This window comes from Mercurialis annua, linkage group LG1-X (assembly GCF_937616625.2).
Source record: "Mercurialis annua linkage group LG1-X, ddMerAnnu1.2, whole genome shotgun sequence".
NCBI classification, from domain to species: Eukaryota; Viridiplantae; Streptophyta; class Magnoliopsida; order Malpighiales; family Euphorbiaceae; genus Mercurialis; species Mercurialis annua.
The window spans coordinates 11,195,933-11,258,431 of NC_065570.1; the positions used below are offsets into that span (position 1 = coordinate 11,195,933).

The 62,499-nt window shown below is 33.4% G+C and overlaps 3 protein-coding genes across 3 annotated transcripts; 2 read left to right on the forward strand and 1 right to left on the reverse strand.

Moving 5' to 3' along the window:
- Positions 1 to 12,420: 12,420 nt before the first annotated feature.
- LOC126664209 (uncharacterized) lies at positions 12,421 to 14,103 on the reverse strand. The gene is made up of 6 exons (XM_050356489.1): positions 14,004 to 14,103; positions 13,836 to 13,893; positions 13,492 to 13,689; positions 13,101 to 13,416; positions 12,859 to 13,052; positions 12,421 to 12,691 (listed from the first exon to the last, which is right to left on the reverse strand). Exons 1-6 carry the CDS (start codon positions 14,101 to 14,103, stop codon positions 12,421 to 12,423), a joined length of 1,137 nt encoding a protein of 378 aa, XP_050212446.1.
- A 16,790-nt stretch (positions 14,104 to 30,893) lies between these two features.
- On the forward strand, positions 30,894 to 36,957 carry LOC126665654 (cation/H(+) antiporter 20-like). The gene is made up of 4 exons (XM_050358509.2): positions 30,894 to 31,113; positions 32,966 to 33,997; positions 35,419 to 36,225; positions 36,532 to 36,957. Exons 1-4 carry the CDS (start codon positions 30,928 to 30,930, stop codon positions 36,847 to 36,849), a joined length of 2,343 nt encoding a protein of 780 aa, XP_050214466.1. The 5' UTR covers positions 30,894 to 30,927; the 3' UTR covers positions 36,850 to 36,957.
- Positions 36,958 to 40,561: 3,604 nt separating this feature from the next.
- On the forward strand, positions 40,562 to 60,505 carry LOC130014655 (cation/H(+) antiporter 20-like). The gene is made up of 4 exons (XM_050358510.2): positions 40,562 to 40,791; positions 55,036 to 56,073; positions 58,953 to 59,753; positions 60,043 to 60,505. The coding sequence occupies exons 1-4, from the start codon at positions 40,606 to 40,608 to the stop codon at positions 60,310 to 60,312; spliced, it is 2,295 nt and encodes a 764-aa protein (XP_050214467.2). The 5' UTR covers positions 40,562 to 40,605; the 3' UTR covers positions 60,313 to 60,505.
- Positions 60,506 to 62,499: the final 1,994 nt, after the last annotated feature.

Below are 62,499 nucleotides of genomic sequence, written 5' to 3' on the forward strand. Positions count from 1 at the left end.
ATTTTAACTTACAACAAAATCTAGGGACCAATTGGTATTTTTACTATTTTATTCATCTTCTACCTCTGTTGACAACCACCACCGCCTCCGTCATCGGCCAATATCTTCAAGCTGGATCAGATGCACTAGATGCGTTCAAGGCAAACCTATCGTCATCTGGGTTCGCCTGTCATCTCAGTCGAAATCTGATGCAAAAGAGACGAACCCGGACAAATCTGGGTCGCTAGAATTTTTTTTATAATTTTAGAAATATATAAAACGCCGTAGTTTTAGGAAAAATGTATTTTTGTCCTTTCGTCTGGATTTAACGGGAAAAAATAAAAAAATTGACAGAAATGTCTATTAGTTTATAAAATAAAAAGTGAGCTATCAAATTGTTTGATTTTTAAATTAAAAGATATTAAATTGTAAATTATGACAAACGTGAAGAATTTTAAAATAATTTATCCTTAATTATTTAGTGCGCTATGATGGCATGTATTTCTGAAAAATATTAGTCTATATTCAGATATTGGATGCATATGGATACCATTTTTGGGGTCAGCATTACTATTGTGACTAGTGAGTTCAATTTTGAACTTTCTAGGTGCAATCCATTTCTAAATCTCTGTATTTTTATTTTTAAATTTTGGATTCCTGCTTTTTTATTTTTAGAGACTGAATCTCCATAATTTGCGAACGTGGATGTATTTTGGATGAATAAGGCATCTTTAAATGTATTGAGAGGTTGTGAAACGACATCTCTGTGACTAACAACTAACAATTAAAATTTTAAAAATTGATTATCATCTTTAATAAAAAAAATCTCCATAATTTTGTTTTGAAATATAAGCCTTTCATTATCACGTATCGGAAATAAAAGTAAAAATTTATTTTTATATTTTGAAATTTAGTTGTTAAGTTCACTTTGGGGTATTGGTAAAATAAATTTTAATATTTCACCTTTTTAGTGATTTAAATTTAACGTTTTCAACGTTATGAAATAAATTCTAACATTTTCAATTTTTACATTTTGTAGCATCATCCCGAATTCCGGCCATTTTGTCATATTTTTTAGCCTACAGAAACAAAAATGCGAAACGTTGAGATTTTAGTTGCAAAATTTTAAAACATTGAGATTTTTTTTTTAATAAATGATATTTGTATTAGCTCAACTACAAGAAGTGGAAGGCAAAGAAACTAATACAATTAGAATTGGATACAGAAAAAATCCAAATTTCTAATAACATCCAAGCTCGAGAAAGGAAAAGACGGATGAAAGGACTTATGAAATAGAACCGCCTTTGAGATGCTATCAAGAACTATAACGTCAATCCTGCTAGTTCTAAATTTGAAAACTCGTTTGTTCCTTGCTTTCCATAAAGACCAATTGATGAAGAACCAAATCGAATTCCATAGAGTCTTGTATTTTTTCTTGCAAAGGGCAGCCCATTGACTGTATAAAAGCTCGATAGAAGGAGGCGACACCCAACTAATATTGCTCAATTTCAGAACGTGAGACCAAGTACGCCAAGCAAATTCACAATGAAGTAAAATGTGTGTTGATGTCTCCGGCTGTAAGCAGAGTAAACAACCACTGTTTTCCTCCAAAATAATTCCCCTCTGAACTAGAGCTTGATTAGACGATATTCTGTTTCGAGCTAATAGCCAATGGAAAAATTGAAACCGAGGTGGAAGTTTCGTTGCCCAAATCATTCGAATAAAGTCATTCCTTCCTCCCGAACCTTCTGAAGAAGCAGATTTCTCACTAAATAAACCGAACATGGAGGCTGAAGAGTATGCTTTTGAAGTCTGCCAAACTGTTTCATCCATGCGAGATGGGGTTAGCTGAACCGTTGATACCAGTTGCTGCAAACGAAGAAACTCCTGAGCTTCTCCAATTCGAAGCCTTCGAATCTAGTTAATGCCGGCGAGATCTTGCTGATTATCACTGAAAGCCGAAGACACCATCATTTGTTTGTTGTTGCAAATTTTAAAAAGAGAAGGAAATTCAATTGCCAGAGATTGATTTCCCGCCCACAAGTCAAACCAAAATCTTGAATTATTGCCACTGCCAACTTTAATTGAAGTTTGAGAAATAAAAGCTTCCCAAGAAACTTTGTCTTTGATACAAGAAGTAACTATACCTCGCCAAGTATGAGAAAAACGCTTATTATGACCGGATAAGAGATCGAACCAGAAATTAATGCCCAAGCTATTAGATATCACAGAAAATCACAAAGATCCCGAGCTCGCATTCATAAGTTTCCATATCCATTTGTAGAGCAAGCAAGTGTTCTTCAAACGGATAGGAGAAATATTAAGACCACCATTCTTAAAAGGCAAACAAACCACAGACCATGCCACTTTGCTGAAGTAAGTGCCATTCGAATTTCCACTCCATAAAAAACGTCTCATTGTTTTCTCAAGTCTCTGGGCAACGGATTGCGGGATGTTGAGGGAACACATATAGTAAATGGGCAAGCTACTAATAACCGACTTGATTAAAACTAGTCTTCCTGCAGGAGATAAAAGATTACCACGCCATGTTGATAAATGTGAAGAAACATTCTGAATAATCGAATCCCAAGACTTTGCTGAGACTTTCTTAAGGGATAAAGGAAGCCCCAAATAAGTGATAGGGAGGGATTCAATTTGGCAATTCAGAATGTCCGCGGCAGATTTGAGAGAAAAATCATCCACGTTGATGCCGATTACAGAAGACTTCTTGAAATTGATTTGAAGGCCCGAAACCAATTCAAAACAACGAAGAATTCTCAGAAGGTTTCTAATTTGCTCTAAATCTTTAGGGACAAAAATAAGAGTATCATCTGCGAATTGCAGGATAGAAACTGGATTGACATACCCATCCACAGAGATGCCATTTAAGAGACCTAAAGAAGTCGCTTTAGCAAAGATAGCCCGCAAACCTTCTACTGCAATAACGAAAAGTAAAGGAGAAAGAGGATCTCCCTGACGCACCCCTTTTTCCATGAAAAAATTAGTAGAAGGACAACCATTTACTAAGACCGATAGCTGAGAAGATTTGAAGCAAGAAGTTATCCAATTCAACCAAGTGCTGTTAAAGTCCATCACTTTAAGCATACCCAAGATGAATTCCCACATGAAGGCTTGCTCGCGGCGACTGTGGATTACGTGAATAAGTTCTGAAGCAATCATGTGACAGTCGTGAATACTCCAGCCTCTGACAAACCCAAATTGATTATCTGAGATTATCGAAGGAAGAATAGGAGCCAATCGCAAAGCCAAAACCTTATAAACAAATTTGAGAATACCATTAACCAAGCTAATTGGTTGAAAATTAGCAATGTTAGAAGCACCTTGAACTTTCGGCAAAAGGACCAAAAAGGCTGTGTTTAATCCTTTCGGAAATTCTCCTGTCTGATGAAAAGAAAGAAAAAGATCCATGATATCCCCTTTCATAATATTCCATGCTTTCATATAAAAGAAGAAATTGAACCCGTCAGGACCCGGAGCCTTATTGTTGTCGCAACTAGAGAGGGCTGAATAAACTTCTTCTTCTGTAAAGATGGTCGAGAGAGATGAAGAATCTGCAGCAAAAAGCTTATTTATAGGCAGCTCCAAAAGAGAGTAAGGCGGGCAAGTACTCTTTTTGAACATATTCTTGAAGTATAAATGAACATTATGTTTAATAGCTGAAGGGTTGCTGAAACGAATATCGTTCACCACAATATCAGAGATGAGATTGCTTCGAGACCGTCAAGTTGCCACTGAATGAAAATACTTCGAGTTCTTATCTCCATTTAGGTTCCAGTTCAATCTTGATTTTTGAAGCCACAATGAATCAAGACTGTTAGAAACCGAATAAAAATCAGATTGGAGCTTTGATAATTCGGCAGTTTCATCATCTGTTAAAGCCCGAGAATCTGCAGTTAGATCAAGCTTCTCTATGCTCTGCTGAATAGAGTTACTTTTAGCGTTCAAATCTCCGAAAACAGTTTTATTCCAAAATCTTATAAGCTTTCGCAGCTCCTTAAGCTTGAACAACAAGTTATTCGGCCCTCTCTCACCAATATCCAGCCAAGATTTGCTAACAAAAGAGTAGAACTCATTATGATCCCACCAAGCGTTGATCGATTTAAATGGTTTAGGGCCCCAATCCATAGCCACCGTCGAGGAAAAAAATAGAGGAACGTGGTCTGAAAAGGTTCTCGGTAATGCTTTAAGAAAAAGTTTAGGCCAGGCACACAAAGCATTAGAAGAGACAAAACATCTATCTATTTTCGATCTCGAAATACTATTATTCCAGGTGAAGAAACGACCATGAAGAGTTACCTCAAGAAGATTCGAGCTTGAAATGAAATCTGAGAATGCAATCATAGAATTCGAAAAACCCAAGCAATTAACTCTTTCCGAAGGATGAAGAATCTCATTAAAGTCCCCCGCCATTACACAAATTCTGCCCGTAACAGTATGAGGGAGAAGCTCGTTCCAAAGAAGCAATCTTTGTTTCGGACAATTGCTTACGTAAATAAGAAAAACTCTCAACTCTAGAGAAGACCAAGCAAAATCTAAACAAAGCCACCTATCAGCAATAACTATGTTTGTAGGGGAAATAACACTCTTATTCCAGATAAAAAGTAATCCCCCCGATGCTCATTGGGAAGGAGAATAGCAATAATCGAAATTCATGCTAGGCCATAAACGTCTAATGCTGAAATCGTCAAATGAATCCTTTTTCGTCTCCACTAATCCCAAAATAGACAAATTATTTTTTGAAACTAAAGAGCGAATGTATCTCTGCTTCCTCGATAAAGAAATGCCACCACGACTATTCCAAGCGATAAAGTTGAAAGAACTAGTCATTAAAAAAGCGGTAACCTGAGAAAAGAACTCTCCTAAGAGAAATTCTTGCTGCCCTGATGCAAAAGAGAAATAATATTGCCCTCATTCTCTTCTGCAAATAAACCCAAGATAAGACCGACCGCCCATGTTCTCTTATCTTCTAACTCATAATCTGTAGCAATTTGAGTTGCTTTTAAAAGGCAGCTGCAATCTCTAATGATGTCATCCGAGATTATATTTTCTGTAATCTGATCTGCCTGGAAAGAAATAAGGCTGCCTGCATTATTAACGTGTTTCAATTGACGTCAAACTTCTGTGCTTGGAGGTGTTTCAATAATTGAATCAGCTGGTGAATTAAAAGATGACGTTGGCATTTGAACCTGGTCTGAAGTAGCAGGTAATTTACATGGATCCTCTATCTGAAAATGATCAACCTGATGTGGGAAATTAATCGGTGAATCATGAGTTTCCATTTCTCGAACATGGTCTGATTGTTCAGCTGAAGTTGCTGATGATTGGCGTACTGAAGCATCTGTAGCTGTTGTTGGTGGCTTATGGAGAATGAAGACTGGACTATCAGGAATTGAAGATTCTGAATCAGATGAATTATCAGAAGAAGATAAATCTGATGGATCTCTTGAAAAGATGAGTGGCATGTCTGATTCCTTTGCTTTAATTAAATACTCTTTCCCATTGATTAGAGCAGTCACCGTACAGTCAATGTAAGGAGACGAAGTAGATATGAACACTGAACCCGCATCCATTCGTTCCTTTGATAAAATCATGTCATGGGTTGAGATTGCCTCACCAAATTGATTTCCTAAAGTCATAAAAAAATCCACATTCCATGCAGAAATAGGGATGCCTGATAGAGAAATCCACGTATAACGTTCCTTCGCTACAAAAGTACCATTCCAAGGTAGTATTTTATCGAAAAGTGTGGGAAGAAGATGCTCGACTTCAAACGAAAGCTATCATGTTGAACTGGATTATCAAAATACAGAAGCAGATAACGACCCCCTAGAAGAGAACTTGATGAAAAACAGACCCCTTTACTCTGAAGAAAGGAATTAACTCTCAACAAATCTGTAATGTTTGTAACTGAAACAATCAGTCTAAAGTTGTCTTCCAAAGTCATTGGAGTATCATAAATAATTGGTTTATTATTAACCACATGAGCATAAGATCTCGAATCCCTGATGGATTCAGTAGTTGGGCGAATGTCAGCAGGACGGGCAACGACATCAGCAAAATTCTGTGTTTTTGTGAAACCATCAGGATTCTGGGGATAGAAGGGTTTAGGGTATTTTGAAACAAAATCCCTAATCTTATGATAACCAATTGTGACTGTATTCATCCGTTTAACAACCTCAGCAATCGGCTGTTTGTTATCAATGTGCAGGAATCCGAATCTCCTGTTATTCTTGTTCTTCCTCCTTGTTATGATTACCTTTCCTTGTACTCCAAATCGTTCGAAAGCATGCTGAAGGTCTGAATAAAACCAATGATCTGGATAATTCTCGAAATAAATAACATGTCGAGGGTGAGACTGGACAGATTGAGGCTGAGGGCGAGGGGTTGGGTTGCCGTTGATCAGAGTTTGGTGGTTAGGGTGATGGGTGTGGTTGCCGGAGATCGGTGTTTGGTGGCTAGGGTTAGGGTTGCGAAGGGTTTGCATGGTATTACTTTTCTAAAAGAAAAAAAATAATTTTTACATTGAGATTTAATATGTCAATAATATAGTTGCCACATATTCAAATAATGGCCGAGAAAAGGTTTGGGCTACAAAATGCAATAATTAAAAAGGATAAAATTTATTTTGTAACGTTTTAAACGTTAGGCTTAACTCTTAAAAAAAGTGAAACATTAGAATTTATTTTGTCGATGCTCCTAATTTTAATTTTATTAAAATAAAATTCATGTACTTTCATTTTATGAAAACAAAATCTATATATTTTAATTTTTATAGGCATGAAGTTCTCATTTTTTTTAAATAATTGTATATTATCTAAAAGTATTTAACTAATTAGTCATTTATACAAGATAATAATACTATTTAATTAACTTTCTATAATGTTTAAATTAACAACTAGAATGTAAAATTAAACTAATAAAAATTAGAAAACCCTTAGGCATATTTTAACTAGAAGAAATTAAATTTACTATCGTAACTTTTTTTAAAAAGTATGTTAATAATAAATTTATCAAAATTCAGGCCAGTTTTAGTTATTACAGTATGAATTACACACGATTTAAACTACGTTTGAATGATTCAAGAAAAATTAAAAGAAAACGAACGAAGGATCATTTTACCCCCCCCCCCCCCCCCCCCCGAACTTGGTGCAAAGTATCAAAAACGTCCAAATTAGCAAAACCGGATCACTTTTACCCCGAACTTGGCAAAACTGGTTCAAAAACCCCCCCAATACTGATGTGGCACTAAATTGGAGAGCGAGATTCCTAAATACCAATTAATCATAATTAACTCCTAATTAATCCAGGGGCCTTTTTGAACTTTTTTCAGAAAAAAAATCAATTTTTTTTAAATTTCCGGCGAGGAAGAGCTCCTCGCCGGATAAGAAGAGCTGCTGCTCCTGAGGAGCAGCAGCTCCGGCGTCTGTTCTTTGAAGATCAGACGCGGTCTGTTCTTTGAAGAACAGACCGCCGCGTCTGTTCTTCAGAACAGACCCAGGGTCTGTTCTTGGAAGAACAGACCTAGATCTGTTCTTCGAATAACAGACCTGGATCTGTTCTTCCTCAAGAACAGATCCATGGGGTCTGTTCTTGAGGAAGAAGAACAGACCCCGGGTCTGTTTTTTTTTTAAAAAAATTAAAAAAAATTAATTTATTTTTGTTAAAAATATTAATTTGAGGGTTAATTTGTTGTATGTAATGAAATTTGTGGGTTAATTTGTGATATAAAATTTTAAATTAAAGGGATTAATTTTTATTTTTTTTAATTATTAGGTATTAATTTAAAATGTTTAAAAACAATAAGGACCATTTTAAACTTTTTTTTATCAAAAACCACCTTAGAAAACCGAAACCACCATCAAAACCGGAGAGTGTATCTCACTCTCTTTGGTGAGAGTGGGGAGGGGGGGTTTTGTACCATTTTTTACAAGTTCAAAATAAAAATGATCCCGTTTTGCTAATTTGGACGTTTTTGATATTTTGTGTCAAGTTCAGGGGGTAATGTGACCCTTTGGTGAAAAGAAAACAGTCAAAGTCGATTTAAAAGATTGAGCCAAGCTCGTATATTAATTAAGAGGCATGTAAAGCTCGCAAGCATATACAAGCCTATTACATAATTAAAATAATCATTTATACTACGTTGACTACTCATATACTACATCTAAATCTAAGGTGAATTTAAAAAGCTTAATATAATATTTAACTCCTAATCTTTACTATTTTATTTCATGTGAGCTCTAAATTAATTGTTTGTTCCATTGAACCATTTAACTATTTTTTTCTATTTAACCTGTAAATTTTACCATTTTATTTCATGCGACCTCTAAACTACTTGTTTATTCTATTACACCTCTTAACTATTTTTTATTCTATCAGACCCCTCAAATTATACTATTTCTTCTATTTAACCCTTTAACTAAATGTTTTACCCATTTAACCTCTCACATAATGTCTTAATTTTAAAAAAAATATAAATATATTTCTTCCGTTTAAAATAAAGAGCGATTTATTTTATATATTATTTAAAAATTCATTTAAGGATTAATTGCTTTAAAAATCATGAATTTTAGCGTGTTTTACAATTTAAACTCAAATTTAAAAGATTTGTAATTGATTTGAAAAGTTTAAAATTGCAAAAAATTAAAATTTGGTATCTTAAAATTTCTAAAATTAAAAATTCGAGTTAAATTTACGAAACACACTAAAATTTATAATTTTTTAAACAATTAAAAATTTATTTGATATTATCAAAGAATAATAAATTTACAACTTTATAAATATTGTTAACCAAAAGAGACAAACTCCTTTTATCATTGTTGAAATGTAAAAAAAATATTTATATGTTCAAAAAGTAATATTATTTAATCATTTGATCAACTTTAAATATTTTTTATTTATTTCTACCATTTTGTTTCTAATTAATTTATACTATCGTCAACAATTTATAAAAATATTATTAAAAAATAAATTTAAAAAAATCATATGTCATTGTATATAAATTAATTTATATGCTTTTAAGCACTTATTCTAGATATAATATGTTTGAAAATTACATAATTGTATTTTTGAGGAGGTTAAATGGGTAAAAATTAAAAGTTTAAATGTGCAATAGATAAAAAAAATAGTTAAGGAGTTAAATAGAACAAAAACATAATAATTTGAGGGGTTAAATAGAACTAAAAAAATAGTTAAAAGGTCTAATGGAACACGAAATTAGTTCAATGGTCACGAGAAACAAAATGGTAATGTTTAGGGGTTTAATAGAACAAAAAAATAGTTAGAGGTCCAATAGAACAAAAAATTATTTTAGAGATCACATGTAATAAAGTGATAAAGTTTAAGGGTTAAATAATATATTACGCCAAATATAAAATTGATTTAGGTGTATATCAAATTAAATTCACTTTCATTTTTAAATATATAATGAAAAAATTGGAACTTAATTCCAAATTCAAATTTAAATTAAAAAAACTTTTGTTTTAAAATATAATTTGATTTAAATATATTAATTTAAAAATTTAATGAGAATAATTTAAAAATTTGATAAAAACAATGGTTAAAATAAATAAAGTTTGACATTATTTTCTAAATATGTTGAAATAAAAAAGTAATAAAAATATAAGATATATTTTAATTAATGATTTATGATTTCTAGATAAATTAAGTATAATAATTTAAATAAAATTAATAAAAAAATCATGCTATATTTCAATGTTTTATTAATTAAATAAATGCTTTAGATTTATCAACTTTTAACTAAAATATAAAAACCTATTTCACTTAAATAGCTAGTTTCAAATTTTATATTGATTATTTGCATATTTAATCTTTGTCTTTCACAGTTATAGCGACTTGCACACAATATTGTTGAAATTTTTTGCATCACACATCTTATTCTTTTTAAGTTTAATATTTTAGAGCATATTTTTCTTTTCTAAAAATATAAAGCTACAAATGTACACTAAAACAATGTCACTTTAAATAGAAGAATGACCAAAAAATGAAAATGTGCTATAAAATATTAAACTTAATAAGAATGGAATATGTGTTGCAGAATTTTAAACTATAAGTTTAAATTGTTACAAATGAGAAAAATAAAAAAAAAATATTTAAATAACCTTTCTATTTATAATTCTGGTACAAAAAGTAATGCACACTATATATAGCTTTAATTTTATATGCATAATTATTTTAAATTTGTAATAAAAAAATTAATAAAAAAAGTTGATAACTTAAGTTTAGATAAGGGCTCCTTACAAATTTACCTCAAAAACAAAAATAATAAAATAATATACCTCAACACGGAAAAATAATGAAAAATACATCACAACTTTTTAGATATTGTACTTTTACTCTTTGTGGCAAAAGGTTAATGATTTTACTCTAATATATAAAATGCATGACCTCACACCTTCGTTCTTTTCTATCTTTCTTTTTCTTTCCACTTCTTTTTTTTTCATTGTCTTCTTCCACTTTTCTTCTTTTTCTTTCTTCTTCTTTTTCCTTCTTCCACTTATTATATTTTTTATTTTCACTTTTTTTTAATTTTCCGTCATCTTCAATCTTGTAATTTTACTTTAAAAATTTCCAATTATTTATGTATCATTATTTTTTATCTCGCAATTTGATCTTTCAGATCTAGATCTAAAAAAGCAGCAGTGATATTATCATATCGGTATCACAAATTTTTTCATAATATTATCATAAAAGCAGCATTGACATTATCATCTCAGTATCATAATGTTTCTGTAAAAAAAATTATTTTTCGTACGTTATCATACTATTATCGTTAACTTTGTTATACTATTATCACCTGTTTTTATAAAAATTATCATAACATTCTCATAATATACTTTATCATAGCAGTATCATAAAAATATTATCATAATATTATCATGACATACTTTATCATAGCTGTATTGTAACCTTTTATCATTAACCTTATCATACTATTATCATAACATTATCATAATAAACTTTATCATAAGAATATCATAAAATATTATCATAACATTATCATAACGTATTTTATCATAACTATATCATAATCTTATCATACTATAATCATACACCTTATCATACTATTATCATAATCGTATAATATTATGATACTGATATGATAACATTATGATACAGACATGCTAACATTAATGATACCGATATAATAATCAAATACTTTTCTTGACAGAAAATCGTTTTTCTCTAGAGTGTTATGATAATGATATGATAACATCATAATGATAACGATATGATAATCAGGCGCTGTTTTCTGCAAAAATTATTTTTTTTGCAGAAAATTGTTTTTTTCATCAGAAAAATTATTTTTAATGAAGATTTTTAAATCTCAAACTAAAAAAAATTCAAGAACAATCTTTTTAGATATGAGAGTTAAAATAAATCGTAATAATCACCAATCGTTAAAATATGGAAGAACGATGAATCGACGGCAGAGCGAAGATGAAGCGAAGGTGGAGCAACGGCGGAGTGATGGCGGATCGTTGAAGGAACGACGACGGCGTGATAAAGAAAGAAAAAAAATAAAAAAGAAGAAGAAAATGAAGAAGAAAAAAAATGGAGAAGAAGAAGTAATAGAGAGAGAGAGAGAGTAAATCTGAATATATATATATATATATATATATATATATATATATATATATATATATATATATATATATATGTTAGAGTAAAAATAAAATATTTAGAGTAAAAATAATAAGAAATAAGTATTATTATAATAAAAAAAATTATAGAATAAAAAAAATTAAAGTGCTCAAAAGATAAGATATTTTCTCTATATTTTTCTTGTTGAGCTATAATTTACTATTATTTTAAAAAGTAGAGTGTTTTACCTAATTTTATCTTTAGATAATTTACACTTGAAAGCTTGGCTCAGTTGGCTAAACTCTAATGATATGTGTATAAGGTTGAGGGTTCGACCCTCAACACTCACGGGCAGTGTGCCTATTTAAAAAATATTTAACATTGACTCCCGCTAATCCCCGCTAACAATTAGAGTAGGCTATCTTTGATAAAAAAAAAAAAGTTTAGATAATTTAATAAGTTATGTTATTTGAAAAATTAAAATAATATTAGGATCCAATTTAGAAGAATAATAACATAATTATTATTAAGTAAAAATCAAGAGACTAAACTGGATATTTTTATGTTAGTTAACACAATTTTCATCTTTTAAAATGGAGGGATTTAATATTTTAAAAATTAGAAATATATAGATTTAATATTGATAATTAGAAATATAAAAATCCAATACCAAAAGTAGTATTAATATAGGAAGCCAGATATTAAAACTCAACTTCAGTTTAGATTATTTTTAGGGTGAATTCAAAGTTTAATTTACAATAATAAAGAAAATCACAAAAAAATGGATATGTATATTGGTAAAACAAATCAAAATAAATTTCAATTTTTTTTGAGATAAAAATGATTCCAATAAATCAAATCAGAAGCAGTAACATTGGCGAGATACTCAGTGAAGTGACAGAACCATTTCTGATGGCCTGAATTGGAACTGGCATATTGCGCTAGAACATGCGCTGCCTGATTCGCAGATCGTCCCACAAAAATAAAAGAAATATTAAGAAACGGCTTCGCTAAATCAACACAATCCTCTGCTAACAACTCTGACTCTAAGGGACTAGGATTCCGAATTATAGCACCACCTTTAGCGTGCCTGACTCGATAATAATATTGTCTCACCCTTTAAGTCAGCTTAACGCTTCTCTTATCCCCATGATCTCAGCCATACGAGGGGAGAAAGAACCAATCAAATTGCACTGCCTAGCTTGCACTACAGCTCCATGCCAGTCACGAACCACCACGCCTACTCCAATATACTACCTTCCTAAGAACACGGTTGCATCTACATTAACCTTTAACCACCCTTGCAGAGGCGCTGTCCACCTTACTCTGCCATCTTCCTTACCAACCACCACCAAATTCAACTGGACAAATTTCAGATTTGCCACCTTCCATGATGCATACTGATTCCCGGCTGCTGCAATAATAGCATCAACAGTCCCATGCACCTTTTTCTAAACCGAATTATTTCTGTTAAGCCATAAATTCCAGCAGACATATACTGCCAACGCCTGGTCATCTTCAGTCAGCTTATTCAGCCAAGATTTGCACCAACTCTGCACGCAAACCTCGTTCCCTCTATCAACACCAAGACCGACTAACTTCCAGCACTCCATCGCTAAAGAACAATCACACAAGAGATGAAGCACTGTTTCTTCAGTTGAGTTACACACCATGCACGTTGCATAGACAAAAACACGACGACTGGCCAGTGCTTCAACCGTAGGGAGATAATCGGCACAAACTCTCCACATAAAATTACGGATATGGAGCGGAAACTTAACATTCCAAATCAGGATCCACACATCATTATGAACACTAGTAAAAATTCTACTATTAGCTCGATAAAAGCTTTTAACTGAGAAGTTTCCTTTCGATTCTAAGCTCCACTACCATCGGTCATCAACATTCCTACTACTCACCGGAACACTCAAAATCCGATCAACATCCTCCTTATCAAACACATCTCTAACAAGCCCTATATCCCACTCATTACCTCCTTCCACAAGTAGCTGGTTAACCGTAACATTAGACAAGTTTGGTGGCTGAATGGTTTGAACATAGCCATGTTCAGCATTGACAAGCCAGAGACTGTTCCAAACAGTGATATTTTTGCCATTACCCACCAAAATAATCGCATTCCTCTTGAGACCCGCTTGGTTTCGAAAATACTACGCCACACGTAGCTAGGATTTAATCCCAACTCCGCTTCGAGAAACGAACTATTAGGAAAATACCTTGCTTTAAACACGCTAGACATCAAGTTATTTCTGAGCTTACTAACCTCCACCCTTGCTGAGCTAACATGGCAACATTAAATTCTCTAACTTTCTTAAAGTCTAATCCTCAAAAAAAAATTGTAAGACATAATTTGTCACACCTTGCCAAATTAATGCCTTTCTAACTCATTTGGTCTCTTCCCCACCAAAAGCTATTCATCATCCGCTCAAACTCATCGCATAAATTATGCGGAATAAGAAAGACATTCATAACATAATTGGGCATTAACTGTGCTACCGTTTAATAAGAACCTCCTTACCACCTCGGGATAAAAAGTTAGACTTCCATCCTCCAATTTTACACCACACCGCTCCTTAATGAATTGGAAAATATCTTTTTTATTCCTCCCAACCAAAGCAGGAAAACGCAGATACTTGCTATTATTTTCTGCCAGTGAAACACCAAGGACTCATGCCCCCCCTCTCTTCAATAGACACATATCCAGTGAACAAAATATTGGACTTTTCAAAGTTCACTTTTTGGCCTGAGACACTTTCATACCGATTAAGAACCTCCCAAATCATGCTAATCTCATCATCCAAGGTTCTAAAAAATAGAAAACAGCCATCTGCGAAAAACAAATGACTGATAGGCAAAGCACCGCGACAAATAACCGCTCCATGAATTCGTCCCTCTCTTTCCACTTGAGACAACATCGAACTCAACCCTTCCGCGCAAATAATAAAAAGATATGGGGAAAGCAGATCCCCCTGACGTAAACCTCTACTCGGAACCAACGATCCATATCACAATAATCACCTATACTTGTGTATCTAACCGAAGAAATAAACTCCATTATAATATTCACCCACCGCCACACACCCGTTAGAAACCACCTCGGATATCTGCCACCACCCATCGATCAACTAAATTTTCCCACGGTCTGAGGAGCAATGCTCCTCAGAATTTGCTCCTCGCCTGAGGAGCAGCAGCTCCTTAGGCAAGGATCTTCTCATCTTCTCAGTCCAATTGAGAAGACGAGAAACCGGCCCGTCTTCTCTAATGGCTTGAGAAGACGATATTTGTCTTCTCATAACAGATCTGAGAAGACGTTGGTTGTCTTCTCAGATGGCCTAAGAAGACGAGCATCTGAGAAGACGAGCAGCTCCTCACCTGAGTAGCAGATTCTGAGGAGAAATGCTCCTCAAACCGCTGGAAAACGAATTGAGCAGTGGGTGGTGGCGGATATTGGAGATGGATTTTGGCGAGTGTGTGGCGGTGAGTGAGTAGGTGTCGATTTCAGATTTGGTTGGATAATTTTAAGTTTAATTAGGTGGTTCTAGATTAAGTTTTATTGGGTTGGACGAAATCAGATTTGTTTTGGTTTTACACGTGTTTAGGGTATTTTAGCCATTTTTAGGGCAAAAGGACATTCATGATTTTAGAATCAAAGTTTAGGGGATTTTGCGACGAAAATTAAGCTTAGGGACTTTCGCGATTGGAGGCCCTAAAGTCAGGGACGGTAGGTGATTTTAAGCCCCATTATCGGTTTTGTTCACTTTCAATTTTTAAATTTAAAGTTCATGCACTATAAAACAAGTAAATGATCAAAAAAAACCCTGAACTTGGCACGAAATATCAAATACGCCCAAATTCGCAAAACCGGATCAAATCACCCCACAACTTGGCAAAACTGGATCAAATCCACTCCTCGGCCACTCTTGCCCACTCTCAACCCTTGTATAAAACATACTCTCCATGATAGAAAAGTCTAAAATAATCCTTATCTTTTTTTTTTCAATTATTCAAATTAATACTTAAAATTTTCTATTTTTTTTTCAAATTTTGAAACATAAAACAACTAACCACTCATTAGATTCCACCGGAAGACCACTACCGACCGACCAACGCCGCTGGAAAAAAAATTGGCGGATTGTTTTTTTTCTGTTCTTCGTTAAACAAATCCTAGGTTTGAGATCTATTCTTCGTTGAATAGATCCTAGACGTGGGATTTGTTATTGGCGAAGAGCAGACCCACCTCGTCGGAGAGCAGACCCACCTCGCCGGAGAGCAAACCGGAATAAATCTGCACTTTCCAGCAAAGAGCAGACCCACCTAAGTCTACTCTTTAACAAAGAAGACAAAAATTGGCCGGAATTATGGTGGTCGGATTCCATGGTTGGTTCGGCAGTTTTTAGTAAAAATTAGATGGTAAATTGATTCGGTTTTGTAAATTTTAGAGGGGATGGTTTTTTCACTCTCCTATGGATGTTTTTAATATGATTTGCCAAGTTGTGAGATTATTTGATCCATTTTGTAATTGCACAAGTTATAGATATCTTTCTAATATTAAAAATATGTTATAAATTTGTATAAAGAATTATATTTTTATATTGAGTTAGATAAAAGTTAATGTATAACCAGATCAAAAATAAATTACAAAAAATATTTGCAATTAATTTTAAAATTAATTTTTTCAAAAATATTTTGTGTTGAAAAATAATTTTATACTCAGTTTTGAAATTATGCTATTAAATTTGATAATTTTTATTAGCTAATCCTATTTAGGGGTTCTTAAATTATACGATTTTAGTTCTTCAGTTCTCTCAACTTCTATTTGACTTCCTCAAATTTCTAAACTTTCATTTTTCTTTCATCAGGCCCCTCAACTTTTATTTGGCTTTTTCGAGTCCATAATTTTTCGTTTTCTGGTTTATTGGGTGCGTAAACTTTTGTTTTTTGGTTAATTAAGTTCTTAAATGGATTTCTATTTAAAGACGTAATGGACCAAAAAACATAAGTTTAGGGATCTGAGAAAGCAAAATAGTTGAGGGACCTGATAAACCAAAAAATGAAAGTTTAGGGGCCTCAGGAAGTCAAATAAAAGTTGAGGGACGTGATAAAACAAAATTGTATAGTTTAGAGACCTCAAAATGACTTTAACCATTTTTATTTCTTAGGTTATTTCGAATTCAATGGTTGTTGGTAGGAGTGTGCAAACACCAACGAAACGCAAAACCGAACCAAAAAATTTAGTTGGGTTCGATTTGAAATTATAGAATAATGTCAGTTTGTCGGTTCGATTTGGTTTGATAAAAAGATTTTAATCATTTTTGGATGTATAATCATTTTTAGATGTATACCAAAACGAAAAACTGAATCAAATTGAGAACCGACCGAACCGATAGGCTTGGTTCGAAAATGTTTTCCTTAACAATTCGGTTTGGTTCGATTTTTAAAAGAATAAAATATTTGATTGGGTCAGTTCGGTTTAACGATTGCACACCCCTAATTAGTTTTTTTTTTCCTATAATTACACCTAGTTGTTGGTATGAAATTTGGACTTGATATGTCATTATTAAAAATTGTTGATAGAGAGGAATTAATGACCACAAAAGCTATAATGGTATCAAAATACTTGATTTAGTTGGAATAATGCATTCTTTTTGTCCCTTAATAAGCTAATGCGGTTCCCTCATTTTTCAATATGTTAGAATTTGACCTTTCATTCTTTCGAAATGCAGACATCGCCATTTCAATCGGCGTAGGTCCGGTTATGAAAGCATATGACAAAATGTTTTCTGACCATAAATTTCCAATTAATGGAAACGCCATAATTGAATACAGTTCAATTGATTATCAAAGTATTGTATTGTAATTTATTTTCCATTAGGCATAATACCTTTAAAAAACCGGATCTTATAACTCCTTTTTGATCCTATCCTGACGTTTGCAAAATTGTCAATTTTATCTTATTTCATATTTTATCATTTCAATTGTAACTTGAAAAATTAAATTGACATTTTTTTTATTTCGAAAAAAATTCAAAAACGTTCTCCATGTATAACATATATTAATTGTACATATTTAAAATTTATTTATATTTATTTAAATTAATTAAGAATTTAAATTAGTTTCAATTTGATTATGGTTTTTAGTTAGTTTTTTAAAATAAAAGACCTATTTTTACTTTTTTAAATGGAAATTAATTTTATTTTATCTTTAAATATGATTAATTAAATTATTTCATCATTTAAAAATTGACAAAAATTAAAAAATTGGAGTACAATTGATACGATAAAATGCGAAATAGGATAAAATTGACAGGTTCTCACCGTCAGGATAGGATCAAAAAGAGGCTATAAAGTTGGAATTTTTCTAGTGGTAATTTTTTAGAATATATGTTTCGGTAACTTTTTTACAATTTTACATGTCAGTTTTTGACTTTTCTTTTTTTGACTTTTGTTATTTACTAAACTTACCTTTTTTTTAATTTCACAAATACCTTTTTCGGTTTTGGATTTTTTCCCAATTTCGGTTTTCGATTTTTTCGGTTCGATCGGCCGAACCGACCAATTGCATAGCCTTTCAGTTTTTAATAATTTATTCTTTTTTTTATAGATTTTTTTCCTAATTTTTTTTATTTTTTATCGTCTTTTTATAGTGTAACAATAGTGTATATATAGTATTTTTATGGTGTTTTTATGGTGTATTTATGGTATTTTTGTAGTGTTTTTGTGGTCTATACAATAAAAACACTGCAAATATACAATAAACACTACAAATACACCATAAAAATTGCAAATGCACCATAAATATACTAAAAATGGAAAAATACACCAAAAAATATATATTTCCTGAAAAACACCAGAAATACACTATAAATACACCAAAAATACATCAAAAATACACTATAACGTAAATATATCTAAAATCACTACAAATACACCATAAATCAATTTGTTCTTTACAAAATCAGTAGCAATAAACAAATCTATAAATAAGAGAAAGAAAAAATAATTATATGAATAATAGAACAATTTTATAAACAAAAAAAATTATAGATCTGCAATAATTTATTTATAAAATATTTAAATCATCACAAAAATCATAAAAAATTACATAAATCTAAAAACGATGTCGAGAAATCCATAGAACGAACGGAAGAGATGAACGGACTAGCGCGAACGGAAGAGACGAAGGAAAAAACGACCGCAAACGACGAGAAATCCATCGGAAGTAGACGAATGGAAAAATAATCGGAAGAGACAAACTGAAAATCAAAAAAAAAAAGAGAACTTTGAGAGAGAAGAGAGAGGAGAGAGAAGAAAGTGGCTAAAAACCTCAAAATTGAATCCAAAAGTTTAATTAATTGATCCAAGACTTTAGATTTAGACTTTAATTTTTAATTTTAATACTTAATGATTTTTTTTTAGGATTTAAAGAATAAAAATTGTAGTTAACTGATTAACCAGTTTAAAACTACTATATGTTTTATAAATTGTACATATATATATATATATATATATATATAAAATTTAAAATTCAAATTTAAATATAATTGTAATACCCCAAAATAATTAATTAGCTTGATGGACCACGTGTACAGTCTGGATTTGCCAAAATGGCAAAATCGGAAAGTTTTCCGATAAATAAGTTTTAGTAGGTTAGTTTTGGAAAGGATTATATGCGAGAAATTTAATATTATAAGTCAATTCTAATGTTAGAAACGGAATTAAGAGAAAAAATGTCAAGAAAAGTCCCAAAATAAAGTTCAGGGACTAAAGTGGTAATTTAGCCACTACGTCTCAAAAATGGATATTTATAAGTTTTGACGGAAAAATATTAATATTGGGATCCGTATTGTTTATCGGATATAAATAATACGTATAAGTTATGATTAAAGAGTTAAGTGGTTTAGTTATGGACTAAATTGAGCGAAAGAAAAGTTTAAACGATAGTTAATAACAAAAGAATTAAACAAGGATCAAAGAGATCTTTTAGCCATAATATATAAAGAATTTCTTATGAATAAGAGAATCAGAAGAAGAATCGAGAAATTGAAATCCATTTCGCCGCTCATCTTCGTCAAGCCACCGTTTCGCCGTTCGACGTCCGTTTCAGACGATTTACGCGTCAATCTCTTCGGAATTAAGTCCTCTACCTTTCCCGAGCTTCAAAACTAGATAATTTTGACGTTTTCATTACGAAAAATGGATGAATGATGGCTGTTTTGGCGTGCGACGTTGCGATTGAATCGAATTCGCTTTAATCACGTCGTTATCGTCGTTTTTGATGGTTTTTGATATGGATTTTGTGTAAAAATGATGTTGGGTATGTGCGGGAATGTCTCAAGCAAGTCGGAATGGGTTATTGATCGATTTTGTGAAGAATTAAGCTTGTTGTCGTGGTCAGCACGACGGCCGCACGACGTGCCAAAAATTGGCACGACGCGCCAATGGTTGGCACGACGTGCCAACGCCAAGGCAAGGCTGGCTTGGTCGTTTTCGGCCCATTTGGTGCATGGGAGTTTGTCGTATCATATCTTGAGTCCATAAGAGCTTACTGACTCTGAAAATGTGCAATTCGGACATAGAACATGGAGAATATGATTAGGGTTTTGTAATTAATATAACACGTAATTGAAATCGATAAGCATGAATTGGGAAAACTTAAATATATAACCTAAGATGTTAGGTTTACGAGGTTCACGTTTATAATCTAAACGTGTATTTGGTTTGTATATGTACCAGACGTACCGGCAAGCTACGAGATAGACGTTTTGGGATCAGCAGTATTTGACTAGCATATCGAGTGCATTATAGATTGGATAGCGGTCACTGTGAGTTGCACTTTACTTTCACGTATTATAAATTAAAGTTATTTTATATAGATATATATATATTGTGTAAACGCATCGCATTGTATATAATTGATTGAATGATTATATGTTTTATTAATTTCTATATACGAGAACTGGTATGCGATCCGAAGAAACTAGCTACCTATTGGGTGTCAATAGACTGTGTGATTACTAGTATTGAGTCAGTCTAGTGTATTGCATTTGAGAAATGTTTGGATATGTATGGTATGATATGAATTCGATACGAGGGTGAACTCGGCTACGGTGTAGTTTGAAGTTCCCGTATCTAGTGGGTTGGACCCACCAGTGAGTTGGACTCACAGCTTGAGATTTACGATTGGATTGAACAATATATGATTATTCGAGAAATGTGTCGCATGCTAGGATATTAGTTTCGTACGGATCAAATACATGTTTATATGTTTTATATTATTGATTTCTTGAGATGCGATGCTATATTTCTATAATAATACTGTTAGTAAATGTCAACTCACTCAGTATTTTTCCAAATACTGACCCCTCACCTTTGATGTTTTCAGGTGATTAGTTTGTGGACCTAACTAGAGGCCAATTTTTGAAGTCCAGAAGTCAGCTGTGTATGTATAGTTTCTGACTTCTGTGAATGCTGCAGTAGCGGTCCTGTGTCGACAGAATAGTAGCCTAGACAACAGTTCATTTTGATTGTATATACTACCTGCTGCCTTTGTTTTACATGATTTTGATAGGCTACATGTTTTATATGTGATCCACGGCCCCAGATGCCGGTAACATGTTTTGAGACATTACTGATGTATGTAGTACTGCGAGGCCAGTTCGTACAGGGTACGGTAACTGGAGCCCGCGAGTTTTAAAAAGTTAATGAAAATATTTGGTCATATGTTATATAAATATGTTTGCTTCCGTGATTAAATATTATTTATTATTTGTTTATTATTGCGAAAAATTATTAGTGATTTAAGGCTTACTACGGGTTCCGGAGCTACCACCCCCGTTCCCTAGCGCCGGTTGCGGCTCAATAATTTGGTTCGTGATAATATATATATATATATATATATATATATATATATATATATAAATATATATAAATACTTTAAATCCTAAACATATATATATATATATAAATACTTTAAATCCTAAACATATATATATATATATATGTTTAGGATTTAAAGTATAAAAATTGTAGTTACCTCAGTTTAAAATAATATATATTTTAATAAATTATATATAAAATAATATATATATATATATAATGTCTTTTTTTAAAATACACACATTAAAATCTGCAAACATATTGTTTGCACCAAAATTAAAAATATGGCCAAAAGGCCATAAAAGCCCATATTCTTTTAAAAGATAGAAAAAGTAATTTAGAAGTTAATTTCAGAGGTTTGACCAAGGTTTGACCTTTGACAGAAGATTAACTTCAGAAGACCTTTGACAGAAGATTAATTCCAGAGGTTTAACCATTAATTCCAGAGGTTTGACCAATTTGACCTTTGACAGAAGATTGATTTCAGAGGTTAATTTTAGAGGTTTGACCATTAATTCCAGAGGTTTGACCAATTTGACCTTTGACAGAAGATTGATTTCAGAAGTTAATTTCAGAGGTTTGACCATTAATTCCAGAGGTTTGACAAATTTGACCTTTGACAGAAGATTGATTTCAGAAGTTAATTTCAGAGGTTTGACCATTAATTCCTGAGGTTTCATCAATTTGACCTTTGACAGAAGATCATTTTCAGAAGTTAATTTCAGAGGTTTGAGCGTTAATTTCAGAGGTTTGACCAGACCTTTGACTACAAGATTAATTTCAGAGGTTCAAACAATATAACTTGGGAAGAGAACTTCAGAAGCTGAAGTTCAAAATTTTAAATCCTAGAGGTTAAAAGCCCATAATATTGATGTCAGAAGCCCATGATATTGATATCAAAAGAAGTTAGAAGCCCATAAGCCAACCCACATGCTCGAAGCAGTTGAAGAAGCAGCTTCTGGAATTTCTAAAGGTGGAAAGCATCGTGTGGAGATAGTGGGCAGTTGAAGAGTAATACTCAAGCAATAGTTTTCAAAGACTATAAATAAGAAGGAAGCAGAACAATTTTAGCCCCCAATCAAATCCAACAAAAACCAGCTCAAAGGCAAAAACTCACAAACACTGTGTATTCTTAATTTTCAATCAGTAAAGAACTTTACGATTGAATTTCTTTGTTTTCATTCAAGTTCTCAGCATTACTTTTTTGGAGTACTGGTAATAAGGTTAACCAAACCCCAATCGCTTTTTCAGAAGTTAAGTTTACATTTTGGAATCTACTTCCTGGCACGCTCGCATTTCACACTTGTTGTTACGGTTTTCACAAAAACACAAAACGCAAGTAACAATTTTTGGCACGCCCAGTGGGACACTGAGAGTCATGGCTAGAACTCGAAGTGAGAAAGGAAAATATGTTATTGTATCTCAGGATGCAGTGGATGATCCTACTTCTGCATATGTAGGACATGGAGATTATGTGGCTCACATGGTCAGAAACATCCTGAAAGAAAAATTACCTCTCCAGGGAGAGGCGAGTGAAGATATGCCTCCTGGCTTTGGAGAGCAACAGACACTAACTCGGCGAAATTCTGAGCCGAGATTGGCAGATGCTTTGGAAACATTGTCAAAGGCCATGATTGAGATGAAACATACTCAGGCCGAGATGAATGCCAGCCTCAACCATGCTCAGGCTGATTTGAAACTGAAGCATGAAGTGATGGACAAGAAGCAGTTCAACATGGAACGCTACTTGGCGGAATTAATAGTTGCAGTGAAATTATCGTCTCCAAAGGATGATGATGAATTGCCAAAGGCTGTTAACACGGCCAAACAAAATCCTAACGGATTCGGGGGGCAGCCATCTAGAGGAGTTCAAGAGATTGGAAGCACTAGTCATGTACCAATCTCTAACCCATCACCTCTTGAAGAAAGGCATGTACCACCTCATAAAAGAGATGAACTTGCTCAAGTTAACTCTTTTAAAATAAATAATCAAACTGGCCGAAATTGCAAGCCGTTTCATAATGCAGGTGCTGTTAATCATCATTCCATGGATGATCCAGAGGTTAATCAAAATTATGTCCAACCTCTGGACACAAGGGGCAATTATTTTCCCCAGGGGAGGAACCAACCTCTACAACTCCAACCTCTAACGCGGCCACTTGACATGTAGGCCGGGAGAGAGGCCAATCATCCTTCCATGGATAATCCAGAGGTTACTCAAAATTATGTCCAACCTCTGGACATAGGGGGAAACTATTTTTCCCAGGGGAGGAACTTACCTCTGCCACTTCAACCTCTAACATGGCCACTTGACATTGAGGCCGTGAGAGAAGCCGTTCATCCCTCCATGGATGATCCAGAGGTTAATGAAAATTATGTCCAACCTTTGAACACAGGGGGCAATTATTTTCCCCAAGGGAGGAACCAACCTCTGCCACTCCAACCTCTAGCACAGCCACTTGACATGGAGGCCATGAGAGAAGCCGTTCATCCTTCCATGGATGATCCAGAGGTTAATGAAAATTATGTCCAACCTCTAGACACAGGGGGAAACTATTTTCCCCATGGGAGGAATCCACCCCTACCACTCCAACCTCTAGCACGGCCACTTGACATGGAGGCCGTGAGAGAATTCGTTCATCCTTATCCAGAGGTTAATCAAAATTATGTCCAACCTCTGGGCAAAGGGGACAATTATTTTCCCCAGGGGAGGAACCAACCTCTGTCACTCCAACCTCTGAGGAGGCCACTTGACGTGGAAGCTGTAAGAGAAGCCATCCATGTGCTATATCATTAACCGACCACGATTTCACAAATCGTATCCAGATCTCATTGACAAGGGATCGGTAGTGAATATTAAACCATTCACCACTGCCACTAACATGATGGAAGTTTGCTACTATGATTCCTATGTTGGCCCCATTCACTTTACTGGACAAAATAGAAAGGGCCAGCTAAAGAAAAATAAACCTCTAGAGATTCATCAAGAGGTTAAAAAGACAGCAGCAAAAATATTGGAATCAACGGCTATTGTTCCATACAAAAAGTCGTGCTCCTCCATCACTATTAAAGAAATTCATAATTAAGCTCACCTCTGGTGAGTTTGTAGCAGCTGCATCTGCAATTTTGATGGAACGTATGCATCATATTATGGAGGAGAGTAATTCAGCAGAGGTTCTTGATGCCGAAGTAACATTTCAAGAAGATGAGCTAGTATGGAAATTGATCTGATGCTAAAAACAGAGAATATGAGAAATGGTCTACCAACTGAGAAGGACCATTCTTGGTCCACAGTGATGAAGGGTAACGAATAATGGCTATAAAGTCTAGAGGGTGAGCCTCATAAAAAAAATCATCAATGAAAAATACTTGAAAAAGTAAACTCCCACCATATGGGAGAAATATAATTTGCAAATGACTTAATGGCTTTTAGCCATACATGTACTGGAGAATATGCAAGTGTGTTTTTAGAATTGTCAGTACATGTGTAGTAACATGATGGCTTTTAGCCAAAGGTATCATCAAAATCTTAGAAGTTTGGCTGCTTTAGCTAAACCAGTACTTTTCATTAATTTTTCATTTTTGACACAAGTTGTAATGTAATGGCTTTTAGCCATTTTTATAATTAAAGTTATAGGAGTTTGGCTATCTTGGCTAAACTGCTATTTTTCATTTCCTAAGTTGTAATTTAATGGCCTCTAGCCATTCTTCTAAAAAAGAAAGAGGCTCTGATTAATTGACTCCAGGTGTTAATTTCAGAAGTTTGGCCAGAGGTTGACTCTGGAAGTTTGGCCAGAGGTTGATTCTAGAGGTTGACTCTAGAAGTTTAGTCAGAGTTTGACTCTAGAAGTTTGGCCAGAGGTTGATTCTAGAGGTTGACTCTAGAAGTTTGGTCAAAGTTTGACTCTAGAAGTTTGGCCAGAGGTTGATTCTAGAGGTTGACTCTAGAAGTTTGGCCAGAGGTTGATACTCTAGAAGTTTGGCCAGAGGTTGATTCTAGAAGTTGACTCTAGAAGTTTGGTCATAAGTTGACTCTAGAAGTTTGTCCAGAGTTTGATTCTAGAGGTTGACTCTACTCTAGAAGTTTGGCCAGAGGTTGATTCTAGAGGTTGACTCTAAAGGTTTGGCCAGAGGTTGATTTCAGAGGTTGGCCAAGATGTTCAGAAACATATTAATGAAAGTAAGATTGAAAAAAAAATATTACCGCTGATTTTAGAGCCACTGTGTATAAAGATTGCAAGCTGCTGGGCGAAGTATTGGCTGGGTTGGCTGGCCAGATATTTGCTGTAGCAGCTGAACGATGGCGAGCAACCTACTGCCGCTGACGGAAGCAAAGGAGAACCACGCTGCTGCTGTTGGGTCGCCAGAATCGTCGCACGTCATGGGAGTTGTGTTGTGGATGGCGTGAAGGCTGCCGTTGGAGCTGGGTGAGAAAAGCTGGAGGTTGCCGCTGCCGCTGTGAAAGCTTGGCGAGCGCGAGACGAGGCGGCTGCCGGGCTGCTGACTGTCGGCAAGGTGGTGGTAGCTGGAGGTTGGTGGATTTTATTTAACTAAGCTAGACAAATCTTGGGGATCGATGCTTGGTGGATTGAGAAGAAAAATAATTTTAAATTTTTGGGGATTAGGATTTGCTAGAGGTTTTGGAGAAGGAGTGAAATTCTCTTGACCTTCTAAAATCTCTAAAAGTTAATAATTTTGGCTTAAAGAAAATATATAAATGGATTTATTTCTAAAAAGCCAATTATATAGGGGGCATTGTTTGCACCAAAATTAAAAATCTGGCCAAAAGGCCATAAAAGCCCATATTCTTTTAAAAGATAGAAAAAGCAATTCAGAAGTTAATTTCAGAGGTTTGACCAAGGTTTGACCTTTGACGGAAGATTAATTTCAGAAGACCTTTGACAGAAGATTAACTTCAGAGATTGATTTCAGAGGTTAATTTCAGAGGTTTGACCATTAATTCCAGAGGTTTGACCAATTTGACCTTTTACAGAAGATTGATTTCAGAGGTTTGATTATTAATTCCAGAGGTTTGACCAATTTAACCTTTGACAGAAGATTGATTTCAGAAGTTAATTTCAGAGGTTTGACCATTAATTCCAGAGGTTTGACCAATTTGACCTTTGACAGAAGATTGATTTCAGAAGTTAATTTCAGAGGTTTGACCATTAATTCCTGAGGTTTGACCAATTTGACCTTTGACAGAAGATTATTTTCAGAAGTTAATTTCATATGTTTGACTAGACCTTTGACTAGAAGATTAATTTCAGAGGTTCAAACAATATAACTTGGGAAGCGAACTTCAGAAGCTGAAGTTCAAAACTTTAAATCCTTAGGTAAAAGCCCATAATATTGATGTCAGAAGCCCATGATATTGATATCAGAAGAAGTTGGAAGCCCATAAGCCAACCCACGTGCTCGAAGCAGTTGAAGAAGCAGCTTCTGGAATTTCTGAAGGTGGAAAGCATCGTGTGGAGATAGTGGGCAGTTGAAGAGTAAAACTCAAGCAGTAGTTTTCAAAGACTATAAATAAGAAGGAAGCAGAACAATTTTAGCCCCCGATCAAATCCAACAAAAATCAGCCAAAGGCAAAAACTCAAACACTATGTATTCTCAATTTTCAATCAGTAAAGAACTTTACGATTGAATTTTTTTGTTTTCATTCAAGTTCTCAGCATTACTTTTTTGGAGTACTTGTAATAAGGTTAACCAAACTCCAATCGCTTTTTCAGAAGTTAAGTTTACATTTTGGAATCTACTTCCTACCGCATTTCAAACTTATTGTTACGGTTTTCACAAAAACGCAAAACGCCATTAACACATATATACGAAGATATTCTATTTAGAAATATTTTTATATTTTAAAAAATATATCAAATATTATGGAAGAAATTTATTTTTTAATTAAATATTTATCTGATAGAAATAAAAATACATAAATTTATAATTAGTGGACATCATCATAAGTATATTTTTATTTTTATTTGTAAAAAAATTGTAGTTTTACATTGAACTACACTTAAAATTTAATCTTTTAAAATTTTATCAGTCAATTTTTTTATTTACTTTTTTATTTTATTTATAGTTAGATGATTAAAAACTGCAAAACCAAAAATTGAAACCATTTTAAATGGTTAACTTGTTAAATGGTTAACCATTTTTTATTTTAAATTTTAACTTTTAAATTTCTAAAATTATAATATTATAAACCGATTTAGAAATATCACACATGGATGGGTTAATTAGTCCATATCCATCTCTAATCTTTACATATTGTTCACAAACAACCCCCTTGGATGTTAGTTGTAAGGTTTGGGCTAAGTATAAAAATGCTCAAAAAGGGGTTTGGTCCACATTATTACCTCAGAGAAACAGTTTGTGCAAAAATCTCTTATAAAAATTTAAAAGCTTACATTAATACCTCAATACCCTTAAATAAATTTATTTTAACAAAAAATAATATTATTCCTTACATGTATGTAGGAGTGAGCATAGACTGAACCAACTCAAAAAACTGAAGAAAACCGACCAAGATAGCTTGGTTTGGTTATTCAGTAAAAAAGGTTTGATTCGGTAAAAATGGTTTGGTCTGGAGATCATGGGCCTAATTTTAATCGCAGAATTAATGGTTTGACAAAGAGTTTAGGGCAGTATCAGAACCGGATGGATTCTGCTGGTTTGGAGGGATACAACAATACATCTAGGAGTTCCATAATCTATTGGCGCGAAGGAGGAGTTGTATTGGGAGAAAGATCTAAATGTCATTGGCTTAGTGAGGAGATGCCAAGACCCGCTTCTTTCACAATGCAGCTTCGGTTAGGCAGAAGTTAAACAGAGTTAGCAGGTTCCGTGATGAAAACGGGGTGTGGCGAAGTTCGAGAGTGGAAGTTAACAATATTGCTATTCGGTATTTTTTGAATCTTTTGTCAGATTTGGAAGACTATCCAGTTGAGACTATTGAAATTGAGTCAAGAATAAGAGTTGTTCACAGTGATATTTTAACTAGTCCTATTATGGCTAACGAAGTGAGAAAGACAGTTTGTAGCATGCAAAACGAAAAATCTCCGGGTCCAGATGGTTTAACCCTACTTTCTTTAAACATCATTGAAGTGTGATTTATAATAATGTTTTTTTGACTTGTCATGATTTTTTAGTAGTGAGAGGTTGAGGGAAGGGTTAAATGACATGGTTATAGCTCTAATTCCAAAAAACATTATCCTGGAGGTGATGTCAGACTTGAGTCCAATCTCTTTATGCAATGTGCTGTACAAGATATTTTCAAAAGTATTAGTTAATCGGATGAATAAACCTATGCCCATTATTATCTCCGAAAATTAAAGCGCATTAATAGAAGGCAAGCTTATTACTAATAATTTTCTCATTGCTTATGAAATTGGGCACTACCTAAGGAGGAAGCGGAAAGGGAAGCTCGGGTTGGCTTCCTTAAAATCTATATGAGAAAGGCCTATGATAGAATTCGGTGGAATTTTATTGAGAATATGATGAAGGGGCTTGGTTTTAGTTGCATATTTGTTGAGCTGATTATGACCCGTATAACTACGGTTAAGTTCACTAGAATAGGAGACAATTCAGACATAGTCCTTATCGTGCCGAGTCGAGGTCTCAGGCAGGGTGATCCGTTATCGCCTTATTTATTTATTATTTGTGTGGAAGGGTTACGTTCTCTGTTAACTCAAATGGAAAACAGTGGCTGATTGTACAATGTTAAAAAAATTCGAGGAGCGCCATCAATAAGTCATTTGCTTTTCTTAGATGATTGCTTGTTTTTTTTAGAGCATCGATTGTGGAAATAGATGTAGTTAAAGAGGTGTTGGATTGATACGAGGGTTTTTCTGGGCAAAAAGTTAATTTTCAGAAGTAGAATATTCAATTTAGTGGGAATGTTAGTGAAGCTGACAAACACGACATCTACACGGTGTTGAATTTTTCGAGCCCGAATAGTCATGGCAATTACTTAGGGTTGTCGTCCCTTGTAGGGGAGAAAAAGAGAAAAAATTTTGACTTTATTAAGGAGCGAGTTTGGAATAAAATCAGGGATTGGAACTCTAAATTTTTGTCTCGAGGTGGGAAGGAAATTTGGATCAAAACAGATGCTAAGTCTATGCCAAACTACGTGATGAATGTATTTATTATTCAGCAAAGGCTGTGTGATGAGCTAGAAAGGATGATGATTTTTTTTGTGGGGGAAAGATCAAGATACAAAGAAAGGGATCAATCGAGCAAGGTGGGATAAGTTGTATATTCCGAAAATTTTGGTGGTATGGGGTTTAAAAATGTTCGGGATTTCAAAGTTGCCATGCTAGCTAAATAAGTTTGGAGGTTTAATAATTTGGAAGATAACTTAATGGTGAAGGTGTTTATAGCTAAATATTCTCTTAACATGTATTTTCTTGATGTGAAGTTGGTTCGTAATCCTAGCTATGTTTGAAGGAATATTTTCAAGGCTTAAGCGGGTATTAAAAAGGGCAAGATTGCGTATTGGAAATTAAAAGAAGGCTTTTGTTTGGTCCTCTCCTTGGATCACTAATCTGGATTTTGGCTATGTACAGACTGCCATGCTGGTTCAGTTAGCTGAAGCGAAAGTGGAGCAGCTCCTTGTTGTTGGTGGCTCGGAGCCGGACGTGGGTCTGCTAAGAGATATCTTTGTTGCCGAAGATATTAATCGTATCTTAAATGTTCCTATTAGTAACCGTAATGTAGAGGACATGTGAGTTTGATTGCGGATTCATAGGGTTTTAGTGGGCAGCCGGATAGCATTTGGGGGAAAATATGGAGTCTCTGAATCCCACTTTATAATCGGAACTTTTTGGCGCCAAATGTATGTTTCATTACAGGTCATCAGGAGTGGTTTTCACTTTGCTGAATTTCTCATAAATGTAAATGCTAATGATTGATTTATTGAAATCTCATCTTTTGATCAAAAAAAATGTAAAGGATTAGATTCTCTCAAGTTCATTTCAACTTGAGGGGTCATATTAACGATCTATACTATGCATTGTAAAATGGGTGGTGTAGCTCAATTTAATTAAAATTATGCTTTTTTTAATATACATCATTCATTTTGTAATAAATACTGTGAATGTATAGAACATAACTCCTCATGTTAAAATGAACTTGAAAAAAATTTAATTCGGTGAAAAACCAGAACCTAGCTACTTGCTACAACTCTTAATATAGTCCAGATTTTATTTCCTTCTGCAGAAACGCATATTATGTGCTCATGGCCACAAATTCGTAGTGCGCCATCTTAAATAATTCTGAAAAAAATGAGTGACTGGAAAATAAGTGCACTAACATTTCATGCACAACCGACATGGATCGCCACTTCTATAAAACCCTATTCATCCAGAAGCTAAACCCTACTCACAAACCAAAAACAAAACCCTAAAATTTTATTATTTGGCCCAAAACTATGCAACAAATACGCAACTTTACGACCATAAAAACCTCTTCTGGTGGAGTTTGGCAAGGCGATAATCCTCTAAATTATGCCTTCCCATTATTAATAGTTCAAGCAATTCTAGTTCTCATCGTCACCCGCTTCCTCACTTTCCTTCTAAAGCCCCTTCGACAACCACGAGTTGTTGCTGAAATAATTGTATATTTTTTTCCTTCCATCTCCTATATAATCATATATTATTATATGTCCTATATAATTATATTATTATATGTCCTTTTAGTTATTGCATTTGTAATTTACTATTTTAAATTTTATCCAGGCCTGGCCTCACCATACTACAAAATCATTTAACTAGATTAAACCACACCTTCTATAATTATTAAAATGGCCTGCATGTTATTTATTTATCTATTATTTTTCTTTTCTTAAATGATTAACTGTAAAAGTATAAATATAATACGCAGTAGTTTTTATTTCGAACATGTTTTTATAATATTACTAGCTATTTTATTTTATTTTCTGTTTGTATTACTTTTTTATATATTTAACTTTTTAATTCAGTTGAAAAAAAATTATGCTTAGTTTATGCTATTATTAGATTATATTATTTACTAAAGGTTTGTCTTAAGAGCTAAGTTCAAAAGATAAATACTAAGTTTTAGCGTGAATTATAACACAAATTTTAATGTTTGGCAGAATCAGTCTTTAATTTTATTTTTTGGTAAATCAGAACACTGAACTATTTTCGGTTGAAAATTCGCTTATGTGATTGTCGTAATGGTGTATATTATGGAGCCCATGTTAGCGTTTTTTCAACAGAAAATTGTTTGGACTTTTGACTTGCCAAAGTTTTGAAATTGGTAACTATTTTATTAAATTGTAAAATTTGTGTTGTAATTATAAAACGTGTAAAGTTTTATAGTTTAATTTGTAATTACCCTTTTCTAAATAATAAAAAGGAGACTTCTCTTAAATTCTATTTAAAATATATTAATAATTATATATCTATAGACTTTATAGTTTATTTTTATTTTTATTTTAACTAATTTTTATAAATTAATTAGGACTTCTGTAATCCAAAACAATAAGGTAATGTAAATACACAATCTTAGTGTTTTTAGAATGCTAAAGATAAAATTATAGAATTTATCCGGAGAGATCCATTAATGTTAGAATTAATATATATACAAAAGATTAATTTATTTATTTTCAATGTATATACCTATAGGGTAACACTAAAGCACAATAATAAAAAGTTACTATTATATAATTCTATCTTATAGATTGTATCTCTTTATCACTATTTGTTTTAAAAATATTTTTATATGATTACTTTTAGATTTTTTTCTTTTCCTCTTATACTAAAAAAATACTGAAAAACAGTATTTAGATATGGGGTGGAGTTGGTCTTATCACTACATGACTAGCAATATTTAGTGTGCTGATCAAATCACAGAGAACTAGAAAACATGCATTTTAACATACATATTTTTATCATACTAGTTTCGCATTACGTGCTATACACGTGGCTCGTAACGTAATTTGTCAATGAACGTATTAGTAAATTTATTATAATTATTAATAAATATATATATTTGGTTATTAAATTTTTTTCATACTGAATTTATTCTTCTTTTGGTTTTATAATAACCATAATTAAATAATTAATTTATTTTTATTAGTAATATCTTTAAAAATAACAAGATAAAAATTTAAATAATAATATATTGATCAAATAAAGTATTTTAATTTTATAGTTCAATCAAACTAAAAGATAGATATTCCTACTAACTTGGAGACAATTTAGTTATTTTTTACATACTAAAAGCTAAATTGGAGATAATTTAGCTACCTATTCTAATTAGGACTTTAATTACAATAGTGATTAATTAAATAACTAATTAGTTAATGACTATAAAACCTTTATTTAGTATTAAACTGGAAAGGATTATTCCGTAAATTTGCCTGTCCCCCCCCCATCCGTGCTTTTATATATAGTATAGATATATATAGACTTAATTGGTGATTATTTTTCTTTGCATGTTACTAGGGCGGAGTTTTGCTTGGGCCATCAGCTCTTGGCCGGAACAAATACTTGTTTGACATAGTATTTCCTTCATGGAGCACTCCTATACTAGAATCCGTAGCAAGTTTAGGCCTCCTTTTCTTTCTCTTCCTAGTAGGTCTCGAACTGGACTTAAACTCAATCCGCCGTACCGGAAAAACTGCTTTCGGCATAGCACTCGCCGGAATCTCCCTCCCTTTCCTATTCAGCATCGGAGTATCGTTCCTTCTTCGAAAAGCCGTTCATGGTATGGACAAGGTTGGCTATGTCCAATGTATAATGTTCATCGGAGTTTCCCTATCCATCACTGCTTTTCCTGTTCTCGCTCGCATTCTAGCAGAGCTCAAACTTCTAACCACCCATGTCGGTCAAACCGCCATGGCCGCAGCCGCATTCAACGACGTAGCAGCATGGATCTTGCTAGCCCTAGCCGTAGCACTCGCGGAAAACGGCTCAAACGGGGATCATTCAAGCTCCAGCGCTTTAACATCTATATGGGTTCTCATTTCCGGAGTTGCTTTTATTGCTTTCATGCTCATTTTTGTTCGACCAGTAATGACTTGGGTCGCAAGGCAATGCTCACTAGGACAAGATGGGGCAGACGAAGCATATGTATGTTTAACCTTAGCCGGAGTAATGTTGTCCGGGTTAATGACCGATCTTATAGGAATACATGCAATATTTGGTGCATTTGTGTTCGGTTTAATGATACCTAAAGAAGGAGAATTTGCGGGGAGATTGATTAAAAAGATTGAAGATTTTGTTTGTGGTTTGCTACTGCCGCTTTACTTTGCTTCGAGTGGGTTAAAGACAGATGTGGGGACAATCCGCGGAGCTGAAGCGTGGGGACTTCTGGCGTTGGTAATAACGACGGCTTGTGTCGGTAAGATTGTCGGAACGTTTGCGGTGGCTATGGTGTGCAAAATTCCGGTGAGGGAGTCTTTAGCGCTTGGAGTATTGATGAATACAAAAGGTTTGGTGGAGCTCATTGTTCTCAACATTGGCAAGGAGAAAAAGGTATGTTTTTATTTGTTTTGAACAATGTTTTTCTTTTTCTTTTTATCATACAGTCAACCCTCTGATAATTAATATACATGATGAACTAAAAATTTATTAATTATTAGAATTATTAATTTATTGAATACTTTATAAGACGTAATATTCAAATTGGTTCCCTAAATTTTTTATTAATTATTAGAATTATTAATTTATTGAGTATTAAGTATTAGAGGGTTTGTTATACAGTCAACCATCTGATAATTAATATATATGACTAAAAATTTATTAATTATTAAAATTATTAATTTATTGAATACTTTATAAGACGTAATATTCAAATTGGTTCACTAAAATTTTATTAATTATTAAAATTATTTATTTATTGAGTATTAATTATTAGAGGGTCTGCGATTGCTAAAAATAACTTGCGATTGCTGAAAATAACTTGGAATAATTAAACATCATTGATTTGCTGAACCTTTTGTTTCGAAAGCGAGACAGATCATTAAACTTCAATAGTTATGACTTTGTCTCCATGTTGGAATATTACTGCACATGAATACAACAAATCCTTACCTACCCACTCGAAAAGGATTATTTCAAAAAATATTAAACAGCTTATATGTAAAAATCAGACTCTCATAATTTGTGATAAGAAAGTTATAAATAATTAATCGATGGCTTAATGGTTTAAAAAAAGTCAATTTTGTTTATTATTCTCTCCGTACTAAAAAAATAGACTAAATGGTTATTTTAGGCGTTTGAAAATATAGACAAAATTATTATATTAATTTGAATAATCAACATAAAATACCAATTTTTTTGGATAAATAACTAGCATATTAGCTCAATCTCAAAAAATTGATAATATTAATATTCATTAATTTTAACCACTTTTATTATATATTCTATAAATCATCATTAATTATCATTTTATACAATATAAGAATTAATAACAAACTTATATTTTTGAAATTTAATTACAATTCCAACACAATAATTACCTTTCTCATAATATAAATTAATAATATTTAAAATATATAAATTATAAAATTAAGATTATTATTGGAAGTTAACAAAATATAACGACTTTAATTATTTCTTAATTTTTGTGCATATTCTATTTCGCCTATCTTTATGAGACAGAGGGAGTATAATTTTATTTAGAGCTTTTGAAACTGTTAAATTTATTCTAATTTAATAATTTTATGGTCAATTTATATCAATTTAATAATTTTGTTTTATATTTATTTAATCTTCAATCAATTTCATTGTTCAAATTTTCAGTTGAATCTTATACTATTACTAACTCTTTAATTAGCAAAATTTTAAAAAAAATTCAAAAACAATAATAAAATTCAATTTTTATTTTTTTTATTTTAATGTTTAACTAATGAAAATAAATTATATTTAAAATTATTTTGTTTGATGATGAACAGGTACTCAATGATGAAATGTTTGCTATTTTAGTGCTTATGGCCCTCGTCACCACCTTCATGACAACTCCAATAGTAATGGCCATTTACAAACCCTCAACTCGTATCTTCCGAGTGGAAACTCAATCATCAACTCGAAAGAACTCTCAACACACTACAACAATTCTTGCTTGCGTTCATAATCCAGACAATGTACCTTCAATTTTCAATCTCATCGAATCAACTACAACTCTCCAAAAATCCTCTCTCAAGCTCTATCTAATGCACCTTGTTCAACTCACCGATCGATCATCTTCGATCATGATGGTTCAACGCACTCGAAAGAACGGTTTTCCCTTCGTTAAGCAATTGATCTCTCAGACCAGCCGTAGTAGTAATGATCAAATAGCAGCTCCATTTAATGTTTATGGAAAAATCGGAAATGGCCACGTTAAAATTCGGCAGTCAACTTCTGTGTCCGCATTGTCCACAATGCATGAAGATATTTGCAGTTTCGCGGAAAGTAAATGCGTAGATTTGATAATTTTGCCGTTCCACAAGCAATGGAATGACGGAACAGAGGAGGTTGGGAATGTTGGATTGCGATTTGTCAATCAAAATGTTCTTGCGACTGCTCCATGTTCCGTCGCCCTACTTGTGGACCGTGGATTTAGTTGCGCCGATCAGAAGGTTTGTATTCTGTTTTTTGGCGGCTTTGATGATCGTAAGGCTCTGGAAATGGGCGGTCGGATGTCTGAACACCCGAGTATTAGTACTACTCTGATCAGATTTCAACATCAACATGCTATCGAATGTAAAGACACATCAAAGGTATTAGGCCATCTCTCATTTCTATATTTCAAATTTTGTCACATATTTTAAATTGGAACATCAATTTGATTTCTTTTTTAATATTTTTAGTACTTCAATTTAGGCGGAAGTATTTCAATACTTCTCCATCAAAATAAATTGATATGACAAACTGATTGAAATATATTTGTCACGTCATCTGTCATTCTAGAAACTAATTTATAAAATTATTAATGATAATTGGCGGTATTATGTTTTCGAAATGGTGAAATTTTCTCTGGACAATGGATTGCATTTTTATGATGGTTTTGATCGCGCTAATTGCAGGAAGGAGATGACGAAGTAGCGATGGCGGAATTCCGAGGAAAATGGAACGGATCGGTCGAGTATATAGAGAAGGATATGAAGAATATAAGGGAGGAGATGATGAACATAGGAATAAACTTCAATTTGGTGATTGTGGGGAAGGGAGCTACAGTATCAGAACTAGCAAACCCTCAGGCAGAACATCCTGAGCTAGGCCATCTAGGCGCTCTTCTAGCTTCATCAGAATTTAGCATCACAGCCTCTGTGCTAATTATCCAACGCCACAATCCAGCCGATAATGTCGAAACGATTAATTGCAAAAAAATCATGAATGTTTAATGTAGTGATCAGAAACATGTCCGCTAAAAAAAATCCGCAATATAAATCGGTGCTTGCATAGTCTAGCTGTAAGGATTTTACATTTCGTTATGTGAGTCACAATTTCAATTTTTTGCTCTCCATTGTAATACTTAAAAATCAGAAATAAAAAGTTTGGAAACCTTCAGGAAGAACATCAAGAGCTAGGCCATACAGGCGCTGTTTTAGCTACATCAGAATTTAGCATCACAGCCTCTATGCTAATTATCCAGCACCACAATCCAACCGATAATGTTGAAAATGAATAATTACAAAAAGATCATGAATGTCTGGTGTAATGATCAGAACCGTGTTCATACTCAATGAAAACATCGGAGATAATCTCTGCTCGCATAGTCTAACTGTAGAGACACTATAATTTGGTATGTGAGTCACGGGTAATTGATTCTGAAGGTCATTGAACTTTTGAATTTTTTCATTTCAATCACTAAATTATTATTTTTTTCTTTTTGATCACTGAACTTTCAATTTTTTTTCAAAAATGCTTAGGTGGTAAGCGGAATTAATGTTTTATGTGAAAACTTGTCATATATGCATAATTTGACCTAAAAATTCATTTTTAAAATGGAATTATGAATGTCATAAACTTTCAAATTAAAACTAGCAAAATCCGGTTGCCACATGTCAATTTCCGGCTGCCAGCTAAGCATTTTTGGCCGGAAATACTAAAATGAAGAAAAAAACTGAAAGTTCAATGATCGAAAAGAAAAAAAATATTTAATGACTGAAATGAAAAAAGTGAAAAGTATAGTTATGGTTAGAATCAATTACACGTGAGTCACAATTTTAATTCTCTCCTTTTGAAAATCTTGTAATAAAAAATGTGGATTATGGAAGATGATTACCAACTTATAAGTTCTTTTATGGATTTCAACATAGAGAGGAATAAATTACAATATGCAACATATGATGTAGGCAATCTTAAAAATTAAAGGGGTTAAACTAAAAAAAAAATTAATGCTAATTTAAACAATTTTGAAAATTTTCATAAATCAAGAATCGAAGATAGATTGAAGATCTTTCAACAATAAAGACAAAATCATTCATGGGCTATAGTAGTTTTTTTTAATATTTTATTTTATTTGTTTGTTTTATGAATTTTATTTTGTACTTTCTACATGAAATGTTTGTTATTATGTGAAAGGTTGTTTTTCCTTTTTTATGAAGGGTTTTTATGAAAGACGGCACTTTATTGGCGAAATAGTTAGATAGTTTATTTTTTATTTTTGTAAGCAGATCTGCGAATCAGGCAGCATGTTGTCTCCATGTCAGGTCACCGGGTTTGATTTTTGAATTTTTCCGAATTTCTTACAAATGTAACTGTTTCATATTCGATTAATGAAGTTTGATGAATTAAAAAAAAACTTGAGCTATATATAGGTTGAAGATTTTTTTTTCGATGTTTTTTCGATGTTTTTTTTCGATGTTTATTTCGATATTTTGTTTTAATATTTCATTTTGATTATATTGATGATTAATGTATCTTTTGGATTCCTCTTTAAGATGATATTTTGAAAATTATGAAAATTCAGTGGATCAAGCGTTCTATTGATTTAGTCGAACGAGATTAAAATTAAAACCCTCGCACCGACATAACTTTATTTATCGTTGTTTGCCAAGATAACATTTAGCGGGAATTTTGGCTTAATTTTTCACTTTTCAATTTATTAGTTGCTTGTATCTTTTGTTGTTTCATAATTCACTACCAGAAATTCTGCTTTTAGCGACGGATTTTAGCGATGGATTCAAAAGCTGTCGCTAAAATTAAATTTAGCGACAGATTTAGCGACGATTTTGAATCCGTCGCTAATCTCATCAAATTATTGGCGAGAGTTATCAAGCCAACCTTAGCGACAGATTTTCCGTCGTTAAAATTGGCGGGAATTTTCCCGCCAATTAATGAAGGATTCAAAATTTGTCCCTAAATTTAGTGACAGATTTTGAATCCGTCACTAAAATTGGCGAAATAATTCTCGTCAATTTCAAAGACAAGTTTAGCGACAGATTTCATAATCCGTCGCTAAAATTTAATTAATTAAATAACATTATTACAAAAATATTTAAAAACATGATTATTTTAAAAAAAATATTTATTATTTAAAAAAATTAAAAAAAATATTTACTTATTTAAAAAAAATTATTAATTATTTTTATATAAAATTTATTAAAAAAATAAATTAATTATTATGTTGTAATAATTTTTATATAAAAATAATTATTACGAAAAATAATCATTTTAGAATGCGGTAATAAAGTGTGGGAGTAAATATTTTTTCTTTTTAGTTATATTTAAATATAAAACAGATAGATATATAACAAAAATATGAGTTGGGTAAAATGGAGCTACGCGTGGGGGAACTATATGGTTAAAGTGATATGGGTGGAGTAATGGGAGGATGGGTGACCTACTAGAAAGTTGTGAAGTCTGTGAAAACTGCAGGTGGGAGACAGTGTGTGAGCTATCGCGGGTGTGTGGGCTAATGACGGTGGGCAACCGTTTAAATGATATTTCATTTTACGGTTTTGATTGAAAAAAATTTACTTTTAAAAATTAGTGATGGAATTATTAAATCCGTCGCTAAATTTTTAAAAATCCGTCGCAAATTTTTTTATCCCGTCGCAAATTTTATTTGCGACCAAATATATAGCGACGCACGTTGTCCGTCACTAATCTGTCGCTAGACGGAAAAATGTGTCGCTAAATGGTTGTTTTCCTAGTAGTGATTATTGTTATACTAAAGTTTGAATGATCATATATTTGCATTTTGTTAGATGACTTTCATGTTGTACTTTAATAATGCTCCGTGTATTCTATCTCTGTTAAAAGAAAATGAAAAATTATCGTTCTCTCAAATCTTACTCGGATCGGAACAGATAGTTAGAAAGAATTTATAGTCATTCCGGTTCAATTGAAACTCCCGCTAGTTGATCTTATCAGTTCCTAAAACTCTCACTCATCGGTTATTCTTTCTCCATGCGCCGGAAAGTAACAATGTAAGTTTAAAGGACATCAGACTGGTGTTGCCTGAAAGCCACTCTGATGTTTTGGTAAGTAAATGAGTGAATAAGTATTTGAGTCTAGATGTATGATTACCTTCTTAAGTCTCAGTGTCTTTTATTTATAGGTATTCATGAACAGTTATTAACTAGAAAATCGTGGGTAGGGGCCACGTTTTCTGATGGCTCTCGGACCACGTCCTCCAACTATCCCGGGTAGTGGGATAGTGAAGATGTAGGCGATGTTATCAGAGTGTTCTCATGTCTGGGCAATCCCTTCAGAGTGTTGTCGTCGAACTCTAATCATATCCCTAGGTGATCATGTTGGTGATCTTTGATCGCGGCGCTCTCAATGTATCGTGGACGAGTCTAGGTTACCTAGGCGATGTCTGTAGTCCGGTCATTTCTAGATAAGTATCAGAAATTATGAAAAAATGGCCAAAAATAACTATAAATATATATTTAAAAATAAGATATTTTAAAAGTAATCCTTAAATAATACTCTAGTGCAGATTTCGTTTCTTTTTACAGAAATGTAGTGCGCTCATGGCCACAAATTCGTAGTGCGCCATCTTAAATAATTCTGGAAAATAAGTGCACTAACATTTCATGCACAACCGACAAGGAACGCCACTTCTATAAAACCCTATTCATCCAGAAGCTAAACCTTACTCACAAACCAAAACAAAACCCTAAAATTTTATTATTTGGCCCAAAACTATGCAACAAATACGCAACTTTGCGACCATAAAAACCTCTTCTGGTGGAGTGTGGCAAGGCGATAATCCTCTAAATTATGCCTTCCCATTACTAATAGTTCAAGCAATTCTAGTTCTCTTCGTCACCCGCTTCCTCACTTTCCTTCTAAAGCCCCTTCGACAACCACGAGTTGTTGCAGAAATAATTGTATATTTGTTTTCCTTCCATCTACCATATAATCATATTATTATACTATGTCCTTTTAATTATTGCATCTTTGACTGTAATTTACTAGTATTTTCAAACTTTAAACTGTAAAAGTACTATTGTCAAAAAAAAGTTTCTTTTTAAATTATAAACTGTAAAATTACTTGTATAACTACGCAATAGTTTTTATTTTAAATATGTTTTTATGTTGATTGTTTTATTATTTTTTTATAGGGTTAAATGCAACAAAAATTACCAATTTTCGCACGTTTTTAATATTTAACGTAAATTTTTAATTTTGTCAAAAATGTACATGAACTTTCAAATTTTTTACAATTAAACCGTCACCGTTTTGTATGTAAATTGACATTATTTTTTGAAAAAAAAAAACACACGTGGTTTTAATTGAAAAGAATTAAAAATTTCATGTTAAATATGTCAAAACTAAAATATTATGTTAAATATCAATAACACGCGAAAGTTGGTGATTTTTTTGGTGCATTTAAGCTTTTTTTTATTTTTGTATTATATATATGTAAATATATCACTAACTTTTCAATTAATTTCAAATACATTTATTATGCTTAGTTTATACTAATATTAAACTTTTTTATTTACTAAAGGTTTTTAAAAGAGTTTACTGCAAAAAACAATAAAACATTATTGAATTTTAATGTGTTTCAGGATTATAAAAAATTTAAAATTTGACAAAATCAATCAATGATTTTATTTTTTGCTAAATTCTAACACCAAACTATATTCAGTTGAAAATTTGCTTATGTGGCTGTCGGATCAGAATAGTATATATTATGGTGTTTATATTAGTGTTTTTTTATGGAAACTAATTTGATATTTCAACTCGCCAGAACATAGTTTTACTAAGTTTTAAAATTTGTATTGCAATTATAAAACATGCTAAAATTTATTGTTTAATTTGTATTTAACCTTTCTTCTAAATTATAAAAAAGAGATTTCTCTTAAAATCAACTTAAAATATACTAATAATTATATTTCTATAGATTCAATAGCTTATTTTTATTTTAACTAACTTTTAAAAATTAATTAAGGCATCTTAATCCAAAAAATTAAGATAGTGTTTCTATAGTATTTTTTCCGATCTATTACACTTCGCACTAAAAAACATAACTAACTATACTCTTTTTTAAATTCAATATTACTATATTAAAACATGTATAAGATTTAAAAAAAAAACATTTATAACTTTACGCTTATATTTATATTTTTAGCACATACAGTCTCTGTAATATCTCGTATTTTTATTTTTTTTTTTTCCGTTGAGTTTCCGATGACATTTGGGATCATTTGCGAAGTCGTGGTTCGATTTCTGGTTTGAGTAATGTTCTTTGGTTTGTTGTTGGGCTTCCTACGGTTTGGCCATACAATTGCTCAAGCAATTGTTCACTTCCTTCGGCTGGGCTTTTTTTTTTTCATTTTGGCCGGCCCATGCAATTTCATGAGAAATTGTTTGATCTCTTGCTGCTGTTGGGCACGTTTCTTTCCTACTTTAGCACGACTTCTACCCTAATTTCCTCATTGTATATTTCACGTTCTAATACTAAATTCTTCCCCTCAGTTCCCTCTAGCCCTAGCCGACATCTACACTCCGTCATTCACTGAAATTATTCACAACTAATCCCTCCAAGTTCTTGTATTATTCGGTAAGTCATTGTTCAAATTTTCAGTTTTCTTACAATCGATACTTTCGTATATTGAACCGTTCTCTTTCGTTTTAGCGTTAAATTTGGATCCTTCTCGTCCTGGTTATAATAGACGCTCGCCTCTACGATTCTAAACCTTGTTATTGTCAAACGGTACGCTAATCTTTTCGTTATTCGCGCCGTCGTTTTATCGTTTTGAATGTTAATATGTTAACTATTTTGCTTGATGTTTCTGCCGATGGTCTTGTTCAATTTGATTAAGCTATTCGTAGTCTAAGGACTATAATCTCATGTTGTTTTCTTTTGGTTATGATCATCGTTCATGTTTGGCGCAATTATTGGTTGCTAATATTATAAATGGCATCGATTCCTTGATATCGAAGTTGGCAGTATAATTTCATTGTCATGGCTTTTCAGATTCAATAATTATGTAAGGCTCACAATGGTTTGGTTATGAATACTGGATAATGATCTATGTTTAAATTGTTTGATTGATTATTGGAGTTTAACGTCTGGTGGTGTTGATTTGAGAATTTGGTTTTGGCGGCAGTATATTGTTCAAATTGTTGGGTTCACTGTGCATGTTCATGTAGCTTCAATTCGATTTTTCATTCCTTATTAATATGATCACTGTATTCTTAAGTGCTAAAATTGGTTTCTTATTTGATACATAATTATTATTGGATTTCATGACAAATTGGTTGGTGGCGGGAATGAAATGTTTCATTGTGTATGGTTATCATGATTTCTTTCATATTTGTTGGTCAATAATTGGTTCTTATTATTAATGGTTGTTTATCTTGATTAAATAAGGATTTTAATTTATTCAATACCGATTTTAAAACCGGACCTTCGTTTATCGTTTTAATTTCTAAATTGCTAATCGAGACTATTATTTTAAATTTGAGAATGATGATTTCGATTTTTAATTTAAATTGTTTTCAATAATCTGAAATCGATATTTATTTAATAAACTATAATTATAATTACTTGGGTAATTATTACTATTTTTAGAATTATTGAATTGGCGTGCCAATTTGGCTAAACTACAATTTAACTAATAAATTATTTTCTTAATTTATTTTAGTTAAGTATTTTACCGGTAACTATTGGTTACCTAAGTTATAAGTTATTGAGTTCCGTTTTAAATTTGACTATTATTTATTAGTTGATTCTATAATTATAAACTATGGTTTATAATTGAATATAAATATATTTATTTTATCAAAGTTGTTTTTGGGAATTATAAACTCGGATTTATATTTTTGATAAAATACTTTGGACCGGGCTGGACTTGGATCACCCGACATGTGGGATTAGTTTGGTAGTTTTAAGAAACTCGGCTACCCCACTATTTGAGGAATTGATTTTATTTATCAATTAGATATTATTTTAATAATATTTTCGGATTGGATTTAAGTACGAACTCAATAGTCTTGAATTAATTACGACATTATAATTTACTTGAGAATTGTGTTCTTCTGTGATTTATCTGATTATTTAATTGTGCTAGTCCTACGTGGTGTCTAGTGATCTTAGAGTTAGGGGTCAACGGATTTTAACCTATTTATGATTTTAGACCCGTCGACTGTTCGTGCTTCGGAGTCTACGCAGGGTTAGCTGTTTGCCAAGATCACGTGGATAAGCAAGCAGTGAGTTTGTAGTGCTATTTACCGCTTTATTAAGTACCGCAATTTATTTTAATATTATAAATGTTTGCGAACTGTTTTTACGGATTATGGAACTGGATTGAAACGAGCTACTCGATAGGCTTGTATCGAGACTGTGTGCACCGGTAAGTACTCTGGGAAACGGCAGACTAAAGTCTTGCTCACGCTGGTATATTTATTTGACGAGGATTTGTTCCCGTCCACTCTGGGTTTATCGGTATGCTATGTCATACTTACGCTGGGATCATTTCAATACTGTTTTTCCATAATCATATTATATTAGTATAAAAATGTGTTGATTTAAGGGTTTTAAACTTAATAAATGTGAATAGTATTGCGAACTCATCTCAGTATATCTGACCCCGTTGTTTTCCCAAATTTTCCAGGTTTATGATTTGAAAGCTGGTCCACTCCGATTCTTTTGATTCCTCGGAGGTTTTTATGTTATTAAACTAGTTTCTATTTTTCGAACTCTTAGACCGCAGTAGAACTAGTTATTTATTTCATTGGATTATTATACTTTGGGATTATCGATTTGCTCGATTATTTATTGGCATGTTCACTCCGGATTATTTATTTTTATATATAAGGCATGCTGTTAAACTTTTCAGATATTTAAGTTATCTATATTGTTTATTGTTTTTCCGCAAGGCTTGCTACGGGTTTTGGTACGACCATACCCTAGCGCCGGTCACGATCCACGAAATTGGGTCGTGACAAAGTTGGTATCAGAGCTTTAGTTTCGAACTAAGGCCAAATTTTCTCATGTTACGTGTTTATCGCGTTAAGGCATGTTAAGTGTTATAGTTGTGTCATAGGATCTACTGCGGAATTAGGATTCAAGTTTTGTCTTTTGAAACGTCATCTTTTGTTTTTAAAACTTTCTACCTTCACCTTTAGGGATGTTTGAGTCGGTCTTATGTGTTACTAATGTTTTACTTTGCGAAATTTTTGCTTTACTCTGGAATGTTTGTGTTATTACTCTGGATAAATTGTTAATTTTTGAACTGTTTAATTATACTCTGGGTGTTGCCAAGTGGGCATTATTTGAGAATTGTTTGTTTCATTCTTAGGAATGAATACTCGTAGGCGTGCTGCAGCTCAGGCTGAGGCTGAAGCTGATGACGCTATGTCGATTGAGGTCGACCAACATGAACCAGAGGTTCAAGTTGGTAGGGGACGTGCAGGTGGAGTTCCGGCCGGTAGAGGCCGAGCTGGCAGAGGTCGGGGTGGCAGAGGTCAGGCTGCTGGAGGTAGAGGTAGGGGACGTGGTGGTGCAGGCGTTCAGGCACCAGGTGTACCACAAGCTCCTATCGATCCATTTGACTTCACGACGTTTTTGGCTGGGATCACTGCACTCCAGAATAATCAAGTGCAACTGCAGGCGGGACAGATCGCCATGCAGAACCAGTATGCTATGCTGGGACAGATCGTGCAGCAACAGGCACCACAGGCTGGTGGTGTAGCAGTTGGTGGTGTTGGAACCACTGACAGGGATCTGGTATTGGCTTACATGAGGCTGAAGCCAACGGAGTTTGACGGTTCTGGAGACGCGCTGGATTTTCTCGAGGAGGTTGAGCAGAATGCTCGGCGACTACAGGCTACAGAGCGTCAGACCGTCGTTCTGGTAGAGATGTCAATGAAGGGTTCAGCTGGGGACTGGTTTCGTAACTCTGTTCATGCTGACATGGCTACCATCTCCTGGGCTCAGTTTGTGGCGAAATTCAGAGCTTTCTTCTTGCCATTTTCAGTGACAGAGGGTTTCAGAGACAGACTGCTGGTTCTGAAGAGAGATGACAGATCGGTACACGAGTACACTACTGAGTTCGTGAGACTTAGTCGCTTTGCCCCAGATCTGCAGACTGAACAACAAAGGGTGAACGATAGATACGTGAAGGGTCTGGGTGCTGACTTTATTAGTCTTCTGACTGAGACGACCAAGGAATTTTCTGCTGTAGTGGACAGTGCCCGTCGGATGGAGGCAAATTTACTGCACTTTGGGAAAATGACTGAGACGAAGAAGGCGAGTGTTGGGCAGCAGGGTGGTAGCAGCAACTATCACCACAAGCCTTCCCAGTATAAGAGTCAGAAAGGAGGTGTTCGAAAAGGGTATCAGCCGTATTCTCACAGTTCGGGTTACAGTGGGAATAGCCGTGGATCTGGTCGCGGTTACAGTGGTACTTCTAGCGTTCCGTTTTGTCAGAACTGCAGGCGCAGACATTCGGGACAGTGCACAGTTGCACCAGGTAGCTGCTATGCTTGTGGCCAGCAGGGTCACTTTGCTAGGGAGTGTCCGTCGTCTGGGCAGCAGATGTCATCGGCTAGTGTTGCTCAGCCGTTCTTTCAGCAGCAGAGGCCCGTTTTCACTCCTTCGGCAGGGTATTCTCAACCTGCCGCTTCGTTTGGTGGCCAGCGGGGCCGTGGTTCAGGAGGGCGTGGTTTTGGTGGCCGTGGGAACGGTGGTAGAGGCTCGGGTAGTTACAGTTCTTCTCAGGCACCGCAGCAGGGACAGGGTCAGGCCAGAGTATTTGCTCTGACTCCTCAGGATGCTCGTGCATCAAACGCCGTGGTGCAAGGTACTATTCCCATTTCATTTGTAGATGCCTTGGTTTTATTTGATGCGGGTGCTACACACTCTTTTGTTTCATCGAGTTTTGCTGCTAAATTGGGTGTGACACCATCTAGGTTGTTAGAGCCTTTATCTGTATCTACGCCTTTGTCTGACTGTGTTGTGGTGGATGTGGTCTATCCTTCCTGTTCTGTGGTTATACATGGTAGAGAGCTTAGTGCTGACTTGATTATGCTTGATGTATTGACTTTTGATGTCATCTTGGGGATGGATTGGCTCTCACGCCATTTTGCATCTATCGACTGTCGAGGGAAGTCGGTATTGTTTGGGATTCCGGGTGGCATGCCTTTTTCCTTCCAAGGGGAAAAGACAGAAGCGCCTAAGAATCTAATTTCGGCGATCAAGGCCAAGCGTATGATGGGCAAGGGTTGCCAGGCCTTTTTAGCAGTTGTTCGTGACTTAGAGGGTGACAGTGGTGATGTGCATAGTGTTCCGATAGTGAATGAATTCACTGATGTATTTCCAGAGGAGTTGCCTGGATTACCACCCGATCGTGACATCGAGTTCTGTATTGATGTTGCTCCTGGCACAGCTCCTATTTCGATACCGCCGTATCGGATGGCTCCTGCGGAGCTTAAAGAGTTGAAGGAACAGTTACAGGAATTGCTTGATAGTGGTTTTATCAGACCGAGTACTTCTCCGTGGGGTGCTCCGGTGTTGTTTGTCAAGAAGAAGGATGGGTCATTTCGGCTGTGTATTGACTACAGACAGCTGAACAAGGTTACTATCAAGAACCGGTATCCTCTTCCTCGTATTGATGATTTGTTCGACCAGTTGGAGGGTGCTAAGTGCTTTTCGAAGATTGATTTGAGATCCGGGTATCATCAACTTCGGATTCGAGACGTCGATGTGCCTAAGACTGCTTTCAGAACGCGGTATGGGCATTTCGAGTTTCTGGTCATGTCCTTTGGGTTGACTAACGCACCAGCAGCGTTTATGGATATGATGAACCGGGTATTCAAGCCGTTTCTGGATCAGTTCGTCATTGTGTTTATTGATGACATACTGATTTACTCTCGGAGTGAGGAGGAGCATGCTTTCCACTTGAGAACGATACTGCAGACTTTGCGTGAGCATCAGCTGTATGCTAAGTTCTCGAAGTGCGAATTTTGGCTGGATCAAGTTACCTTCTTAGGACACGTGGTGTCGAAGGATGGGATCAAGGTTGATCCGACGAAGATTGAGGCAGTTATGGATTGGCAGAGGCCGAGGTCAGTTACCGAGATCAGAAGTTTTCTGGGGTTAGCTGGCTATTATCGTCGGTTCGTGCAGGATTTCTCCAGAATATCTGCACCGATGACTAAACTGACACAGAAAGGTGTTAAGTTTGAGTGGACTGACAAGTGCGAGGCGAGCTTTGAGAAGCTCAAAGAGATTCTGACTACAGCTCCTGTGTTAGCTTTGCCATCTGGCATTGAGGGGTTCACTGTCTATTGTGATGCTTCACGTATCGGTTTGGGTTGCGTTCTTATGCAACATGGTAAGGTGATTGCCTATGCTTCTCGCCAGCTGAAGAAGCATGAGGTGAATTATCCTACTCATGATCTGGAGTTAGCAGCTGTGGTCTTTGCTCTCAAGATCTGGAGGCACTATTTGTACGGTGCGACTTGCGAGATCTTCACTGATCATAAGAGTCTGAAGTACATTTTTGATCAGCGTGAGCTGAATCTGAGACAGCGGAGATGGTTGGAGTTACTGAAAGACTACGATTGTACTATTCAGTACCATCCGGGTAAGGCTAATGTGGTAGCCGATGCGTTGAGTCGCAAATCTTCGGGCAGTTTGGCCCATATTTCTGAGGTTGGGCGGAGACCCATGGTTCGTGAGTGGCATAGTCTGTTAGCTTCGGGATACGGATTTCAGGTTTCACAGAGAGGTTGTTTGTTGGCACAGTTGCAGGTGCAACCGGTTTTGATTGATAGGATCAAAGCTTCACAAGCTGAGGATCCACAATTGAAACGAATTATGGAGGAGATCCATCTAGATGGAAATTCTGAGTTTGTTCTGGCGGATGGAGTTCTCAGGTACGGTTCTCGACTGTGTGTTCCGGATTCGGATGGTTTGAGAGACCAGATTCTGGAGGAAGCGCACAAGTCAGCTTACAGTGTTCATCCGGGTTCTACCAAGATGTACCATGACCTCAAGGGTACGTACTGGTGGAGCGGAATGAAAAAGGATGTTGCAGAGTTTGTGTCTAAGTGTTTGACTTGCCAGCAGGTAAAGTTAGAGCATCAGAGACCGTTTGGATATCTGCAACCGCTACCTATTCCAGAGTGGAAATGGGAGCGAATCGCCATGGATTTTGTGGTTGGTTTGCCACGTACCCGACAGGGGTATGATTCGATTTGGGTGATAATTGACCGTTTGACCAAGTCAGCTCACTTCTTGCCGATCAAGGTTACTTACCAGGCTTCGAAATTGGCACAGTTGTACATCGATCGGATTGTGAGTCTCCATGGTGTACCAGTGTCGATAGTTTCGGACAGAGGTTCAGTTTTCACCTCTCGGTTTTGGAAAGCGATGCAGGAATCTTTGGGTACGAGATTGGATTTCAGTACTGCTTTTCATCCTCAGACGGACGGTCAGTCTGAGAGGACTATTCAGACCTTGGAGGACATGCTCAGGATGTGTGTTCTGGATTTTCAGGGTAGCTGGGATACTCATTTGCCTTTGATTGAGTTTTCCTACAACAACAGTTACCACGCTAGTATCGAGATGGCACCTTATGAGGCCTTGTACGGGCGCAAGTGTCGATCTCCTATCTGTTGGGAGGAGGTTGGCGAGCGCAAGCTCTCGGGAGCAGAGATTATTCAGATTACCTCAGAGAAGGTACCGTTGATCAAGCGGAGATTGGAGACAGCGTTTAGTCGGCATAAGAGTTATGCTGATCCAAAGAGAAAAGACATGGAGTTTCGGGTTGGAGATTTCGTGTTTCTTCGGGTTTCGCCTATGAAGGGCGTTGTGCGTTTTGGTGTTAAGGGGAAGTTAGCACCGAGATATGTTGGTCCGTATGAAATCATTGAGCGTATTGGAGCAGTGGCGTACAAGTTAGCGTTGCCACCAGATATGTCGTTGGTTCACCCAGTGTTTCACATTTCCATGTTGAGGAAGTGTATTTCTGATCCTTCTCACGTGATAGTACCCCAGAGTGTTGAGATTGACCATGAGCTATCTTACGAGGAGCAGCCTGTAGAGATTGTTGATACGCAGGTTCGTAAGTTACGGAGTAAGGAGATTCCGATGGTCAAGGTTCTTTGGCGGAACCATTCTGTTGAGGAGTGCACTTGGGAGAACGAGTCGGATATGCGGAGTCGCTATCCTTTTCTTTTTCCTTGAGGTACGAAAATTATTTGCTATGTGAAATTTTTGTGAGTTTTACTTGTGTTGTGTTATTTTAAGTGTTATGTGTTAATTGTGATTAAATTCGAGGACGAATTTTTAATAAGTTGGGGAGAATGTAATATCTCGTATTTTTATTTTTTTTTTTTCCGTTGAGTTTCCGATGACATTTGGGATCATTTGCGAAGTCGTGGTTCGATTTCTGGTTTGAGTAATGTTCTTTGGTTTGTTGTTGGGCTTCCTACGGTTTGGCCATACAATTGCTCAAGCAATTGTTCACTTCCTTCGGCTGGGCTTTTTTTTTTTCATTTTGGCCGGCCCATGCAATTTCATGAGAAATTGTTTGATCTCTTGCTGCTGTTGGGCACGTTTCTTTCCTACTTTAGCACGACTTCTACCCTAATTTCCTCATTGTATATTTCACGTTCTAATACTAAATTCTTCCCCTCAGTTCCCTCTAGCCCTAGCCGACATCTACACTCCGTCATTCACTGAAATTATTCACAACTAATCCCTCCAAGTTCTTGTATTATTCGGTAAGTCATTGTTCAAATTTTCAGTTTTCTTACAATCGATACTTTCGTATATTGAACCGTTCTCTTTCGTTTTAGCGTTAAATTTGGATCCTTCTCGTCCTGGTTATAATAGACGCTCGCCTCTACGATTCTAAACCTTGTTATTGTCAAACGGTACGCTAATCTTTTCGTTATTCGCGCCGTCGTTTTATCGTTTTGAATGTTAATATGTTAACTATTTTGCTTGATGTTTCTGCCGATGGTCTTGTTCAATTTGATTAAGCTATTCGTAGTCTAAGGACTATAATCTCATGTTGTTTTCTTTTGGTTATGATCATCGTTCATGTTTGGCGCAATTATTGGTTGCTAATATTATAAATGGCATCGATTCCTTGATATCGAAGTTGGCAGTATAATTTCATTGTCATGGCTTTTCAGATTCAATAATTATGTAAGGCTCACAATGGTTTGGTTATGAATACTGGATAATGATCTATGTTTAAATTGTTTGATTGATTATTGGAGTTTAACGTCTGGTGGTGTTGATTTGAGAATTTGGTTTTGGCGGCAGTATATTGTTCAAATTGTTGGGTTCACTGTGCATGTTCATGTAGCTTCAATTCGATTTTTCATTCCTTATTAATATGATCACTGTATTCTTAAGTGCTAAAATTGGTTTCTTATTTGATACATAATTATTATTGGATTTCATGACAAATTGGTTGGTGGCGGGAATGAAATGTTTCATTGTGTATGGTTATCATGATTTCTTTCATATTTGTTGGTCAATAATTGGTTCTTATTATTAATGGTTGTTTATCTTGATTAAATAAGGATTTTAATTTATTCAATACCGATTTTAAAACCGGACCTTCGTTTATCGTTTTAATTTCTAAATTGCTAATCGAGACTATTATTTTAAATTTGAGAATGATGATTTCGATTTTTAATTTAAATTGTTTTCAATAATCTGAAATCGATATTTATTTAATAAACTATAATTATAATTACTTGGGTAATTATTACTATTTTTAGAATTATTGAATTGGCGTGCCAATTTGGCTAAACTACAATTTAACTAATAAATTATTTTCTTAATTTATTTTAGTTAAGTATTTTACTGGTAACTATTGGTTACCTAAGTTATAAGTTATTGAGTTCCGTTTTAAATTTGACTATTATTTATTAGTTGATTCTATAATTATAAACTATGGTTTATAATTGAATATAAATATATTTATTTTATCAAAGTTGTTTTTGGGAATTATAAACTCGGATTTATATTTTTGATAAAATACTTTGGACCGGGCTGGACTTGGATCACCCGACATGTGGGATTAGTTTGGTAGTTTTAAGAAACTCGGCTACCCCACTATTTGAGGAATTGATTTTATTTATCAATTAGATATTATTTTAATAATATTTTCGGATTGGATTTAAGTACGAACTCAATAGTCTTGAATTAATTACGACATTATAATTTACTTGAGAATTGTGTTCTTCTGTGATTTATCTGATTATTTAATTGTGCTAGTCCTACGTGGTGTCTAGTGATCTTAGAGTTAGGGGTCAACGGATTTTAACCTATTTATTATTTTAGACCCGTCGACTGTTCGTGCTTCGGAGTCTACGCAGGGTTAGCTGTTTGCCAAGATCACGTGGATAAGCAAGCAGTGAGTTTGTAGTGCTATTTACCGCTTTATTAAGTACCGCAATTTATTTTAATATTATAAATGTTTGCGAACTGTTTTTACGGATTATGGAACTGGATTGAAACGAGCTACTCGATAGGCTTGTATCGAGACTGTGTGCACCGGTAAGTACTCTGGGAAACGGCAGACTAAAGTCTTGCTCACGCTGGTATATTTATTTGACGAGGATTTGTTCCCGTCCACTCTGGGTTTATCGGTATGCTATGTCATACTTACGCTGGGATCATTTCAATACTGTTTTTCCATAATCATATTATATTAGTATAAAAATGTGTTGATTTAAGGGTTTTAAACTTAATAAATGTGAATAGTATTGCGAACTCATCTCAGTATATCTGACCCCGTTGTTTTCCCAAATTTTCCAGGTTTATGATTTGAAAGCTGGTCCACTCCGATTCTTTTGATTCCTCGGAGGTTTTTATGTTATTAAACTAGTTTCTATTTTTCGAACTCTTAGACCGCAGTAGAACTAGTTATTTATTTCATTGGATTATTATACTTTGGGATTATCGATTTGCTCGATTATTTATTGGCATGTTCACTCCGGATTATTTATTTTTATATATAAGGCATGCTGTTAAACTTTTCAGATATTTAAGTTATCTATATTGTTTATTGTTTTTCCGCAAGGCTTGCTACGGGTTTTGGTACGACCATACCCATACCCTAGCGCCGGTCACGATCCACGAAATTGGGTCGTGACAGTCTCATTTTTTAATATATTTTGATGTCAAATAAAGAATGTTAAATTAATAATTCATACTTTTAATTATATAATATCATTTAATACTTATTAAGCACTTAAAGTTAAAATTAATAAACGACAAAAAAAATGAACTTTTCAAACTTAATTCAAAAATACTAAAATAAAATTGAGTTTAAGTATAGATTAGAGTAAAAAGGTCAGATTTTTAACAGTATTTTAGCATATAATGGAGTTGGTCTTATCATTGTATAATTATCAATATTTACTATTTAGTGCTGATCGAATCGCAATGAACAAAAAAAAAATTATCATATACTAGTTTAGCATTATGTGTTAGCACGTTGCTCATAACATGAGTCATCAATGTTATATTAAGTAAATTTATTATAGTTATACTATATATAATCAATATTAATTAATTGAATTTTTTTTAAAATAAATGTAATAATTTAATTATTAATTTTTAAATCAATTGTTGTCAATAATATTTATTTATAATTTTATTATATTAATTATTGACAATGTAAACTAAATTAACATTTTTATTTTTTCATTAATTTGTTGGAAATACAAAATGATATAGATATTTTTTGTGATATTGTACATTTAAAATTATAGAATGAGATTCTAATATTTGGTAAGATTTCTCATATACCCTAGTAATTATATAATACTAATAAAAATTCGTTATGAATAATTATACAAATTATTCATAAAGTTTTAAAATATATTATATAGCATGTGTCAGTAATTTATTGATTAAATATATAGTACATAAGAGTTTTTAATATTAGTTTATAAATTCTAAATCTAATAATCAATAATATCTTTAAATTAGTAAAGTTGATTTTTTAATTTTTATTTTATATGATCGATTGATTTACGTATATTTATAATATTAAATATTAATTTATAACTGTTTACAAATCAATTAATTTTAAATAAATAGATAAGTATTTTTATTCATAACTAATTAGTAAGTTATGAAGAAATTGGATAATTATTATGTTTTTCTATTCAAGTTAAGCTCATCGATTTATCAAATCAAATTCTTATTGTACTGTATATTGAATAATTGAAACATAATTTAATTTTATAACGATCATTGATCTTTAAGTAATAATTAAGTATTTTATATAAAAAAATAGACAATTTACACAGATTTATAATTCATTCGTTAAAGTCACCCCCATAATCTATCCATATGCAAACAAATAAGAAACATTAGTAAGCAACCATATGCATATTAGACTACCAATTACCATTAATATATTATTTATATATATATATATATATATAGAATAAAATTGAAAAATTCAATAAAAAACTAATTTTAACAAACTTAACTATGCTTTTTTAAAATCTTATATTTGTCATAATGGTTTATATTTTATGGGACGGAGGGAGTAATTATTAACTCCTACTCCTTCCGTCCATAATATTTGTCCCATTTGGTCATTTTATATAAATTAAAAAAGTAATAAAAATGTTTTGATTAGAATACAATTTTACTAAATTGCCCATATTAATTGCTACTACTTTTATATTTGACTAGTATTTTTAGTTCTATTAATGCTAGGTACTTGAAAAAATAGCAATAAATATTTTTTTAAAATTTTAATATGACAAATATTATGAACCAAAAATAATTCTCTGGGGGAGTATAGATCTCTATCTTTAAATACTTAATTAGTAATCTATTAGTAATATGTAATGATCATAAAACCTACAATAATAATTAATTAAGCATAATTTTAAAAGCATATCTCTGTAAATTTATTTGTTTTCCCTTGTGTTTATATATATATATATATATATATATATATATATATATATATATATATAAAGTCTTTTTTATATAATTGAAGAACGGGAGCGTTAGTAGAAGAAAATAAACCCACGACCTAACAGTTTGCTGTCTGGCGCTTATACAATTTAAACTATATAGATATAAAGTTAATTGATGATTAATTATTCCTTTTGCATGGTACTAGGGCGGAATTCTGCTTGGACCATCAGCTCTTGGCCGGAACAAAGACTTGCTGGAAATTGTTTTTCCTTCATGGAGCACTCCTATACTAGAATCAGCGGCAAGTTTGGGTCTTCTTTTCTTTCTCTTCCTAGTAGGTCTCGAACTGGACTTAACCTCAATCCGTCGTACCGGAAAAACAGCTTTCGGCATAGCTCTTGCTGGAATCTCCCTCCCTTTCCTATTCAGCATTGGAGTGTCGTTCCTTCTTAGAAAAACCGTTCATGGTATGGACAAGGTTGGTCATATCCAATGTATATTGTTCATCGGAGTTTCTCTATCCATTACTGCTTTTCCTGTTCTTGCTCGTATTCTAGCAGAACTCAAACTTCTAACCACCCAAGTCGGCCAAACCGCCATGGCTGCAGCTGCATTCAACGACGTAGCAGCATGGATCTTGCTAGCCCTAGCTGTAGCACTCGCCGGAAATGGCTCTACCGGTGGGGCGGGTCATTCCAGCTCCAACCCTTTAACATCTATATGGGTTCTTATTTCTGGAATTGCTTTTATTGCTTTCATGTTCATTTTTGTTCGACCGCTGATGAATTGGGTTGCGCGGCAATGCACGCCAGGACAAGATGTAGTGGACGAAGCATACGTTTGTTTAACCTTAGCCGGAGTAATGTTGTCCGGGTTTATGACCGATCTTATCGGAATACATTCAATATTTGGTGCATTTGTGTTTGGTTTAATGATCCCTAAAGAAGGAGAATTTACAGGGAGATTGATTAAGAGGATAGAAGATTTTGTTTGTGGTTTGCTACTTCCGCTTTACTTTGCTTCGAGTGGGTTAAAGACAGATGTGGGGAAAATCCGAGGAGCTGAAGCATGGGGACTTCTGGCGTTGGTAATAACGACGGCTTGTGTAGGTAAGGTTGTCGGAACATTTGCGGTGGCTATGGTGTGCAAAATTCCGATGAGAGAGTCTTTGGCGCTTGGAGTTTTGATGAATACAAAAGGTTTGGTGGAGCTCATTGTTCTTAACATTGGCAAAGAGAAAAAGGTATGTTTTTATTTTTAGAAACTCTCAAGTGAACCTAACTTACGGTATAGAGTTAAGAACCATCAAGAAACAATGTGTCATCTAATAAAATTACAATAAATAGTCCAATCATTTTATAGCAATGTCATTTATTGATTCTAAAAATTATTAAATTTACATGTTTCTGTCCCATTTAAAAGGGACATGTTTTTTCACATGGACTTAAAAACAATAAATATTTTTAAAAAGGAAAACAATAATTAGTATTGTGTTTTTTCATTTTACCCCTATTAATGACGGTATTGTAAGTTGTGTAGCCATTAATACAAGAAAGAGAAATATGGGTAAAAATAAAAATTTGATGCAAATTAGCATGGAAAACACGATATGGACTTCTTATATGGAACATCTAAAAATGTGATGTCTCTTTTTAAACTGAACGGAGAAAATATTTAGAATTATTTGCTACAAAATGATTGAATTATTTATTATAATTTACCACGTTGCACATTGTTTGTGGATGGCTTATAATTGGCCTAATGATAAAAAAAACAAACCATTACGACTTGTTGCAATTATATCCAAACCTTTTAATTTTTATAATAATATCCAAAAAAAAATTATTTGTTGCAATAATATCCAAATTGCATTTTTTGTAGCAATAATAGTCAAATTGATGGCTAAACTAGTTGTTTTCAATTAAGATATTAGGCTATTATTATGTTTTGATGTATAATAATATTGTAAAAGTCCTAAAAAAATGGCAAAAAAATCAAAAAAAATCACATGAAAAGTGCAATTTGGATATTATTGCAACAAAATAATGCAATTTGGATATTATTGCAAATATTAAAAGGTTTGGATATGATTGCAACAAGACGTAAAGGTTTGGATTTTTTTGGCCATTAAGCTTTTATAGTTTTATATGATGGATTAGGTTCACTAAAGACAATACTTCTCCCGGTTCATAATATTTGTCGTATTTTATTTTAATATAAGATTAAGAAAATAATTAAAATGTCTGAATTTATAGATATTTTTTACTAAATTATTCTTATCTTAAAATTTATTATTATTATTTATGACTATTATTTTTATTTGCATTGTTGTATTGTTTTTTAACAAATTAATTGGAGACAAATTTAAAATGCTAAAGTGATAAATATTATGGACTAAAATATTTTTCAAATGCGACAAATATTATAAATCGGAGGAATATTTTTCTTTTCCTTCTTATCATATGATATGACTATTGCTGAAAATAACATTAGTGGGAATAATAAAACTTCATTAATTTGCTGAACCTTTTCTTTTGAAAGCGAGATTAATCATTAAGCTCTAATAGTTATGACTTTGATTATATATTCCATGTTGGAATATTGCTCCACATGAATACAACAAATCCTCACCTACACCCACTCGAAAAGTATGATTTCAAAAAATATTAAATATATGTAAAAATCAGACACTAATGATTCATTTAAAAAAATTCATAAATTTTATGAGCTTTATATAATTTTTAATTTAATAATAATTCTTTTACATGGCTCATAAAATTTTCTGAACGAGCCTCAACTATGAGATGACACCCTTAAACTTTCCATATTCAAACTAATCCACAGTCGAATGAATGTAAGTTTTTTGTGGGAGGCAGACTCTACCCTAAATTTTAAACGGCTGCGTACATGAGTATGATTCGAACTCGCGACCTCACTTAAGCCAGAAAAGCGTCTTACCAATTCACGTGCGCCTTGCGATCATATCAGTACTAATGCACCGGATCCCATAAGAACTCTGAAATTAAACGTGTTTGGGCGAGAGCAGTAGAATGGGTGATCTCCTGAAAAATTCTCGTTTTGTACCTCTTTTTAAAAAAAAATCGTTTTTTTTTACTGATACACAAAAATCATATATTGAGGTGGCAGTCAACAATGACTTCCATCTCAATAAAATCACACTAAAAAATAAATGTCGCATATATAATGACTCTATGTATCACTATGAAAAAAAAAATCTTATATAGAATTAATATTTTTTAAAGTTTATAATTAAATTGAAAAAATATGTATACTTTATAAATTTATATGATAAACAATAATTTAAAAACAAATTTCCAATGATTAATTGACGGCCTAATGGTTTAAAAAGTCAAATTTTTCATTATAATTTTATTTAAAGCTTTTAAAACTGGTAAATTTGTTCCAATTTAATATTTTTATTGTAAATTTATTTCAATTTGATATTTGTTGTAAATTTATTTAATTGTCAATCAATTTCACGGGTTAATTATTTTTGCGGAAACTTAACTATAATATTTTTATAAAATGGTTACCAGATTTTAAAAAGTAATAAAACGATTAACGAACTACATCTTTTTTGACAAAATGATGGCCAAATTTCAAAAAGTAACAAAATGATTACTCAATTTGTATTTTTTTGTAAAATAGTCACAAAACTATTTTTATATATATAAAATGATTATCGACTTGGTATCTGACTATATATCTTTGCCTCGTCCACATCAGTAAATTAGTGTCCACATCAACAAGTCAGTATCTGTTTTATAAAAGAAATTATGACCGCTTTGCAACTTTTTATAATTTGGCACTATTTTATAAAAATATTATAGTACGATAATCATTTTGTAACTCAACTATAATATTATGTAAAAAAACTCTTTATAATTGGTAACCGTGGTGTAAAATAGCCATAGTTTGGTAATCGGAAAAATATTTAACCCTCAATTTCACTGTTCAAATTTTCAATTGGATTTCTATACTAATTCCTTATCCAAAAAAATTCAAAACAACAATAAAATTCAAATTCAAATTTTTATGTTTTAATGGTTGACTAATTTTTCTTATAAGAATAAATTTAATTATTTGTTTAATGATGAACAGGTGCTGAATGATGAGTTGTTTGCTATTTTAGTTCTGATGGCCCTCGTTACCACCTTCATGACAACTCCAACAATAATGGCCATTTACAAGCCATCAACTCGTACCTTCCGAGTGGAAACTCAATCATCAACTCGACAAAACTCTCAACACACTGCGAGAATTCTAGCTTGCGTTCATAATCCAGACAATTTACCTTCAATTCTCAATCTCATCGAATCAACTACGACTCCCCAAACATCGTCTCTCAAGCTCTATCTAATGCACCTTGTTCAACTCACCGATCGATCATCTTCGATCATGATGGTTCAACGCACTCGAAGGAACGGTTTTCCTTTCGTTAAGAGATTGATCTCCCGGACCAGCCGTAGTGATGATCAAATAGCAGTCCCGTTTAATGTTCACGGAAAAGTTGGAGATGGCCGCGTTAAAATTCGGCAGTCAACTTCTGTGTCGGTATTGTCGACAATGCATGACGATATTTGCAATTTAGCGGAAAGTAAATGCGTAGATTTGATAATTTTGCCGTTCCACAAGAAATGGAATGACGGGACAGAGGAAGTTGATGCTGGATTACGATTTGTCAATCAAAATGTTCTTGCGAGTGCTCCATGTTCCGTAGCCCTACTTGTGGACCGTGGATTTAGTTGCGCGGATCGGAAGGTTTGTATTCTGTTTTTTGGCGGCTCCGATGATCGCAAGGCTCTTGAAATGGGTGGTTGGATGGCTGAACACCCGAGAATTAGTACTACTCTGATAAGATTTCGACAACAACAAGCTTTCGAATGTATAGACACATCAAAGGTATTAGGCCATTTCTCGTTTCTACATTTCAAATTTTATCACATATTTTAAATTGGAGTGTCAATTCTTTTTTTCTATATTTTTAATTTTGGCGGAAGTATTTCAATTCTTCTCCATCAAATTTAATTGATATGACAAACTGATTGAAACATATTCTTAAAACATATTGTCACATCAGCAGTCATTCAAAAAACTAATCTATAAAATTATAAGATGATAATTGCCAGTATTACATTTTTTAAATGGTGAAATTCTCTCTGAACAACGGTTTTGATCACGCTAATTGCAGGAAGAAGATGACGAAGTAGCAGTGGCGGAATTCCAAGGAAAATGGAATGGATTGGTTGAGTATATAGAGAAGGATATGAAGAATATAAGGGAGGAGATGATGAACATAGGAATGAACTTCAGTTTGGTGATTGTGGGGAAGGGAGCTACCGTAACGGAACTAGAACATCCTGAGCTAGGCCATACAGGCGTTGTTTTAGGTGCATTAGAATTGAGCATCACAGCCTCTGTGCTAATTATCCAGCACCACAATCCGATAATGTTGAAATGATTAATTACGAAATGATAATATAGTGATCAGAAGCGTGTTCATGCTTGATAAAAACTCCGCAGATAGTCTCTGCTTGCATAGTCTAGCTGTAGAGACATTATATTTTGGTATGTGAGTTGCAATTTCAATATTCTCCTCTCTGTTGTAAATTTTAAAAATCAGTAATAAAAAGTGTGGGAAATGGATTATGGAAGATGATTAACAACTAAGTTCATTTTCATATACTAGTGTCGTTTTATGTGTTTCACACGTCGTAATGTGACTCGTCAATTTTTACTACATTACCCATTAATTATGTATTATAAAAAAAATTAAAAATAAATAGTATATTCTTTTTTGCAATTTTTGCTTTAATATAAGCATTCGTTGCAAACAAAATTATAATTATAATTATAATTATAAATATGAATGTTTATTAAATTAAAATTATTACACTCGAGTGATATTTAAAGAGCCATTATATTTATATTAAATATTAATTAAAACGTAATGTTTTAGTTCTTAATATATTATTATAGATTGCAATAAATTGAATTTTATTCAAATTGAAGTTATTTTAAGATTTTTTATTAATTGTTTTAATTTTATTATACATATTATGAAATTAAAATATATTTTATAACTTATTATTAGAATTTATTTTTGTTATAGTAACATATATACTTATAATCATCTCATGTTAATATGTTTATTATTATTTTTTATTTTAATTTAAAGGCCTGATAAAATAATTTAAACCCATTCACATTGCAACATAAAGAAAAGAGGAAATTAGACTCAGCACTGTTAAAACCCAAAATATTCTCAACAGTGTGGTCTTGTTTGTTTCATTGCAAAAATACCTTATGAAATGAGCGTGTCTCGTATCTAATATGGAAGAAAACTAATCGACCATAATTAACTAATGAAATGGATGACTGTCCTTCTATGGAATTTAAATTGATTTCTAATACTTGTATGTGATGCTTATGACTCTTTTTTGATATGTTGAAGTCTAGAGCTGTAACTTGTTCTATTTGATGTTCTTGTTTAAATCATCATTATCATTGGCTTTCGTAATCATGGTTATTATTGTAGTGTTTTGTTGGGTTTCATGCCTGTATTTCTTTAGTTTGAATCTCACTTGTGACTAATAGACTGTCATTGTGTTTAATTGCAGATGGCTTTACCTAGCCAAAAAGAATCAAAGGTTGCCCTTGGATTTGCTTCTTTACTTCAACTCATGCATTCTGAGAAGTTTGCACGGTTTGTTGGTTTTAAAGAATTTTATATGTATACTTTTCATTTTCATCAGTAGTTTGTTCATCAACTTTATGGTTATGCATATGGGATTCTCTAGACAAATAATAGTGTGTTTGCTTATTTTTGTTTAGATAAAGATCATGTTGCAATTTTGTGCTGTTTGATGAATGGTTAATGTGTGTGAGATTTGGGATTTTAAATGAACTTTTGTATGAAACATGTTATTTGTTAATTATTAGTTATTAATGTTGACAATGACAGTTTATTGATTTGAAACTCTTAATTAGTTTTTACCTAATGTTTGTTAATGATTGTCTAATGTTTTGTTTGTACTTTATATTTTTTATAACATATTAATGGTTTGTTATAGGTTTTCTAATGGTGTTTTTTCTGTATACCATATTTAATGGTTTGCTATAAGTTTTTAATGGTGTTTTTTCTGTTTAGCAGATTCTATATTATTTTTTTCTCATGTCTGTCATTTTAATTTTATGTTTCAGAATTGAGAGAATTTTCATTAGGCCGAATGAGTATTTTAGCTGCTTGTGCAAAAATTACCAGTGTCCGATCCGGAAAAAAGTGTCACGACGGCTTAAAGAATGAGGTTGAATGTGTTTTGCCACTGCAAAACTCACTAATTTATTTTTATGGTTGTTGTGGGGATGTTGCTAAGAAGGTGTTTGATGAAATGTCACGGAGGGATTTAATATCATGGTATTCATTTATCAATGCATGCTCATTGTGGGTATTGCTTACGATATTTTCAGGCTATTAAAAATATTTCAACTTTAGGGTCATGTAGTAATGTGTTTCAGGTTATGGCTAATATACACTCTCAAAATGTAACAAAGTGTTTACTAATGGTTTACTAATAGATTAACTAATTGTTACTAAATTTCACTAATAAGTAATATATTATATATCATTATACTAAAGTCATTATGT

Excerpts from the sequence above, each read along its gene's own strand:
- LOC130014655 (XM_050358510.2), top strand. The coding sequence starts at position 40,606 with ATGCAACAAATACGCAACTTTGCGACCATAAAAACCTCTTCTGGTGGA. Across the intron at positions 56,074-58,952 it reads ACATTGGCAAAGAGAAAAAG|GTGCTGAATGATGAGTTGTT; the intron begins GTATGTTTTTAT and ends AATGATGAACAG. Across the intron at positions 59,754-60,042 it reads AATGTATAGACACATCAAAG|GAAGAAGATGACGAAGTAGC; the intron begins GTATTAGGCCAT and ends CGCTAATTGCAG.
- LOC126665654 (XM_050358509.2), top strand. The coding sequence starts at position 30,928 with ATGCAACAAATACGCAACTTTACGACCATAAAAACCTCTTCTGGTGGA. Across the intron at positions 31,114-32,965 it reads GAGTTGTTGCTGAAATAATT|GGCGGAGTTTTGCTTGGGCC; the intron begins GTATATTTTTTT and ends GCATGTTACTAG. Across the intron at positions 36,226-36,531 it reads AATGTAAAGACACATCAAAG|GAAGGAGATGACGAAGTAGC; the intron begins GTATTAGGCCAT and ends CGCTAATTGCAG.
- LOC126664209 (XM_050356489.1), bottom strand. The coding sequence starts at position 14,103 with ATGCCCAATTATGTTATGAATGTCTTTCTTATTCCGCATAATTTATGC. Across the intron at positions 13,894-14,003 it reads GTGGGGAAGAGACCAAATGA|CAAGGGTGGAGGTTAGTAAG; the intron begins GTTAGAAAGGCA and ends ATGTTAGCTCAG. Across the intron at positions 12,692-12,858 it reads GCAACCGTGTTCTTAGGAAG|GCACGCTAAAGGTGGTGCTA; the intron begins GTAGTATATTGG and ends TTATCGAGTCAG.